The sequence below is a fragment of the Heterodontus francisci genome, chromosome 11 (assembly GCF_036365525.1).
Source record: "Heterodontus francisci isolate sHetFra1 chromosome 11, sHetFra1.hap1, whole genome shotgun sequence".
NCBI lineage: Eukaryota > Metazoa > Chordata > Chondrichthyes > Heterodontiformes > Heterodontidae > Heterodontus > Heterodontus francisci.
This window is the reverse complement of record NC_090381.1, coordinates 58,599,491-58,671,579: the sequence shown is the minus strand read 5'-3', so window position 1 is coordinate 58,671,579 and position 72,089 is coordinate 58,599,491. Positions and strand designations below refer to the sequence as shown.

General features: G+C 43.5%; 1 protein-coding gene across 1 annotated transcript; it reads left to right on the top strand.

The window, feature by feature from the left end:
- The first annotated feature begins 33,228 nt into the window (after positions 1–33,228).
- Positions 33,229–38,384, top strand: slitrk3a (SLIT and NTRK-like family, member 3a). Its single transcript, XM_068041452.1, has 2 exons — positions 33,229–33,654; positions 35,170–38,384. Exon 2 carries the CDS (start codon positions 35,243–35,245, stop codon positions 37,850–37,852), a length of 2,610 nt encoding a protein of 869 aa, XP_067897553.1. The 5' UTR covers positions 33,229–33,654; positions 35,170–35,242; the 3' UTR covers positions 37,853–38,384.
- The last annotated feature ends 33,705 nt before the right edge of the window (positions 38,385–72,089 follow it).

Here is a 72,089-nt window from a genome sequence, read left to right as displayed (position 1 = left end):
CCCGGCAAGTTGTTGCAGTACATCTTGTAGATGGTACACACGACAGCCAAGGTGCATCGGTGGTGGAGGGATGAATGTTTTAGTTGGTGGATGGGCTGTCAATCAGTGGACTGATTTGTCTGGATACTGCTGAACTTCTTGAGTGTTGTTGGAGCTGCACTCAGCCGGGCAAGTGGAGAGTATTGCATTACACTCCTGGCTTGTACTTTGCAGATGGTGGACAGGCTTTGAGGAGTCAGGAGGTGAGTTACTTGCTGCAGAATACCCAGCCTCTGACCTGTTCTTGTAGCCAGAGTATTTAGTGGCTGGTCCAGTTAAGTTTCTGGCCAGTGATGACCCCAAAATATTGATGATGGGGGATTCGACAATGGAAGCCTGAAATATAAATGAAGCTCATTGGCCATGCTAAAGAAACATGCGTTCATCACTAATACAAAAGCAAAATACTTTGGATGCTGGAAATACTCAGAAGTCTGGCAGTATCTATGGAGAGAGAAACAGAATTAACGTTTCAGGTCTGTGACCTTTCTGATGAACCTGACTGCAGGGCACTTGTGCCCAGTGACTCATCACATGTAAATTCTGCCTCTATACTACCCTCTAAAGTATGCACAGTGCCAGGATCTGCGCTGGTGGCTGCAAGTGTGAGATTGAGTGATGGTTTTTCATCATCAGTCTCTTCTTTCTGTGCCACTTAATGCTTCTTCACCGCTTCCTGGTCGGGTGGTAGTTCTTCAGTATCTGAAAGGAGAAATGTGCACTGGTAGGTTTGTGGTGGGGGAAGTGAGGGAAAGCAAGAGGTGCATCCTTACACCATCTGGCAAACGGTAGAGATTGTGTGATGAGGAGGAAGTGGGATGTGATAAGGAGGATTAGGTAGGAAAATACTGTAATCTTCAATCCTTTCAGCCCCACCACTGGCCATTGCCTCAGCCATGACTACTTCAACGATGGAAACCACTGTTTCCTCCATCAAGGTGTGGACATGCAACTGTGCCTGTCACCAGCCAGTTAACTGCTACTGCCTTTGGTTATGCACCACATGTCCTGCAAGAGAGAAGGAAGTGTGACAGTGGATGTAGTGCAATGTGTTTGGGATGTCATGGTTGAATAGCTGACAGTATGGGCAAGGTGTGAGCTGTGGGTGTGAGGCTTGTAGCAGTGCTAAGTGTGTAAGGATGAAATGAAGCTATAAATGTAAGGTATGAGTCCTGATTGATGGAGATTATAGTTAAGTGTGAGATGGGGGTGTGGTGCATTGAGGCAATGTGGCGGCATAGTGGCGCAGTGGTTAGCACTGCAGCCTCACAGCTCCAGCGACCCGGGTTCAATTCTGGGTACTGCCTGTGTGGAGTTTGCAAGTTCTCCGTGTCTGCGTGGGTTTCCTCCGGGTGCTCCGGTTTCCTCCCACATGCCAAAGACTTGCTGGTTGATAGGTTAATTGGCCATTATAAATTGCCCCTTGTATAGGTAGGTGGTAGGGAAGTGTAGGGACAAGTGGGGATGTGGTAGGAATATGGAATTAGTGTAGGATTAGTATAAATGGGTGGTTGATGGTCGGCACAGACTCGGTGGGCCGAGGGGCCTGTTTCAGTGCTGTATCTCTAAACTAAACTAAACTAAACTAAGACAGTGGTGCAGTTGGTGAAATGTGGCTTTTGAATACCCTCACTGACCTTGCCCACTTGTGTGATGTCATTGAACTTCTTTTGGCAATGCATCCAAGTCCTTAGGGTTGCACTGCTGGTATTGACCTGTATGACTATCTGCTCCCATTGCCTTCTCAGAATTTGTCTGGAGGGCCTCCTGGCCCAGTGTGGATAAAGGAGCACTCTCCTCCTGACCACCTCCTGTGCTAAGATCTCTAATCCTGCGGTGGAGAAATTTGGAGCCCACACTCCGCCACACTGTGCCATTCCCGTTCCTTTCCCAGGTGCAAGTCACTTCTGCAATGAATTCTAGCTTTAGCCAAAATGCACCTCCAATTTAGGTGGTGCAAGCTTGCTTTAAAAAGTGCACGCTAGCTTCAAGTTGTACTAGCCTCTCAACATTTTGTGCTCCTTACTCAAGCATACAACCACTCAACAATGTGCTTAGTGATGGCTGGAAGTTTCAATCATGTAAATGAGCGGGCAGTAGGAAGTTTGCATGCTGCCTGCATCAGAATGAATGGGTGCTGTTAATTATGATCCCCGCACACGTTTACGGACCTCATCCAATTTTTTCCCCCTCTATATGTAAATGGCATCATAAACCGCAAACACCTGGGAGATAGAAGATATTTCACTGATCCTGTTTAAATAAGTGCTAGGATCAGGTTTTACATAGCATTGAATACCATGGCATTCTGAATCTGGAATTACTACATAAAACAAGTAAGATAAATCAATGCCTGTTGACTGGTTGATTACAGTTAAACGACAGTACATATGCATGTCAAAATGAAGAAAATTGAACAAGGACAAAATACAATTGAATGCTGCCAAATGAATAAGTAATTGCAGGAGTTGTTCTATATGATAACAGTGAATGGAAATAAAATTAATTATATGTTTACAATTGCTCCAGTGCAATTGGCACATCTTTGAGTCTCCACTTATACTCAGTTTCTTATGTATTAGTTATTCCCAAGATATTAGAATTCATACTGTAACATGAAGCCTTTAACTGGAATTCCATGGTTAAAAAACACAGTAGATTTAACAGACTATTTCCCCTCATGTTAAAATTAAATAGAATTCCTTGTGTATGAGTATCACCATCACCTAGTATCAATAGCATTTCTTGTGTTTTCAGCTATTAACAAGTTATATTCACAAATGTCTTTCCTGCTTAAGTGCATTTTGACATGTCCACAACCTATCAAGTTATCTGTAAGTGATAATGTGTGTGAACAGTTGCTATTCGAGGAAGCAATTTAATCCAACAGCTTTTAGCTACTTGCTATGGTGTGACTGAGTGAGTAACAACCTATAGAGTGAGATTTTGAGTGCTACCAGAGGTATAAACCTAAAAATGATGTCAAGTCAAATCAGGAGGGTAACAGTATATTAAAGAACACATTTTATGTGGCCGGCATTTAGATGTACTTACTTGATTGTAAAGTAATAGTGTAAAGCAAAACAATGAATGCTGATCTGATTTACTTTTTCCATAAATTCATATGGGTACCAACAACATAGGTAGAAAGAGGGATGTGATCCTGCAGGCAGATTTTAGGGAGTTAGGAAAAAAACTAGCAAGCAGGACCTCAAAGGTAGCAATCTCCAGATTACATCCTGTGCTACAAGTATAGAAATAGGAGGACACGGCAGATGAATGTGTGGCTGGTGCAGGAAGGAGGGCTTTAGATTCCTGGGACATTGGGACTAGTTCTGGGGGAGATAGGACCTGTACAGGCCAGATGGGTTGCACCTGTACAGAGCTGGGACCAATGTCCTTGCAGGTCAGTTTGCTAGTGTTATTGAATAGGGTTTAAAGTAGCTTGGCAGAGGGATAGGAACCAGTAATATTAGACAGGAGAAAAAGAAGGGCAGGATTTTTGGGCTCCAACGAGGTCGCGAACAGAGGCGGACAGGGTCTGAAAATACCAGCGCTAACTGGAATGCCAGTTTCGCAACACTGTTCCCAGCACCGACTATTTTGAGGGAGATGTGTTTGGGGCCTGACAAGGCTACCCACCCCCATTAAGTGGGCAGCCAATTAGGTTTACAATCAGCCTAGTTAACAATAGTCAAAGGAAGCTGACTGGGATTTTCCAGTCAGCTCTGGTTTCCCAATGCAATTTTGCGGTTGGTGGGGGGAGCAATTAAACCACCTGGAGACAGGAGCCCAGTGGCAGGCCAGGGTGCCAGTGTCCCAGGCAGGCCTACAGGCCCTGTCTGCCCGCCTGGGTGTGGGTGCAGCCACGAGCCGCCTGGAGTAGGATAACCCCTCACCCCACACAGCGGTGGCTTGGCTGCTTTTTCTATTTTTTAATCATTTTTTTTTAAGTTTCTGAGAGAGAACCTTCATGTTGAAGCGCCCTCTCAGTTACTTACCCTTTACTGCAGCCAGCAGCTCCTCTCAAGATGGAAGGCCTCTAATTGGGGCAACGGGGAATGGGACTAGCTGAGTTGGCACGGACATGACGTGCTGAATGGCCTCCTTCTGAGCTGTAACAATACCATGATTCTTCCATGATTCAGTCCCACGGCACCCATTTGTTGTGTGCAAATTGGCCTATTAAGCCTCAATATGGATGGTACACAGCATGTGCACATTTCCAGCCAGAAATGTGCTGCCCACCATTTTAGGACAGAGAAAAAAATAGGCATGCTTTGCTTGTGCCTGAAACAGGAGTTAGCCCTCTTCTTTGTACAAATAATAGGCCCACTGCCTGCTTCAGGCCCGTCAGCAAGATCAGTTTGCCTTGAGGCAGCACACGCTATTGCCGACTACACACAGTGAAACCAGCCCTAGGAATCACCTGCCAACCAAGAAGATATGTAACTTACGTGAATATGGTGCTGGGTGTAACACTCCTTCTCTACCCAACCCTACACTGAAGTAACTCATCACCACCCAAAGCTCGATCCTTGACTTCCTCCTCTTCCGATCCACGATTGCCTTCTCCACAACCTTCGGCCTCCTCAACCCTGATCCAACCCTCCGATCAGCCCTGTGAATCTCAGGCCACTGACCCCAGCCCTGGCCCCCAGTCTGACCCGATCCCAGTCCCTTCCCTGACCCCTTCCCCAGGCTGACCTGATTCCAGATCCAGCCTCCAGACTCACTTACTTGAGCACCACTATGATCCTTGCAGTGGTTCAGTATTGCCAACACTTCACCAGCAGGCTGGAATGTCATATTGGTGCCATTAGAATAAGATTTGAGGCCCAAAATCTTATAGTAACAATGTAGTAAAAAACTTAAATAGCACCATTTTGACTTCAGATGATCATGTATTTGATGCAGTCACACAATTCCAATCTACCATAGGAACATAAGAGCATGAGTAGGCCATTCAGCCCATCAAGCCTGCTCCGCCATTCAGTACGATCATGACTGATCATCCACTTCAATGCCTTTTTCCCACACTATCCTCATATCCCCTTATGTCATTGGTATTTAGAAATCTGTCAATCTCTGCTTTAAACGTATTCAATGACTGAGCTTCCATAGCCCTCTGGGGTAGAGAATTCCAAAGATTTACAACCCTCTGGGTAAAAAAATTTCTTCTCATCTCTGTCTTAAGTGGCCTGCCCCTTATTTTGAAATTGTGTCCTCTGGTTCCAGATTCCCCAACCAGGGGAAATATCTTACCTGCATCTACCCTGTCTATCCCTTTAAGTATTTTGTAGGTTTCAATGAGATCACCTCTCATTCTTCGAAACTTGAGAATACAGGCTCAGTTTCCCCAATCTCTCTTCATAGGACAGTCCTGCCATCCCGGGAACAAGTCTAGTGAACCTTCGTCGCACTCCCTCTATGGCAATAATATCCTGCTTCTTATTCTCTTTTGTTGTACAGTATTTAATCACTAGACAAATGACAAATTGTGCAGCACCATATCCTGCAACAAATCCCATAATTTACACGTGCAACACAATTTACTACTTAACACATGTAACACAATTTACTGCCTGAGTACTGTGAATTTGTATTATAAGTCCCAGAGCAGAGGCTGTGCAAATGCTCATCTCGGTGCAGAACGGACTACAACAAATAATTTGGTCTACTAATGAAATACAATAATTATATATAAAATCCTGATTCTAGCATAAAATGCAACGCAATTATCCAGTTTTATTGCACAGCATGCTAATTATAAGTAATACACTATCAACTTTGATGAGACGATGAGGCTATGAATATGGAACTAATCACGTGTATAAGATATCTCTTTTGTAAATGTTTTCTACCTTTTTTTAAAAACTGAACTGCGGAATGAAGATTGTGGTCCATAGATTTGCAAATTATCTACTTTTAGCTGGAGTTTAAGGAATCCTGATCTCATCCAAATCTTTATCCAAATATGGTGTTTCTTGCAAAGAAATCAGTATTCAATTTTATGCATGGATAATCAGAAAAAAATATCAGCACGTTTCATTTTTTAATTTGCGACCTCCCATCAAAGCAGGCAATGTTCATACTATGGAGGTGATTTTTAACGGGCACTTAAAAATAAAAGCAAACAAACCATTCGACTTTGGCATAGGATTTGGACATGATAAAGGCATACCCAGTCTCATCAACCCTGCAATGTCCACTTCAATAACATCTAGGGACTTGTGGCAAAATTGGGAGAGCCATCCCACAGTAGCCTTACATAGTTATACCCATAGAATCATACCTATTAGCCAACATCCCAGACTCCTCCATCACCATCCCTGGATATGTCCTGCCCTACTAGCAGGACTACCCAGCAGAAGTGATGAGAGGGAGTGGTCCTAGAAGTCCTCAACATTGACTCCAGACCCCATGAAGTCTCATGGCACAAGGCCAAACATGGACAAGGAAATCTCCTGCTGATTACCACCTACTGCCCTCCCTCAGCTGATGAATCAGTGCTTCTCCATGTTAAACATCACTTTGAAGAAGCATTGAGGGTAGCAAGGGCACAGAATGAACTCTCGGGGCTGGATTTTGTGTCCACGGCAAGGCTCCAGGCGCCAGGCTGAAATGGCAGGGGGATTCCCACGTCAGCCAGCTGGAGCCCCCGCCCCCCGAGCGATTCTATGGTGCCAGGCCAATTAATAGCCTGGCACCGGGATCTTTAAAGACAGGGGTCCCACCACCAAGAGCTGCCAACCAATCACAGCTCAGTAATATCAGCAGTACCACTGAGAGCAGTGGCCACTGCTGGTACTGCAGAGGTCTTGGACCCAGGCCCAGCTCTGGAGCCCGGACCTCAGCTAAGTGAAGCAGGGTGGCGGGTCCACTCCAGGAGGCCTCAACAATTGGGTGTGGGAAGGTGGGCGTAAGGTCCAGGTGAGAGGTAGTCCATGGAGGTGGAGGTTTTGCTGACAGGGGTCCTCTGTAGGTCACAGATTGCCCATGGAGGAGGGACACACCCCTGCCCCCCCAAGCCCAAGTACAAGGTGCCCTCCCTGTGTGGCAAAGGCACACCTGCTGCTGGTTAAATCCCAGTAGCGGGAGGAAGAGGCCTTAAAAGGCCATTAGTAGACCGCTTAAGGGCCTCAATTGGCCACTGGGCAGAAGACTGTCATCGGCCTATCCCACCCCAGTAAAATTGCTTGGTGACAGACCCTCTGCGCCCCACCTCCCATTGCGATTCTTTGGGACCCCTGCCTCTAATCCTGCCTTGAGGGCCCATAAAATCCAGCCCTCGGTGGGGGACTTCAATGTCCATCACCAAGAGTGGCTCAGTAGCACCACTCTTGACTGAGCTGGCTGAGTCCTGAGGGACATAGGGGCCAAGTGTGAGGAGAACCAACAAAAGAGAAAAATCGACTTGGTCGCGTCCTCACCAATCTACCTGTCGTAGATGCATCTGCCCATGACATTATTGGTAGTAGTAATCATGGCAGTCTTTGTGGAGACAAAATTCCATCTTCACACTGAAGACACTGTTACGGCCAGGTGAGGAGTGGGTGCCAGGCCCCCTCTTGTCCTTCCTCTTATTTGAGAATAACAGGAGTTATTCCTTTTTTAAACAGTGGTTGTGCTTACCACCTCAGTGAGTGTTTTACCTTTTACCTTTAATGTGAATGTGAAAGAACCAATTGGACATGTTTTCTTAAGTTTAAACAAGAAAGAGGTGAGTTTATTATACTTAACAATTTAAAACCGATCTAGAAAAATAAATTTATGCTACACATTCACACGAGACTCATACACACACACAAATAGGTTTTGTGGTTGGATTAGAGTCCAGAATAAATGAAAATTAAATACACAGTCTGTGAAGTTGGATGATTCGGTGGTCTTCTGGCTGAAGTTGTATTCTTGAAGTCCTTGACTGGTCAAAGTGCACTTTGTGGCTGGCCCACTTGGCTCAAGGCTTTTTTGGAGGCAGACTTGCAGGTGGCTCTTTTCCTCTGGTCTCTGTCTGTAGCAGTCTGTAGGTTTGGAGTGTCCACAGTTGCAGAAAGGATTCAAACATGTGTTATCGAGAGAGAGGGAGAGGGAGGGAGGTGCACTGACTTCTCCTACTGCACAGTCTGAGTTACTGCCCATCTTTGTTCAAGGAAACTTTTAGCTTTCACAGAGATAGATAGACGGTCAAATGACAGCCTCAGTGTATTCACTGGAACTGTCTAATGATATTCAAGGTTCGGAATTGGCTCCCCATCCCCAGATGCCAGTATTTACAATTGGAGTGGGTTTCCTCTTTCGAAGTCAAGGTGTTAGGATTGCCTTGACTGTCATGCTGATGAAGTAATCTTAGATAATTCAATCACTTAGAGTAAACCATTGTTCTGGGTCCATGCTGCTCAGACTTCTGTCTTTGGATTGTGAAAAGATGTTTCAGATGCAACTTGCAGTGGCCATCTTGACTGCCAGTTTTTTCTTTTTAAAGTTAACTGCAGGATTTTTCCCATTAAAAGTTTAATGTAAGTTTCCAACCAATGAATTAAAAATCTCTCATTTGGCATATCATGTTTTCTTGACAACACCCTCCATTATGGTGTGTGGTACTACCACCATGCTAAATGGGATAGATTCAGATCAGATTTAGCAGCTCAAAACCCCCTGGGCATTCTTGAGGCACTGTGGGCTATAATCCACAGCAGAATTGTACTCTAACACTAATTGTAACCTCATGGCCCGGCATATTCCTCGCACTAATATTGCCATCAAGCCATGCTCCATTCCATTTTCAATGAGGAGTGTAGAAAAACATACCAGGAACAGCATCGGGTAGGCCTAAAAATGGGGTACCAACCTGGGGAAACGACAACACAAGACTACATGCATGTTAAAGAGCTGCTGCAGAATGCTATAGCCAAAGCTAAGAGATCTTACAATCAATAGATCAGATCAAAGCTCTGCAAATGTACCACATCCAGTCGTGATTAGTGGTGGGCAATTAAACAACTGAAAGTAGGAAGAGGCTTCAAATCCTCATCCTAGGACACTACCATAAGAAACTTCTGCAGTGATGTCCTGGGTCTGAGATGTTTGGCCTCCACCAACCACAACCATCTTCATTGTGCGTGATATGACTCCAAACAGTGGAGAGTTTTCCCCCGATGCAGAAGTCCCTCAGGGTAGTGTCCTAAGCACAATCTTGCTCAGTTGCTTCATCAATGACCTTCCCTCCATCATAAGGTTAGAGGTTGGAATGTTTGCTGATGATTGCACAGTTTTCAGCCGATTCATAACTCCTCAAATGTAGAAGCAGTCCATAGCTGCATGCAGCAAGACCCGGAAAACATTCAGGCTTGGGCTGATTAGTGGCAAGTAACATTTGCGCCACACAAGTGCCAGGAAATGATCATCTCCAACAAGACAGAGAATCTAACCATTGCCCTTTGACATTCAATGGCATTACCTTTGCTGAATCCCCCACCACAAACATCCTGGAGGTTATCATTGACCAGAAACTTAACTTGACCAGCCATATAAATGCTATGGCTACAAGAGTAACCTCCTGACTCCCTGTCCACCATCTATAAGGCACAAATCAGGAGTGTGATAGAATACTCTCAACTTGCCTGTATGACTCATGATGCAATATGGATTGAGCTAAGGAACAAAAACACTGCTGAGAGTGTACTATAGACCCCCAAACAGTCAGAGGAAGATAGAAGAGCAAATATGTAGGCAAATCTCGGAGAAGTGCAAAAACAATAGGGCAGTAATAGTAGGGGATTTGAACTACCCCAATATTAGCTGGGATAGTTTTAGTGTAAAAGGAATTAAGGGAGCAGAATTCTTGAGGTGCATTCAGGAGAACTTTTTTGCCCAGTATGTAGCAAGTACAACAAGAGAGGAAGCAGTTTTGGACTTAGTTTTTAAGGTGGGAGGCGGTGGCGTAGTGCTATTGTCACTGGACCAGTAACCAAGAGACCCAAGATATTGCTCTGGGGACATGGGTTCAAATCCCACCTCAGCAGAAGATAGAATTTGAATTCAATTAATAAATCTGGAATTAAAAAGCTAGTCTAATGATGGCCATGAAACCATTGTCGATTGTTGTAAAAACCCATCTGATTCACTAATGTCCTTTAGGGAAGGAAATCGTCTGGCCTACATGTGACTCCAGATCCACAGCAATGTGGTTGACACTTACATGCCCTCTGAAATGGCCTAGCAAGCCACTCAGTTATATCTAACTGCTATGAAGTAAATAAAAAGGAATGAAACCGGACGGACCACCCGGCAGCAACCTAGGCACTGGAAACGACAACAGCAAACCCAGCACTGTCGACCCTGCAAAGTCCCCCTTACTAACATCTGGAGGCATGTGCCAAAGTTGGGAGAGCTGTCCCAAAGACTAGTCAAGCAACAGCCTGACAGAGTCATACTCACGGAATCATACTTGACAGACAATGTCCCAGACACTGCCATCACCATCTCTGGGTATGTCCTGGGTGGCACAGGTGGTGGCACAGCGGTATACAGTAGGAAGGGAGCTGCTCTGGGAGTCCTCAACATCCAATCTGGACCCCATGAAGCCTCATGGCATCAGGTCAAACATGGGCAAGGAAACATCCTGCCGCTTACCACCTAACACCCTCCCTCAGCTGATGAGTCAGCACTCCTCCATGTTGAACACCACTTGGAGGAAGCACTGAGGGTGGCAAGGGCACAGAAGGTACTCTGGGTGGGGGACTTCAATGTCCATCACCAAGAGTGGCTCAGTAGCACCACAGCTGGCTGAGCTGGCCGAATCCTAAAGGACATAGCTGCTAGACTGGGTACGCGGCAGGTGGTGAGGGAACCAATAAGAGAGGAAAACATACTTGGTCTCGTCCTTACCAATTTGCTTGCTGCAGATGCATCTGTCCATGACAGTATTGGTAGGAGAGACCACTGCACAGTCATTGTGGAGACGAAATCCCGCCTTCACATTGAGGATACCCTCCTTCGTGTTGTGTGGTACTACCACCGTGCTAAATGGGATAGATTTCAAACAGATCTAGTAATGCAAAACTGGGCATCCATGAGGCACTGTGGGCCATCAGCAGCAGCAGAATTGTATTCAACCACAATCTGTAACCTCATGGCCCAGCATATCCCCCACTCTACCATTACCATCAAGTCAGGAGACCAGCCCTGGTTCAGTGAAGTGTGGAGGAGGGCATTCCAGGAGCAGCACCAGGCATACCTCAAAATGGGGTGTCAACCTGGTGAAGCTACAACACAGGACTATCTGCGTGCCAAACTGCATAAGCAGCATGCGATAGACAGAGCTAAGCGATCCCATAACCAACGGATCAGATCTCTGCAGTCCTGCCACATCCAGCTGTGAATGGTGTTGGACAATTAAACAACTAACTGGATGAGGTGGCTCCACAAATATCCCCGTCCTCAATGATGGTGGAGCCCAGCATATCAGTGCGAAAGATAAGGCAGAAGCATTTGCACCAATCTTCAGCCAGATGTGCCGAATTGATGATCCATCTCAGCATCCTCCTGAATTCCTCAGCATCAGAGATGCCAGACTTCAGCCAATTCAATTCACTCCGCGTGATCTCAAGAAACGACTGAAGGCATTGGATACTACAAAGGCTATGGGCTCTGACAATATTCTAGCAATAGGACTGAAGACCTGTGCTCCAGAACTTGCAGCGCCCCTAGCCAAGCTGTTCCAGTATAGCTGCAACACTGGCATCTACCCTGCAATGTGGAAAATTGCCCAGCTATGTCCTGTACACAAAAAGCAGGACAAGTCCAATCCGGCCAAGTACCGCCCCATCAGCCTACTCTCAATCATCAGTAAAGTGATGGAAGGCGTCATCAACAGTGCCATCAAGCAGCACTTGCTTAGCAATAACCTGCTCCGAGATGCTCAGTTTGGGTTCCGCCAGGGCCACTCAGCTCCTGACCTCATTACAGCCTTGGTTCAAACATGGACAAAAGAGCTGAACTCAAGGGGTGAGGTGACAGTGACTGCCCTTGACATCAAGACAGCATTTGACCAAGTATGGCATCAAGGAGCCCCAGTAAAACTGAGATCAATGGGAATTAGGGGGACAGCCCTCCACTGGTTGGAGTCATACCTAGTGCAAAGGAAGATGGTTGTGGTTGTTGGAGGTCAGTCATCTGAGCTCCAGGACATCACTGCAGGAGTTCCTCAGGGTAATGTCGTAGGCCCAACCATCTTCAGCTGCTTCATCAATGACCTTCCTTCAATCATAAGGTCAGAAGTAGGGATGTTCGCTGATGATTGCACAATGTTCAGCACCATTCGTGACTCCTCAGATACTGAAGCAGTCCATGTAGAAATGCAGCAAGACTTGGACAATATCCAGGCTTGGGCTGATAAGTGGCAAGTAACATTTGCGCCACACAAGTGCCAGGCAATGACCATCTCCAACAAGAGAAAATCTAACCATCTCCCCTTGACATTCAATGGCATTACCATCACTAAATCCCCCACTGTCAACATCCTAGGGGCTACCATTGACCAGAAACTGAACTGGAGTAGCCATATAAATACCGTGGCTACAAGAGCAGGTCAGAGGCTAGGAATCCTTGGGCGAGTAACTCACCTCCTGACTCCCAAATGCCTGTCCACCATCTACAAGGCACAAGTCAGGAGTGTGATGGAATATTCTCCACTTGCCTGAATGGGTGCAGCTCCAACAACACTCAAGAAGCTCGACACCATCCAGGACAAAGCAGCCCGCTTGATTGACACCCCATCTAATTACATTCACTCCCTCCACCAGCGACGCACAGTGGCAGCACTGTGTGCCATCGCCAAGATGCACTGCAGCAATGCACCAAGGCTCCTTAGACAGCATCTTCCAAACCCGCGACCTCTACCAACTAGAAGGACAAGGGCAGCAGATGCATGGGAACACCACCATTTGCAAGTTCCCCTCCAAGTCACACACCATCCTGTTTTGGAACTATATCGGCGTTCCTTCACTGTCGCTGGGTCAAAATCCTGGAACTCCCTTCCTAACAGCACTGTGGGTGTACCTACCCCACATGGACTGCAGCGGTTCAAGAAGGCAGCTCACCACCAGCTTCTCAAGGGCAATTAGGGATGGGCAATAAATGCTGGTCTGACCAGCGATGCCCACATCCCATGAATGAAAAAAAACATTTTTAAATGAAGCTGGGCAGGTGGAAGGAGTGGCAGTGGGAGAGCATTTTGGTGGTAGTGATGATAATTCAGTCAGTTTGAACGTAATTATGGAAAAGGACAAAGACAGAACAGGAGTTAGTGTTCTCAATTGGGGCAAGGCCAATTTTACCAAGCTGAGGAGTGATTTAGCGAAAGTGGACTGGAGGCAGCTACTTGAAGGTAAATCAGTGTCAGAGCAGTGGGATGCATTCAAAGGAAAGATTCAACAGCTTCAGGGTAAACATGTTCCCTCCAAGAAAAAGGATGGGACAGCCAAATCTGCAGCTCCTGGATGTCAAGCACCTTACAGGGTAAGATAAGGCAGAAGAGAAAAGCTTATGTCCGAAACCGAGAACTCAATACTACAAAAAGCTGAGAGGAGTATAGAAAGTGGAGGGGTGAAATCGAAAAGGAAATTAGGAAAGCAAAGAGAGGGCATGAAAGAATATTGGCAAGCAAAATCAAGATGAGCCCAAGATGCGTTATCAATACATTAAGAGTAAGAGGATAACTAAGGAAAGTGTAGGGCCCATAAAAGACCACAAAGGTAGGAACAGAAGATGCTGGCATGTTTCTTAATGAATACTTCGCGTTTATTTTCACAAAAGAGGGGTCAATGCAGATATTGTAGTTAAGGAGGAGTGTGAAGTATTGGATGTGATATAACATGGGGAGAAAGGAAGTATTAATGGGATTAGTTTCCTTGAAAGTGGATAAATCACCAGGGATGGATGAAATGTACCCTCGGCTGTTAAAAGAAGCCAGGGAGGAAATAGCGGCGAGTCTGTCCATAATTTTCCAGTCCTCACTGGATACAGGCATGGTACCGGAGCATTGGAGGACTGCCAACATTGTACCCTTGTTTAAAAAGGGAGCGAGGGATAAAACAAACAATTACAGGCCAGTCAGTCTAACCTCAGTAGTGGGCATATCACTGGAATCTATTCTGAGAGACAGGATGAACTATCACTTGGAAGGGCACGGATAATCACGGATAGTCAGCATGGATTTGTTAAGGGAAGATCTTGTCTGACCAACTTGATTGAATTTTTGAAGAAGTAACAAAGAGGATTGATGAAGGTTGTGCAGTTGATGTGATCTACATGGATTGTAACAAGGCATTTTGCTAGGGCCCAAATGGCAGATTGGATTAAAAAAATAGAAGCCCATGGGATCCAGGGAAATGTAGAAAGCTGAATACAAAATTGGCTCAGTGGCAGGAAACAAAGGGTAATTGTTGACAAGTGTTTTTGCAGCTGGAAGGTTCTTTTCATTGGTTTTCTGCAGGGCTCAGTACCAGGTCCCCTGCTTTTTGTGCTATATATTAACGATTTGAATGCAAATGTAGGGGGTACGATCAAGAAGTTTGCAGACGACATAAAAATTGGCCATGTGGTTGATAGCAAGGAAGATAGCTGTAGGCTGCAGGAAGATATCGATGGACTGGTCAGGTTGGCAGAAAAGTGGCAAATGGAGTTCAACCCGGCGAAGTGTGAGGTGATGCATTTGGGGAGGCCAAACAAGGCAAAGGAATGCACGATTAATGAGAGAATACTGAGAGGTGTAGAGGAAGTGAGGGACCTTGGAGTGAATGTCCACAGATCCATGAAGGTAGCAGGACAGGTCGATAAGTTGGTTAGCAAGGCATATGGAATCCTTTCCTTTACTAGCCGAAGTATAGACTATAAGAGCAGGGAGGTTATGCCAGAACTGTATAAATCATTAGTTAAGCCACAACTTGAGTACTGTGTGCGGTTCTTGTCACCTCATTACAGAAAGGATGGAATTAGACTCGAGAAAGTATAGAGGAGGACGATGCAGATATCGTAGCTAAGGAGGTGGTGAGGGAACCAACAAGAGGGAAAAACCTACTTGACCTTGTCCTCACCAATCTACCTGTCACAGATGCATCTGTCCATGACAGCATTGATAGGAATGTCACTGCACAGTCCTTGTGGAGACAAAGTCCCGCCTTCACATTGAGGATATCCACCATTGTGTTGTGTGGCACGACCACCATGCTAAATGGGATCGATTTCGAACAGATATAGCAACTCAATACTAGGTCTCCATAAGGAGATGTGGGCCATCAGCAGCAGCAGAATTGTATTCAACCACAATCTGTAACCTCATGGCCCGGCATATCCCCCACCCGACCATTACCATCAAGCCGAGGGACCAACCCAAGTTCAATGAAGAGTGCAGGAGGGCATGCCAGGAGCAGCAACAGGCATACCTAAAGCTACAACACAGGACCATTTGCATGCCAAATAGTGGAAGCAACATGCAATAGACATGGCTAAGCGATCCCACAACCAATGGATCAGATCTAAGCTCTGGAGTCCTGCCACATTGAGTCGTAAATGGTGGTGGACAATTAAACAACAAACAAGAGAAGGGGGCTCCACAAACATCCCCATCCTCAATGATGGGGGAGCTCAGCACATCAGTGCAAAAGACAAGGCTGAAGCATATGCATCCACCTTCAGCCAGAAGTGCCAAGTGGATGATCCGTCTCGTCCACCTCCTGAGGTCCCCAGCATCACAGATGCCAGCCTTCAGCCAATCCGATTCACTTCACATGAGATCAAGAAATGGCTGAAGGCTCTAGGGACTGCAGAAGCTATGGGCCTTGACAACATTCCGGTAACAGTACTGAAAACTTGTGCTCCAGCACTAGCCATGCCCCTAGCCAAGGTGTTCCAGTACAGCTACAACACTGGCATCTATCAGGCAATGTGGAAAATTGCCCAAGTATGACCTGTACGCAAATGGCAGGACAAATCCAACCTGGCCAATTATTGCCCTATCAGTCTACTCTCAATCATCAGCAAAATGATGGAAAGGGTCGTCGACAGTGCTATCAAACGGCACTTGCTCAGCAATAACCTGCTCACTGATACTCAGCTTGGGTTCCGCCAGGGCCACTCAGATCCTGACCTCATTACAGCCTTGGTCCAAACATGGGCAAACATAGAAACATAGAAAATAGGAGCAGGAGTCGGCCATTCGGCCCTTCGAACCTGCTCCGCTATTCATTATGATCATGGCTGATCATCCAACTCAGTAACCTGTTCCCGCTTTCTCCCCATATCCTTTGATCCCAAGAGCTATATATAACTCCTTGAAAATATACAATGTTTTGGCCTCAACTGTTTTGTCTGGTAGCGAATTCCATAGGCTCGCCACTCTCTGGGTGAAGTAATTTCTCCTCATTTCAGTCCTGAAAGGTTTACCCCCTATCCTTAGACTATGACCTCTGGTTCTGGACTCCCCCACCATTGGGAACATCCTTCCTGCATCTACCCTGTCAAGTCCTGTTAGAATTTTATAGGTTTCTATGAGCTCCCCCCTCACTCTTCTGAACTCCAGCGAATATAATCCTAACCGACTCAATCTCTCCTCATACGTCAGTCCCCCCATCCCAGGAATCAGTCTGGTAAACCTTCGCTGCACTCCCTCGATAGCAAGAACATCCTTCCTTAGATAAGGAGACCAAAACTGCACACAATATTCCAGGTGTGGCCCTGTAAAATTGCAGCAAGACATCTCTGCTCTTGTACTCGAATCCTTTCGCTATGAAGGCCAACATACCATTTGCCTTTTTTACTGCCTGTTGCACCTGCATGCTTACCTTCAGCGACTGGTGTATGAGAACACCCAGGTCTCATTGCATATTCTCCTCTCTCAGTTTATAGCCATTCAGATAATAATCTGCCTTCCTGTTTTTGCGACCAAAGTGGAAAACCTCACATTTATCCACATTATACTGCATCTTCCATGCATTTGCCCATTCACTTAACTTGTCCAAATCACCCTAAATCCTCTCTGCATCCTCCTCACAACTCACCCTCCCACCCAGGTTTGTGTCATCTGCAAACTTGGAGATATTACATTTAGTTCCCTCATCTAAATCATTAATATATATTGTGAATAGCTGGGGTCCTAGCACCGATCCCTGCGGTACCCCACTATTCACTGCCTGCCATTCGGAAAAAGACCCGTTTATTCCTAAAAGACAAAAGAGCTGAACTCCAGAGGTGAGGTGAGATTTACCGCCCTTTTGACATCAAGGCAGCGTTTGACCCAGTATGACATCAAGAAGTCCTAGCAAAACTGAAGTCAATGGGTATCAGGAGGAAAACTCTCCGCTGGTTGGAATCATACCTAGCACAAAGGAAGATGGTTGTGGTTGTTGGAAATCAATCAACTCAGTCCTAGGACATCACTGCAGGAGTTCCTCGGGTAGTGTCCGAGGCCCGTTCAACACCATTCACAACTCCTCAGACAATAACCAGGCTTGGGCTGCAGCAGTTCAGAAAGGTAGCTCACCACCACCTTCTCAAGGGCAATTAGGGATGGGCTATAAATGGCAAGTAACATTCGCACCTCACCAGAAAGTGAACTGTACCAGCCACATAAATAACAACATAAATACTCTGGCTCCAAGAGCAGGTCAGATGCTGGGAATTCTGTGGTGAGTAACTCACCTCCTCACTCCCCAATGCCTGTCCACCATCGACAAGGCACAGGTCAGGAGTGTGATGGAATACTCTCCATTTGCCTGGATGGGTGCAGCTCCAACAACACTGAAGAAACTTGACACCATCCGGGACAAAGCAGCCTGCTTGTTTGGCACCCCATCCACAAACATTCACTCCCTCCACCACCGATGCACAGTGGCAGCACTGTGTACCATTTACAAGATGCACTGCAGCAACTCACCAAAGCTCCTTCAACAGCACTTTTCAAACCTGCGACCTCTACCACCTAGAAGGACAAGGGCAGCAGATGCATGGGAACACCATTACCTGCAAGTACCTCCAAGCCACACTCCATCCTGACTTGGATCTATATCACCGTTCCTTCACTGGTCAAAATCCTGGAACTCCCTTCCTAACAGCACTGTGGGTGTACCTACACCCCAAGGACTGCAGCAGTTCAGAAAGGTAGCTCACCACCACCTTCTCAAGGGCAATTAGGGATGGGCTATAAATGCTGTCCTAGCCAGCAATGTCCATATCCCATGAACGAATTTTAAATAATGATTTACAAGGATGTTGCCAGGACTGGAAAATGCAGCTAAGAGGAAAGAATGGATATACTGGGGTTGTTGTCCTTGGAACAGAGAAGGCTGAGGGGAGATTTGATTGAAATGTACAAAATTGTGAGGGGCCTGGATAGTGGATGTGAAGGGCCTATTTACCTTCGCAGAGAGGTAAGTAACAGGGGACCTAGATTTAAAGTGATTGGTAGAAAGATTAGAGGGGAGATGAGGAATTTTTTTTTCACTCAGAGGGTGGTAGGGGTCTGGAACTCACTGCCTGATAGGGTATTAGAGACAGAAACTCTCAACTCATTTAAAAGGTATCTGGATATGCACCTCAAGAGCTGTAACCAGCAGGGCTATGGACCAAATGCTGGAAAGTGGGATTTGGCTGGCTGGCTCATTTTTCAGCTGGCGCAGACACGATGGGCCAAGTAGCCACTTTCTATGCCATAAACTTTCGATGATTCAATTCTATGAGTGCAACTCCAACAACACTCAAGAAGATTGACACCATCCAGGACAAAGCAGCCTGCTTGATCGTCACCCCATCCACCACCTTAAACATTCGCTCCCTCCATCACCAGCGACAGAAGTGTGTGCCATCTACAAGATGCACTGCAGCAATTCATCAATGTTTCTTCAACTGCATGTTCCAAACCCGTGACCTCTACCACTTAGAACAAAGGCAGCAGGTGCATTAGAACACCACCACCTGCAAGTTCCCCTCCAAGTCACACACCATCCTGACTTGGAGCTATATCACTATTCCTGGGTCAAAATCCTGGAACTCCCTCCCAAACAGTATTGTCATAGAGTCATACAGCACTGAAACAGGCCCTTTGGCCCACTGAGTCTGTGCTGACCAACAGCCACCCATTTATACTAATCGCATATTAATCCCATATTCCCTACCATATTCCTGCCATTCTCCTACCACCTACCTACACTAAGGGCAATTTACAATGGCCAATTTACCTATCAACCTGCAAGTCTTTGGCTGTGGGAGGAAACCAGAGCACCCAGCGGAATCCCACGCAGTCACATGGAGAACTTGCAAACTCCGCACAGGCAGTATGCAGAATTGAACCTGGGTTGCTGGAACTGTGAGGCTGCAGTGCTAACCACTGCACCACTGTGCCACCCTATGTGTGTGCACCTATGCCACAAGGACTGCAGGGGTTCAAGAATGTGGCTCACCACTACCAGGGCAGTTAGGGTTGGGCAACAAATCCTGGCCATGCCAGATACTCCCACATTCCTGGCATGATTTTTTAAAAACATCTAAAAAAAAAAGGTGTAGCCCTGCAGCAGGTCACATTTGTCCTTGCCTGTTGCTCTAAAATTGTGCCCTGAATGTTTGTGCCTCAAGGTATTCCAGGTGACATTAGTGACATCCGGCATGCAGCTGTGCCTGCATGCATCAAACTGATGCTGAATGTGCTCATAACCAGAGTCAAAGGTTTCTTGTCCTTCCCAATGAAGGCTATGCAGCAGGAAGACAGGGATTGGCCAGTATTGCAGGGTTCCACAGATGCACACAGGTAGTATTTCATGCTCCAACACCAGCCCTTGAATATAGGTCAGCAGGAAGGGCTTTCTCTCACTGAAAGCTCACCTGCTATACAGCAACTTGCAACACATCATGCACATCTCTCCCAAGTATCCTGACAACTGACATGATGCCCTAATCCTACCCAGAGCCTGAAGAGTAGTAGTCTAAGCTTCCATTGAAACTCTCATCTGGCTCCATAACAGAGGGCTCCATTGCAGTGTTCATAGAGCTGACAGCATGCTGTATGGTTGTCTGCATTGCCTTGATGCCACATGCTTATGGCTGCACGCAAATTTGAGATGGACCCCTTCACAATGTCTAACATGCAGAGACTCCTTGGGAGGCCATCTAATGCATTGAATAATTGCTTGTTTTGTGGACATTGAAGTTCTTCATCTGGAATTCATTCTGGGTCGTGCTTCCTTCAAAGCTTCCTAAAAATGATGTTCAGCATTGAGGAGTACTGATTTGGTAGATGAGAGAAGCTCTAAGTCATGATCAACAAGAGACTTCCTTGACCTTTTCTGATCTGCGACCCAAGACTTCATGGGACCCAGGGTCATTGTTGAAGGCTCCCAGGGTGACTCTCACCCAGTTGTATCTGATTCCTATTCAAATGTAGCCAGAGCATCTCTGACAATGGCTTCTCTTCCCATCTCCGCAATGTCACCTCAGGTGGCTCCAAGGCTCCATCCTTGGTCCATCCTCTTCTTCATCTGCATGGTGTCCCTGGGTGGCATCATCCCTATACATATGGTCAGCTTCTATATGTACACCAACTCTACCTCTCCACTACTTCTCTTGACCCCTCCATGTGTCCAACATCCGAAAGAGTGATGAATGCTCACCCACCTCCAATATCAAGCTTTCTTCCCTCTCCAGCTCCAGGAATATTGGAGCTTAGTTGCATTAAAAATAGATTTTGCAGCACAAATGCTGTAAGGGAGCAATTTTCCATTATTCCTAAATTCATTACCATTGGTTAATGATTGCAAGCTGCTACAGATGAAGCCTCTCTGTTAGACAGTGAACTTTGCTAATGAAGCTGCATAATCTGTTTCAGTGTGAACTCTTACCAGCCAGAATGCATATTTTAATGTTGTGAAAGACAGCTTTGGATCAGCTGCTTCAACCTTTGTTCACAATTATTTAAACTTAATTTCCAAATATTTGAATTGGCATTACAGGGATCAAGAATTCTATTCACTCAGAGTCAAAGCTTTGCTGTTTTGTGGTACATGACTTTAACTGAGACATTAACCCACTTAAAAGAAATATGTTAGTGCCTCCATTAGATAAGTGAACAAATGAATTTGATATGAATACATTAATTTGGTAATATTGCACAGAGTCATTTTTAATCCATAGTTTATAAGTTCCTTACAAGTCAGTAGGAGCAATATTGCCTAGATCTTAACTTGGGGCAGGATTCAGATGTGAGGGCATAAGCACATGATGAAGCACCCGCGCTTCACCCCCCTCTCCCCCACTTCAACAATGCATGAGGCCCAGGCATCATTTGTAGGGTCTGATTCTGACTCCCACTCCAAGTCATTGGGAAATACAACACCACCAACAACAGGAGTCAAAGTTGGTAGGGGGGGTGGGGGGGGGGGGGGGGGGTGGTGGTGGAATTAGATTACTGGTGGGTAACCCATCAAAAAGGTTCCCAGCAAGATCATTAAGGAATTGGAGGAATACCAGAAAGTCTGTAATCGGGGAGGGGGAAGCACAACATAAGGACAAGAGTAAGCCATTCAGCCCCACAAATCTGTTCTCCCATTAAATATTGATCTGTACCTTGATTCGATTTATTTGCCATTTTTCCTTATCCCATGATACCCATACCTAGCAAAAATTAATTGATCTCAGTATTGAAAATTTCAATTGACCCAGTATCCTTCACCTTTTGGGAGAGCAAGTTCCAAATTTCCCCTACCTTTTGTGTGAAAAAATGTTTTTTTCATTTCAGTCCTAAATAACCAAGCTCTAAATTTAAGATTGTGTCCCCTTGTTCTAGATTCTACCCACCTCCACCCTCCCCCAACCCACGAGAAGAAATAGTTTCTGCGTATCTACACTATTAAATCCAAAAAACTTGCAGGTTGATAGGTAAATTGGCCATTATAAATTGTCACTAGTATAGGTAGGTGGTAGGGAAATATAGGGACAGGTGGGGATGTTTGGTAGGAATATGGGATTAGTGTAGGATTAGTATAAATGGGTGGTTGATGTTCGGCACAGACTCGGTGGGCCGAAGGGCCTGTTTCAGTGCTGTATCTCTAATCTAATTTAATCTAAATCTTTTCACCATTTTCAATACCTTGATTAGATCACCCCTCAATTTTCTGAACTCAAGATAATACAAGCTAGATTTATGCAACGTGTCCTCATAATTTAACCCTTTAATTCTGGTAAATATGTGCTGTACCTATTTTTAGGCCAATATATCTTTCCCAGGTTCAGTGCCCAAAACTGAATGTGGTTGCCCAGATGCGGTCTGACCAAGGCTCTATACAAGTGAAGCATCACTTCTTCATCATTGAATTTCAATCCCCTTGAGATAAATGGCAACATCTTTTGAGACTTTTGATTACATTTTGTACTTGTGCACTAACCTTTGGTGATTTGTGTACATGGGCATCTAAATCTCCTCGATCCTCCACATCTTCTAATCTCTCACAATTAAGAAAACATTTAGTTTTGACTTTCAGAACAGATGAACTTTGATAGGCTGAATTGCCTTCCTCAGCTGTTATTATCTTGTAGTCTTTTGTGTTTTGTGGTTTTTTTTGCTGTGCCATACATCGGGACAATGCTTATCAAATATTACCAGTGTATTCCTCCAAAAATACAAATTAAACAATAAAACAAAATGCAAAATGCTGCAGATGCTGGAAAGCTGTAATAAAAACAGAAAATTAAAGCACTAGGTGGGTCAGACAACATCTGTGAAGAGAGTAAGGTAGGGTTAAAAATTGGTTGGAAAATAACCAATATGGTGGCCAGGCTGTTCAGACAGATAAGAAATTAGATGCACAGAACTCCCACCTGGTGCCCAGATTCTGCAATTGCAGTTTATAATTTCAGTTGTGGCAGCTGACATGCAGTTTTACAAATTAAATTTGTACATAGGAATTTATATTGTGGAACTTTTTTATTGGGGAAAATTAACATAAAAATGTGCCAGAAGACTTGATGACATGACATAAGGTTTGTGGACATTCAGTGCATACCCTATGCAAAAAATTTTAAATATGGATAGAAGTACAAGTTTATATTATTACTATGACATTATATAGAAACTACATGGCTTGAATTTTCTTATTGTAATGCTAGCATAATTTCTCTACATCTTTCTGTACTTTTTATAAATATGCAATTAAATTCATGAGATATATGCCCTCATTACAGTTTGGCCTGCTGTTATGCTGTATAATAAAAAATGTGAACATTTAGGAGCATGTTCCAAAGTAATGACATACCTTTTTTCAAATGATGGTCATTAAACTACTCAGTTTTAGCTCTTGCTGTTTATAATACATCCATGTATTAACTGTTTTATAATGCTGGTAATCTATCACCTCATCAATACCATTGAAAATTTTAGCTAACAGACTGCCCCAATGATGTAATGCATAAATGCACTTCATGGTAGGATGAAGTCACACAAACAAGAAGGCTTCAAGTTTGATCTCTTGTCTGTGCTGAGTTAGTTCATTTCAAGTGTACTGGTGGTGGGCAGTTAAATATAATGTTCATGTACCAGGGAAGGGAAAATCAGATAAGTTTTCCACGGGGCTGGCTTTTACCAAGCCCTTAACGTTGGGCTGTGTGGTGGTGGTGGTGGTGGTGGTGGCGGGGGAGGCCTGAAGATGGATCTGGAAGAGGACTGCAACGATGGGGAGGGCCCAGCCCGATCCTTCCGGCGATGGCGAGGTTCCGTGGCGGCCCACCCCCCACCGCTGGGTAACGGGAGCTCAATTTAAATATTTAAATTAATAAATTGATTACATTTAAATTCACTTACCTTGGATCTTACAGGCCTGCTGCGACCTTCAGAGTGGCGGCCGCCACTCCCATGCCTTCAATTCCCCATTTGGGAAAAGCCGGCATGACACTGGGGAGGAGGAGGAGGTAGGATTTTCAGTGTGGGAGGAGGGGACAGGGTCAAATAAACGGAATGGGTCTCAGGGGATGATGGGAAGGGTTGAACTTCAAACTTTGTGCAGTCTGGGGGTGATGGGGGAAGGTCAAATGTAAATGTTTTGTGGGGGGTAGGCCAAATAGTTAATGTAATTGTTATTGGGGGGGTGGGAAAGGAACGTAGAAATGTTTTTAATATATTTTGGTGCGGTGTATCTTTAAAAATTTAAATTAGCTGCAGGACTAGCTGCTCTTTAAAAATGGCAACAGAGCGCCTGCGCACAGACAGCTGACGCCATTCCCGGGGACAGACAGCCCACCGCTCCACGAGATTGTGGGGGCGGACTGTCCTGTCTATTTCGAGATCACAGTGGCTCTTTGGCGTGTGGCCCGCATGTGAGATCGGTGGCAGGCTCCTAAAATCCAGCCTGTAAAGTTTTTTGTACAGTTTGCTTTGGACTAAGGCCACTTTGGCCACTTAGGGTTGTGATCTTGGACATATTCCTGGAAATTACATTTTATGACCTCTTATCTCCAACTGCCCCATCCAGTCAAACAGCCCTCCCCCTTCCAATGTTTGTATAACTAATAAATAAAAGTGGACAAATAAAATGGGGGGAAAACACCATTTTTAATGCCTCTATGTTTTTTTCCTCCCAGGTGGCTCCCAGCAGTATCCAAGAGATTAATTCTTGGAGGCGCTAAAACAATCTTGGAGAGTTGGCAACACGAGTGCCACTCTATTAGCATATCGAAACCAGTCCACTTACTCCCGCTGACAGAAGGCAGGGGATGTCAAAGGAGGAATACGATCAAGCTCTGCAGCGTTCTCCTTTCCCCATTGGGGGCTCGCAGTCTAGACTCATGAGAAATACCCACTTGGACTGGAGGTCGGTTGACGTCAGTAGAACCATAATCCCAGTAGGAGTGATGGCCTTCTGAAGGAGGTGGGAGAAACTAGGAGGAAAACAAACTTGACCAATCATCTCAGAATTTAATGCATGAAGAAGTGCGAATGAGTCTGAGGTGAGGCAAAGGTATAGCTAATGTTATGTCCGTCCTAATAACATCACTCTAAACATAACGTATGATCAATTTTGCAATTATTATTAACAACACATTTGCAATTGCCATTTTTGCCATTTTTAAAGGACAGCCAGTCCTGCAGTTATCAACTTTTCTATTTAATTGGTGTACAACACACATGAATATGACAGGATACCCGTGTGCCATCGTCATTGATAGCTCTGAGCGCCAGTGAGTGCGCAGAGCTAAAGTGACACACATACAAAAAAAAAGTATGCCAGCGTTTAGTTTGATATCTAATTCAAAAAAAAGTTTTACAGACTTTTACGAAGTCGGTGTTCCGTGGACATTCCATGATGTGTGCTAATGCTGATATTTCCCTTTAAAACGCATCACAGGTATTGTACAAAGCTGAACACAAAATCTGGGTGTGATTTGTTGAATCTGAAGTGAATGTATGATGAGATCAGCTGCCGAGGGCTTTAGCACTTTTTGGAACAGCAGGCAGCGTCTTAATTAAACCCAATGTGAATAAACTTTCACCTCGTGATGTAAATCGGGGGTTCCTGAGAATGCTGGATTTCTTCATCAATCTCCTTTGAGTCACATGAGTTTCTACTTCCCTTTCACTGGAAAATCCTTTAGATTTATTTGTAAAACATCTGTATATAAACAGTTAAATTACCTGTCATTTAATTGTGCTTCTGTACCTGTCCGTAACAAAATGTCGGTTTAGCAGAAATGGTTTACTGGAGCCGTCAACCGTGCACTCTTTCTCGAGGTTACTAAGTACTACCAATATGTAACCACTCTGAAATGGACTGAGTTTAATTCCGAGACAGATTTTTTAAATTAAAAATAATAAGGTCGAATAGACCTTGTTCGCCGAAAGGTCAAATAATATGGAGATCTTGACCATGTTTAGAAAGGTCTACGCAAAGACATAAAGCCAACGCTTTAAAATGTGATGTAGTCTGTTTCCGGATTACAAATGGGTGGATGCTGAGTCGTGCTTTCTATAGCATTATTCACTACTCGCATTCTCTGTCGCTTAGTCGCCATATAGTGAATGTGAAATCAATAAGGGTCATTCTGGGAAAATGAATGTTCCACTTTAGGTCTTCTCGGTTTCGCGTATAATTTACCTCGTGGCAGAATTAAGAGATCTAGGTTTTGTCTTGGACTTGTCTGACATTCAACAGACCCACGTATACTATCAATTCAGAGTGAAGTCCGAAATATGACGCCGGCCTACCGAGACATCTCTTATTCAGATCACAAGCAAGTCATCCTTGCAAAGCGTCGTATACACTCCTGAATTCCCCAAAAGCAAACCAAGCCTTGTCAAAGATTTGAACTATTTTATCATGTGTACATGTTTTAGTGTTGAAAACTTAAGTGGCTTTTAAACCCTAAATTAAGGTGAACTATTTTCTGAAACGTCGGCAACTGGTAAACATTAAAATAAAAGCAAAATACTGCGGATGCTGGAAATCTGAAATAAAAACAAGAAATGCTGGAAATACTCAGCAGGTCTGGCAGCATATGTGGAGAGAGAAGCAGAGTTAACGTTTCAGGTCAGTGACCCTTCTTCAGAACTTTTTTTTTTGACGCCTAGTGTAGTGGTGTGTGAGGTGAGCTTTAACAAGTCCCCATTAATTTGTTAATTACCACTGACCGTCAACATTCCAACCGGAGTCTGCCGGTTTGTGAAGGTGTTTCTCTGATTGACTGTAACACTGCAGAAACCAACACTTCCGGAAATGAGGAAGATGCCCTGGGTGACTATATGATCAAGTGGAGTTGCTGCTGACTTCGTTACTCAAGTCGAACGTGGAAAGAGAGATTTCTGCAAAGATGATCCACTCCCATCCACCAAGCGGAGTGCTCAGCTTCTGCAACTTTTCCTTAATCAGAGTCTCCCACCTCAAACTACGAACTCAAAATGCCAATACTTCATACCTAAAATGGAAAGCGCCGTTTAACCTATCATGCAAAAATTGCATTGTCTACATCAAGTTGAGAAGGTTCTGTTCATATTGGAAAGAGAAATAGATTATGACGTTTTTACAACTCTTTAAAACAATCTTCTTAAGTGTATCGATAGTGAGGACACAGATGCTGACAGACTTTGACTCTATTGCCGGAAACTATCCGTGACGAGTGGGTATTGGGGAAACATTGCTGTTTCCTGGATCCAAATTACAAAATTATTATTAAAGATAATTACTGCCGGGGATTTTAATTTTTTATTAATGGACACTTTTACGGGAGGGACAGGGGGGAGCTTAAAGTTGTCCTTCACTTAATGCAGCCATATGGCCTGAACAATGGGAGATAGATACTGTGACAGAAAACGAGTTTTCACTTATGGATTTGCTGGTCTTAACATGGTAGAATGTTGCTATCCTATGCTGCTAGCGTTAAATTCCAACGTTAGGTACAACAGAAAAGAAAGGTAATGATCACTCGATATGTGTCCAGTTTTTGCCAGGTTGTTGACAGCACTAACACACCACGTGCAAATTATGTAAGTGTTAGGGTGATATATTTTTATCACGGTATAGAGCTGGAAATGCCTTTGTCTTGTCATTTGGTGTTTTTCTTTTACAAGAAAATTAATTCTGTGAGTATGATAATACAGAAAGGCGGTTTTTGGTAAAAGTTCTTGTTTTACGAAATAATCTTTCCAAAATGCGCCATTATTATTTTTAGCAACAGCTGCTACTTTACCTATACAGGTAGAGAATACATTAAAATGGCGCTTAAGATTAGTTTTTTTTTAAGGAATTACCAGCAGTTTCACCGGTTAACTGAGGAGACTGAAATAAAAATGGAAGATGCTGGAAATACACAGCAGGCCAGTTAGCATCTGTGAAGAGAAACCACGGATGTAGCCATTCGTTGGAACCCGGTTGATTCTAATGAAAGGTTACATCCCAAACTGATTCGATTGTCTCCGGTAAATTTGATTTCCCTCCTGAAAGTCAGAAGCTACCAGGCAGATCGTATTCTTATTCCAGTTTCAGCACTGTTGGCAGAATTTGTTCAATGAGTCTACAAAGATGTAGTATTGTGTTTTTCCTTGTATTTGGCAAACAAAATTAATCTTGCTGACGTGCCAAAATTTACGAAACAGATCACACTGTTAATATGTCGCATTAAAAAATAGGTTCGGAGGTGTAGAGTCTGTGTTCTATGCGGTTGATCGGAAACACAGAGCACAGCGGAACCGTATGTGCTGCGGCTCCCTCAGGCAGTTCCATGAAAATAGACCCTGCTAAATACGCCTCCTTTCGACTTTCAGAATCTGCTGTTATTCATATAAACTGATAAAGTCAAAATGACAGAAGAGAATGTGATTGAAATAAAAAAAGAAAAATGCTGGTAACACAGCGGGTCAGGCAGCATCTGTGCAGAGAGAAACAGTGTTAACGTTCAGGTCGATGACTTTACATCATGTGATTGAAGATCACTACCAGTAAGGATAAGTGTAATCTGGCTGATGACTATTAGCCTCGCGAATTTAAAAGTCATAAGAGTCAATACCTCGAAGAATTAAATCTGTCGACCCATACAGAAAAGAATTAGACTGTGTTGGAAGGTGGAAAGTAAACGCATGTTCATGTGTTTCCTAATGAAGTGCTGGATTTTTTTTTCGCGCGTTTGGTTTATTTGCAAACCTCCAGGGGATCAGCATTCTAATAAAGCGCACATCTGTTGTTTACGAAATTACTGTCTACTCTACTCATTTCCCTATTCTTGTGCTGGGCTTCCACAAAGATGTAAATCTCCATGTCCTGCATCAGTACATTCTTTCATCTGCCATTTGTTAATTTCTTAAAGTCTTGGATAGCTTCTCGTCGGAAGGCTGATAACTATCCCCGTAGTTTTGTAGTGATAGTTACGGGTGTGTGGACTAGCGGAGAGTTATTAGATTACATGATTTGGTGAAGTCTTTGAGAAACAACGGTCTCGACAAACCCATTGGGACTTGTACAGTTTTACAAGTATCTCAAGGCGTCCATTGATTAAGGTTTGTGCCAGGCAACCCAGGAAGCACGTACAATGAGGCGTTAAGGACTTAAAGGAAAGGGAAAATCATGTTGATAAGGACAAATTCGGAACTGTTATTTACAACTGTGAACTTTTGCTGCTTTCCACACTCAGTACTTTCTGCTTCGGATGCTACAAGCTTAACACTGTATATTTAATTATTGTTTCTATGAAATAAAAAAAAATCTGTTATCAGACGGATGAGGAACAGATATATCTCACGTTTAACGTAGTGTTCTGTTGGGCTGAGAATGCAGCCAAAATGATCGATCCGAGTGGTGGGCAGACTGTATTCAGGCACTCTGTGTTCGTACCGGCTGGCTGGCAAATCTGACCTTTCCGTTTCTGTTATAGTCAGCATTTATTCAACACCATCTGAAAGTTACAACGTTACAATTGAGGGCATCCTGCCCCAAAGGATACCATTGAAAAGCACTTCATATGTATAAAACACCATTTTATAAACAGGTGCCTGCACTCTGTGCCTCGAGTTGTCAACCCTGCTTGGACGTATTCCTAGATGTTTCAAAACGTGATCTCATGCATACAACTGCCCCCCTCAACGCCCACCGATTGCATAAAATGTCGCCCTCCATGCCTTTCCCCACCAATTGGAAGGCAGACTCTTCATTACCCGATTGGAGGATTCTTGAAAGTGCCAACCTGTCTTTTTTCCAATTCCCAATATTTTTAATAAATGAAAGGTAATAAATGAAAGTCTGTAAAGAAAATGGAAAAGTACGTTGTTTAATGCCTCAATGCTTTTTTCTCCTGGGTTGCTCGTTGCAATGCCCTAGAGATTAATCTTTAATTTCTGGAGACTCCCAGACATTCCTGGAGGCTTGGCAGCACTACCAGTGCCACTTTTAGAACCCAACAAGCACAGCACAGAATCTGACCATTGTAACCGTTAAAGACTTTAAGGTTTTATTAATTTGTAACGTGCAGATAGTATTTGTGCCCTGTCACTATTATTTAAAACAGAATGTGAATATTGTAGCAGGAAGCTAATTTATTGTTTTGTGTGCTTTTTTTGGGGGGGGGGGGGGGAGACACAGGAGCCAGCGCACATTAATTTTGTCTTTATGTTTGGCATGATGCCCATTTCAGACACATGGATGGCGGTTGAGTTCATTATTTATCATCCGATGACTGTTAAATCTGGTCAGCACAATTATTTAAATCTATGCGGCTTGCTGGTGAGGATTATAGTTGAGGAGATAAAACCAGAATGACCAGAGGATCTTCCACATAACATGACCCCATTACAAATTCATTATTTACCGACGACTTTATCCACCTCTGTCTGCGGTTTTATTTGTCAAACTGGCAGGAAACTGTTTGAGAAAAGGGCGGCAAGGCGTCACATAAGGATCAACACAATGTCGCAGCTAAAACTTTGCATTATATGGTGTTTATATCTGCAAAGGTAAACATTGCCCCTGTCACTGAAGCTTGGCACTGCTGTTGAAGGTGGAAGATGAGGCCAGTGAGATTTGCTTCAGATGGTTAGTGTATTTAACATCTGGAAGTCTGACGGCCCTCCAACCCAATGTAGAGCGACACAGCGCCATCTGTCCGCATTGGCAAACTCGGCGCACTGTCCAGTGTGTGTTCAGTGATCCAACTGTCCCTGCTCAGCTTTCACATCGATAATAAAAAAGAAAATGAAGTGACGCACTTGCTATACATTTCCTTAGTAAAATGTAAAAAGCCGCTTCACTCAAAACTGTACATCGGAGTTATCAAATGTAAATAGGATTTTCTTGCATTAACTTTTTAAATATTTGTATAACACACTTCACGAACAAAACGCACTTGTCGCCTAATGAAGAACGGCATAATTCAAGATTTGCTTTCTGAGTAAGCAATTAATCGGGACAAATTTAGATAAACTGTGTCTGCCTGTTCCCTCTTCTTCTCGAGCTGTGCGTGAAAACTCAATAGGAAGTTCTAGTCTGTTGAAATAAAAGTATGTTTTATACGGTAAGATTTAACGAGTGAGCCCCGCCGCTACAGTAATTCAAGCACTCTTTTGTAGAAATAGATTTCTTCATTTCGTAACTGCAGAGCCACCTCACCGCGGACAGCGTGGGAGGAGGAGAAGGAGGAGGTTTAAAACTAAAATAGCCGCATATCCCCAGCACTCTGAAATCATCGATCCCCCACTGATAGCTTGTTCGCTTTTATTTCCTTTTCACTCCACAAAATGCCTTTTGTAGCACAGCGGAATATCCGCGCAGACTCTGAGACGCTGCCGATCCGAAGTAGCTCGTCAAACTGGGAAATCACCGATATTGTGAGTGAGACTTGCTGCGTCTTTGTGATAAATATGTTTTCCAGACTGTGGCAGGGTGTCGGTGGCTCAGTGAGTCCCCAAAGGGGCGTATTACATCTATTTTTGCTTAATTGTTTCACTAATGGACACATTTAGCCTTTGAACCGAGCACATTAACCCAGCCTGGCCATTGCTGTTCATCTGAGTTTGCGATTAACACACAATGTTTACAAATTGAGGCTACGGATTTGTGGTTGTTAATTAAACAAAATGTTCCACACGAAAAGGTCTGAAATGGCAGTCGCCGTTCGGTGAGCCCCAGTTCACTATTGTCCAGCGCAATCACACATTTCTTGCCCAACGTGCAATAAATATTTGGAAAGCGTGATGGAGGAATAATATTATGCAGATACCCGGGGTGAGCTTTTCTTATTGTAGGCAGTATGACTAAAATCACGATTTCATGCGATCATTAAAAACAGGCTTTCCATCGCCCGCTGATCATCGCATTCAATTGCTTTCTCTCCCCCTTTTCAAACTGGGGGAGGGGGCGATCGAGATTATTATTTGCCCGAAAAGCTGCATACTAATCGGCTTGATCAAGGCATCAGCAAGTTAGAAATGGTTCTTTGCCAGTACTGTACTGGAATGGGTCCATTCTACCAGTGAATGAGCTCGTTTCAGAGGCGCTGATGCGTACTGAATGGTGCAACACATTCAGAGCTATGGCACCGACTCAGACTAACTGCAGTCGGGCCACTCACCGCCATTCTTCGGCATATTAGCTTCGGAGCAAAAAACAGTGCGATTTAAGAAACCTAGCGGGCGGGTTTGCGCCAGAATGCGATTATTTCGGGGCAGTTTTCTGCCTCAGTGTATCCCTTTAAGGAGTAGTGTGTCCCAGGGAATGCTTATTTACGATTAACCAATCAGGGATGGAGCATTCAGAAAGTCTTTCAGTCCTTTCATACAATTCGATGTATGTTAAATAAACAAAATCTTAAACGACGACAGTAGCGTTGCAGAAAGTGCCCACCATTTTGATTTACAATCTCGTTATCATACTTCCTAACCTCCAGAGTCGCTTTCTCTGGTACCAAACTGCACCTTTACATAGAGGCGGGGAGGCGTCCCGCTTTACTCTGCCCTGTTTGAATTCATGGTCACCGGTGAGGCCACGGCGCGGCCTCTTTAAGCCTCTCCGACTGTTACCCTGTATTTAAACAGAGAAGATCGAGGGTTGTGGGTGGGGGAGCTTACAAACTGCTGCTGGAACCACAATCAGCCCCAATCCTTGAACACATTTGCCTCTGAACGGCCGGGATAACAGGGTTTTATTATTTTTTTTAGCGAAGACAACGTTGAACTGTCATCATTTTTACTGGTGAGCGTTTGGTGCAGGGGAAACCAAGCAACGCGCCAGTGAGAACTAAATAAATCAGATTAAACCCGGAATAGTGCGGTGCTGTCGGCTGGCTTCTTCCGTCACTTTACTGTTGAAAGGGGGAAAATGCTGGAGACACTTTGGCCGGAGGGCGGGGGAGTGAATTCGCTGGGAATGATTGTAAAGCAGTGAGTGGCGATACCAGCAGAACAGCAGCTCGACGCCGGGCTATTGGACAATGAATCTAATCTCCAGTCAAGTGTCTTGGTGGAAGCGCAGCATCTGTGCCTGACTGTATGTGACAGCTCCAATCGAACAGAAACCGTTCGTGACCCATTAAACAGGATGCTATTATAGGCGCTGCTGACTTCTTGTGATCGGCTCAGTCCGGCCCTTTGCTGTGAATTCTTCTTCGGGAAGGAAAAGAAAGGAGCCGAGCCGATGAAATCCGATCCCCCCTGAGAGAAGGCAAGAGAAGTGAAAGCGCGACCCCGGTTTGTACCAGGCGCATTCCCCACACACTCCTCCAGGCTCGCTCCAGTCACCCGTGAGTCCTCAACGCTCATCCCATGACGTAAAAAGAAAATAAAGTGTCTGATCGGGGGGCAAGTGATTTTCCGATGCAATCGAGCATCCCAAATGTGTTGGTGCACTGGCTGAAAGCAGCAGCCTCGAACAGTCCTTCCAGCTTGGGGTGAGCTGGAGGCGGACTTTTCATAGGCATCACAGAGGAGGCAGAGAGACGGGGGGGAGAGAGAGAGAGAGCGGGAGAGACAGCGAGCTGCATTCTAAAGATTCACTTACATTCCTATCACGTCGGCATTTTCCTCAGACTCTTCAACAGCGGGAGTGGAGGCAGTTCGAGCAAATCTTCAACTCTTTTCACTTCTTGCACTAAAATCAACTACGGAGGGTGAGTAGACTGCTGTATTACAGACTTCATACACGGTTTCATTGTGTTAAAAGATTGCCTTGATTCGGTGGTAAACTGGTATTTAGGGATGTTTCTTGAAGGCGTTGCTGTAATAGAATAATGTTATGATTGTATCTGGCTGTTAAGACAGTAACAGATTGTTATACCTTTATTTAAATTGCGTCTTTCCCGGTTTTCGTTTTTCCCTTCACCACTGTTTCTGTACCACACTTGCTCAGTTATCTCCTCATCTAAATATCACCGGAGGAATTTCTATTTTTGAACTTCCCTTTCTATTGTCCTGATTTTCCGGTACTTGTAATTAACCTTTTGAGTTTATTTATTGAGCTGTCATTGCTCTCGAGCGGAGGTCAAGGGATTTTTTTTTTTCTGTTTCTCTTTTTTAACCGAGAACTTGTTCAACTGTATGTCATCCAAGACAGGCAAAGAGGATGAAAGACGTCTATTATCTTTACCTCGAGTATCTGCGAGTGTTTCACCTTAATCTTGGGAGATCATAATTAGGGAATTCATGATTAAATTAGAGACAATGCAATGTAATCTTTATGCGCAAAGTCGTCTTTTTTCTAATTATATCCAATAAAATTGGCCGACAGTCCCGACCACTACAGCACCTATATATGCAAATACATTTGGACCCTTCCTTTCGCAGCTGCATTCATTCCCGTTGACGGTCCTTGTCAATGTGTCTGCAAATTTCAGTACCAGGATAATCCGTCAGATTATGATAATTTTTCATTCGATGATAGTCGGTTTTTTTCTTTCAATCTTTCCACTCTTAGTATGGCTATGTGGAAATGTTTATATAATGTAATTTATAAGCCTCTAAATTGATAGACCACCGCCCCGCCCCAAAGAAAATGAGTTTTCACATAAGCAACCTCACGGTTGTGTCTCCCACTCCGGTTTGGAGAGTGCAAATGATTGGTTTAGATTCTGAAATATCAGAGTACTATTTATACAAGGGAAAAATGAGGGCAACAAGCAGACTTGTGTTTCCGCAAAACACGATGTAGCCCAATTCTTCGTAAGCTCTCTTACCTGAAGATATCTTTAAACACTGAGATATATTTTTCTATCAATGGGAACAGTAATTCGCCACTTTCGTCTTTGCCTCTTTGAAAAGGAAATGTAAAAAAACATTCAGTTAACAATGAGAGAGAAACACTAATCAATCCTCAGTCACTGGTACTGCAGAAATGTCATTATCATCAGATGCGCCTCGAATGCTCTCAAATGCCTTTCATGTTCCCAGGAAATTGCTGTAATATATCCATGTGTTCTTTGTTTTATTGATAATGGTATAAGTGTATAACATTCTTACATGGGTAGAATATGTGCTCTCAGTTAATGGGGAAATACAGGGGATGTATGTATGTTTGGGGCATCTATATATATTGACAGGGATGAATCCAATTTGTTAGGAGGACACACTCGTTTTCTCACGGGAATTCTAAAGTCTAATACCATTTTCTACGTGTCTTCTATGTACAGTCATTGCATCTCGAGGAGGTCCCGCACGGCAACGCTAAGGGCTGCTGTACCTCCAGCTGAACAGAAAAAAAGGATGTTCTGGATAACCCTTGTAAGCACAATAGCTCTAGGATGGAGTACATCGATTCCACTGATGGAGGACTCGAAAGAGTTAGACGAATCTTGCATGGAGCCATGTTACTGTGAGGAAAAGGAGAGTTTTTTGCATATACATTGTGAAAGTAAAGGTTTCACAAACATTAGTCAGATTACCGAGTCATGGAGAAGACCATTTAAACTTTACCTACAAAGAAACTCCATGAGAAAACTCTATACTAACGGTTTTCTTTTTTTAACCAACGCAGTATCCATTAACCTTGGAAACAACGCATTGCAGGACATTCAGGCAGGTGCCTTTAATGGCATGAAACTTCTGAAACGTTTATATTTACACGAAAACAAGCTAGAGGTTTTTCGAAATGATACATTCTTGGGTTTGGAGAGTTTGGAGTACCTACAAACCGACTACAACGTGCTGAAGAGGATTGATGGCGGTGCATTTAGGAACCTCAATAAACTGAAAGTGTTGATTATCAATGACAATCTGATACCCCTGCTTCCTCTCAATCTCTTCAGGGCGGTTTCCCTAACCCACATCGATCTGCGTGGTAACAGGTTAAAGACACTGCCTTACGCCGGGACGCTAGAATATATGGGCAAGAGCCTCATGGAGATTCAACTGGACGAGAACCCATGGAACTGTACCTGTGACGTTATGCCATTAAAGACTTGGCTAGAAAGCGTACCGTACACGGTTCTTGTAGGGGAAATTACTTGTGAGACTCCATTCCATCTTCATGGCAAGGACTTGAGGGAGATCAGAAGAAGTGAATTGTGCCCAATTAATTCTAGCGTGGAGGTGGAAGTCAGCTTGGAGATTCCACAGCTTGCTTCCAGTAACGACAATGCGTGGCCTACTAAACCTTCCTCTATGTCTTTATCTGTGACTTACACTGCTTCTTCTGTTGAATATAAGATATCAGGCAAATTTCCAAAAGCAACCAAGACTCCGAAAACTTTAAAAGCACAGCTTTATTCGGTACAAAATCAGCCCATAGTTGCAGGCTACCAGACCAGGCCGCCCATCCCTATCATTTGCCCCACTGAATGCTCGTGTAGCCTACATATAAATGACCTGGGTTTGACAGTACAGTGCAAAACTAAAGGGATTCACAATATGTCTGAACTAATACCAAGGCCGTTGAACGCTAAGAAGTTGTATTTAACTGGGAATCTAATTCAGAAAATCTGTAGGTCAGATTTCTGGAATTTCTCCAGTTTGGATCTATTACATTTGGGGAACAACCGTGTATCATATATTCAAGATGGTGCTTTTATGAACCTTCCAAATTTAAAAACCCTATATCTGAACAACAACAGCATCGAACGTCTCACCCCTGGCATGTTCAGAGGGCTACAAAGTTTGGAATATCTATATTTTGAATTTAACTTCATAAGAGAAATCGAACCAGCGTCTTTCAGCCTGATGCCCAATCTTCAGCTATTGTTTCTTAACAATAATCTTCTCCAAACTCTACCAACCGATGCTTTCACGGGCACTTCTCTGGGTCGCCTGAGCCTAAGGAACAACTACATCCTGTATCTGCCGGTGAGTGGAGTGCTCGAGCACTTGGACTCCATTGTGCAGATTGACCTGAACCAGAATCCCTGGGATTGTTCCTGCGATTTGATTGCTCTGAAACAGTGGGTGGAAAAGATCAGCACTGTTAAACTGATTGGCAACGTGTTGTGCAAGACGCCGGAATTCCTGAGCGGGATGGATCTAAAGATGGTAGACTATGAGGTGTTATGCCCCGAACTGAAGCATGCCGCTGCCTCTCCGGCTCTCCCTGGCTCCGGAGGGAATGGTAATATGATACCCACAACCAGGGGTTTTGGTTTCTCTTCGCAAGGTGGCGCCATTCCCCTTTCAGTTCTTATTCTGAGCCTTCTGATCATTTTCATTTCCGCTGTATTTATTGCAGCTGGTCTCTTCGCTTTCGTGCTCAGAAGGCGGAAGAAATCGCCCTTCAGGAGAAGGCAGGACGTAGACTTGACTGGTATGCAAATGCAGTGCAGGATCTTCGAGGACAGAAGTGCTAATTCACCCGAGAAAGCAGCCAGCCACGTCTACGACTACATCCCCCATCCCGTCACACAAATGTGCAACAATCCTATATATAAACCACGTGAGGGAGAGATGGAGGAGGAATTCTCAGAGACTCAGGAAAATAATACTAATTATAAAACTCTGGAGAAAGATAAGGACTGGAAAATGTCACTGTCCAATAGCAACCTTAACACCATAGTTACGATCAATCAGACTAACGATTTTGCTAATTTTCCAGAAAATGGGGTGATTTACCCTAGTGTGTTGGACAGAGAAAGACCAGCTCACACTGTTGGCTTTGTGGACTGCCTCTATGGCACTGTACCCAAGTTAAAAGAGCTGCATGTCCACCCTCCTGGCATGCAATATCCTGACTTACAGCAAGATGCCAGGTTTAAAGAAACGATTCTGTTTGGCTCCTCTGGACGGGGATATCCTGATCAAACCCAAAGCGAATACCTCGAGTTAAGGGCCAAACTTCAAACTAAGCCAGACTACCTCGAAGTACTAGAGAAGACGTCATACCGATTTTAGATACCACATTAACAGGGAAAAACCCCCAAACACAGCATGTTTAGAAGGTAAAAGGAAGTTATTCGCCGTCCCCTCATTAGATTGCTTTGGACGAAAGGCCATATTCAAATCATACTCAATGAAGTGCCTTTGCAGACTTTAGCCAGCAATGATATCAATCATATTTTTTTATGGAAATGAGAACTGACTGCGCCGTCTATAATCATATAGAGGCCTGGTTATCGATCGTCATATAAATAACCCTATTCATTACTGGCAGCGACTTTGTTAACTTTATTTGGCAGGAAATGATGGCTCTCTCTTGCTCTCTCTCACCTAAACGAACGCCGAGGGCCTATTCTGTGAAACATTGACTGCAGTCTTGCTGCATGTGTAAAACTGCCGGGGTGTAAGTCGCTCAAATGACAAGAAGTAAACTTGGTAATTAAAGTGACTGCAACGCTTTATCGTTCAGTGTTATTTAATTTTTTATATATATTATATATAAATATATATTATATTCAAGAGGGGAGTATAAAGGCTCTACGACGCATCTAAGGATTTCAATTTGTGAATATGACGCCAAGATTTTATTATAAACAATGCACTTTCTTAAAAAAAGCTCGTCAATGTTGATGCTTACACCACTAACAGCTTTGTAAGAAGCACTTTTAATGTTTTCTCTCTCTCAAAAACACACACAAAGATTTCAAAGTGTGCATATTTATTCTGTAATTTCTGTGAACAATCATTGTAAAGGTAATAATGTTAACTCAATGTAGTGACTGCGTCTGGTAAAGCTTTCATAATAAAAGGTGTTAAAACTATGCAGTGACATGTAGAGATTGTATGTTAGTAGAATGTCAGGAGGTGAAGGAAACCAAGAAAGCTTCGGAAGCAGTTACATGTTAATTTACAAAACGCCCCGATACCAGAATAAAATCCAATTTTACATGTTGTCTTACAATGGGTCACTCCCCTCCACCCCCATTATTTATATGTAGAATTTTTGCCTGAATACAATCTGCATAAGCAGTTTCTGAGATTTCAAGCACAGCAGACAAAGTATTGCAAAGTCGGTAGGAGATAAACACGATGGTACTTTTACCCAGTTATCTTTTGGAGAATTTCGTGAAAACGTTTTTGTTTTTGTTTTTTAAAAATGCATCCAGCTTTGCAGCAAGCACAGCCTATGGGATCGGGTATACTGTGTCATCGTTAGATTTTGGATACAGTGCAGGGAAGCCAAACACTAAAAAGGAAGCTGGATCTTAATGTAAATAAAGTTGTCCTTGATAAATTGTAAGTAATGCTTCTTTCAATAAATAATTCCATTGAGCAAACTGATTACATCTCCAAATTTAAGGTGGTCTAATGTTATTGTGTCGAAACAGTTCGCTTCATAAAAATAAGCTACATAAACTTGTAAATCTTGGCAGATTTTAAGTCAAACAGAGTTTGTGAGCTCTTAAAGTCTTCAGTTATGGAAAATGCGTTCCAACATCGCAGAGAAAACAATTAAACGAGCACCCTTGGTAGTTAGCCGGTTGTAATCTGTTGGAAAAGGTACTTGCAAAGGGAACCACATTGCCAAATCCAAGTGTTGCAGGAACTGGCATGAGAAGGAGATGCTAGTTCCAGCAGAGGGCATCGTATTCTAGTCAAAATGATTTGACGCAACAACTGCAAGTATTAACGCAAAGTGCAATCCGTTTAATACACCCATGAGGCTGACTCTAATTCGTTGTGAATTTCTGACGCATTTCTATTCTATCCCAACTGAGTTATGATAGAAAAATGAAATTATTTTCGAGTGCCGTTCGAACTTGAAAATCTGTTGCTTTCTAATGATAGGTTCCGAATGTTAATCGGCAGTTCTGTTTTATTAATAAACCTACCGGCCGCATTTCAGCTTTAAATATTCCACGGCAACTGTCGGTAATATATTTTTGACAGCTTATTACTGCATTGCTGACGGCAAGTGTCACAGCCGTGATGAAATGACCCTGTGGGTGTAATGTTTCGGATCTTCATATTGTCCTACCTCTGCTGCGGGCATCTTGTAAACTGGTGAACATAAATCACTTTCCAAGGACAAAGACCAATACACTTTAGATTAATTATATTATTCTCAGGGCTTTAATTGCTAAACATATGCGCGTCCCTGTGATGCAGCTGTGTACTGATATGTCCAGCATTTAGAATACTTTCTACTTTCCTTCTTTCTAAATTACAAGTGAGGTTGCAACTGCACTTATATTTTCCTGTACTGGAGTCCGAACCACATATTTGACGATATTAAGGCGGTGTGAATTGCGTTCTAATTTGTGTACTTGTCCCTGATATAATAAGACAGTTTTAAAAGGGGTGACTTATTACAGTCTCTGATCGATGTGTTATTGGTTTGAAATGTACCTATTTGATAAGGTTATTGGTGAGTGAGCCAACTGTGCAACAGCCCCAACAAACAAATTTCTCTGCAGCACCTGTGGAAGAGCCTGTCACTCCAGAATTGGCCTTTATAGCCACTCCAGGCGCTGCTTCACAAACCACTGACCACCTCCAGGCGCGTATCCATTGTCTCTCGAGATAAGGAGGCCCAAAAGAAAGAATTGGTGAGTGTACTGATTGAGGTTCTGTTGGATAGCCGTTTCCATTGTATCTGAAGGCCTTGCACTAATTGTGGAGAATGGCACGATTCCGTCATAGGTTAACTAATCTACAATAGTGTGAGTGAGCTCATCAACAGTGCCATAACTTCGTCTCCTCAAATTTTTAGAATTGTGGAGCCGGTTGTTTGTTGATCTGGTTGCGTTTCCAACGTTGTATGGTCGACGGGATAGAGATGAGCGTTTAATTTATCCACTTGTTTCTCTTCCATGGAGGGATCTTGCTTGCTCTTTTTTGAAGCAGTGTCACGGGATCTTTTACGCCCAACTGGAAGAGCAAATAGGGCCTCAGTACTGCACTGTACCACTGTACTGCACTCGAGTTTCAGCCTAAATTTCACTGCAATGGGACTTGAATCCACAATCCTCCAAGTCAGATGCAAATGTGCTACCCACTGAGCTACAGTTTATACTTTCCATCCAGTGAAGTTGCTGTCAGAGGAAGGATTGTTAATCTGCCATTTAAACAGATTATTCTTTCAATCTTACCAGACCAAGAAAATGTAATGCATAAAAAAGCATTTAAAATAACGTGCCCTTTTCGTGACTTAATTGCTTACCTTTAAGCATTTTACTCCCTTCTTTTGCTTTGCACCATTATCCCTTTTGTCATTTAATCTCTCCTGCCGTCCACTCTATCACAGACCTTCCCCTTTGTTCTTTCCTCCTCCTACTTTTCCCTGCCATTACTTGCTTAAAACCCGTCACATCTCTAAATTTCTCCAGCGCTGATGCAAGGTCATGACCTGAAACGCTAACTCTTTTTTTCTCACTACACAGATACTGAGTATTGCCAGCATCTTTTTTTAATTTCAGATTTCCACCATTCATAGTACTTTGATTTCTATTGCTACTCCCAACAAAAAGTACATCGATGCTGGTGGGGGACGGTGGGGATGAGGAATAGAAATATTCCACCCCTTCATCACCAGAAAGAGCGTAAAATTGTTGCTAAGATATCTGCCAAGTTCAGTCACTAGCTGTCTTTGAATTGATTGGGAATTAGTTAGCACCCTTAGATGCCTATCCGGGCACTACATGCAGCTGGTTAGATCAGAACTTTTCAGGAATTGAATCCGATTTCCACTGAGAACTTTCAGGTGTATTCCAATGGTGAGATACTTTTCCATGTCTTCTTATAACAATACTAATCAAGTTTACATTTAAGGAAGCAATGGCCAGGATTTTATCTTGGCGTCATGGCCTCTGCTACCGACTGAAGCGCAGGTGAGAGCCCTGCATCGTTTCCTCTGGGGAAGGCTCGCTGGATTACGTGCCAATTAGGCACTTAAGTGGACAGCAGCGGGTCTTCCCCGCTAATGGAAGCCTGTCGGCCAATCAGAGGCCGGCAGCTCTTTAACTGTGCAGCGTCACTGCAGAAGTGGTGGCTGTTTCAGGTACTGGACTCACCGGAGGTGCTACACCCAAGCCACAGGTAAGTTAGTGCAGGAGGGGTTTCACGGGGTGGGGGTCATGGGGGGAGGGTGGTGTGGGGGAGTTGGTAACAAGGGCAGGTGGGTGGCTTTCAATGAGCACCTCCCCTTCTCGATGCCAGGTCCCTTGATCAGGCACTTAGTGCCTTTTAATGAGAGAACTGCCCTCGTCCCCCGGAACTGGCAAGCAACCTGCACAGATTTGCTTGGCATCCTCCCTGTGCGGCGACAGCCCGCCCACTGCTGGGCTAATACTGGCAGCGGCAGGATGAGGCTCTTAATTGGGATTTAGTTGCCACTTAAGGGCCTCAATTGGTGGTGGGGCAGGAAGGCCGTTCGCAGGCCTTTCCACCCCAGACCTAATTTGGGTAGAGGCGGGAAGGTGGCAGGGTCCGCCCCTGTCCCTCCCTCTCCCCACCTCCACCATCCCACCTGATTACATGCTCTCCCCGCCTCCAAAACCGATGTGGGGAAGAACTTAAAATTCCTCTCAATGTTACTATGTTTTAGAGGGGTTTCAGCCAGGATTAGCCCTGCAGCCACTATTTACAGCTCATTATGAAAAATTCTCTTAGAATAGTGGCCATGAAGGCAGGTTTTGCTGTATCAGTTGCAATATCTGCAAACTTTTAGACACAAATTTTTGTAAATCAAACCTTTAGTGTTTATCTTTGTTTTTATGGTTATGTAATAAATTAGTCTAATTTGCTCTGCAAAACAAAGGAATGGTGATTTGACAGTCATATTGTTGGCACTTGTGTAAATACATGCCTTCAAGTGCACTTTACTATACAACAATATCCTTTTTAAGCACAAAAGCAAAATACTGCGTATACTGGAAACTGAAATAAAAACAGAAAATGCTGGAATTATTCAGCACATATGGCAGCATCTATGTAGAGAGAAACAGAGTCAATGTTTCAAGCCAGTGACGTTTAATTATTTGGATTTTTATTAGCTATCGCCCCTAAATCTGATGTTCTGTATGGTTATGGGTGATGACTGACACAATGTTACATTTTTTTTGTTCTTGGTGGGGTTGATTTACCTGGTAAGGTTTTGATTTAATTGTCAAAATTTTACATCGATTCTCATCTCCTACCATGCATGCTTTACAAAAAGTATTGAAAATAGATGAGTATACATTGTTCTTGGACTCTATTAAAATAATTAGTTATTTTTCAAAGAACTTAACATAGCTAATATTTGTGGAAGGATTTGGGAGGGAGGGACTGATTAATTAAAACTAAGGTTTTTGGTTAAAATTTCTTATCTGAAAATATATTCACCAGGATATACATTTCCAATGAATTGTTTCTCTATTATGATTCCTCATTAATGTTCTTTGTGCATAATATCTGTACTGGTATAGTCATATCAGAACGTTGAATTTGCTTTGTTGCAACTTACTAGATCAACTATGCACAAAACCATAAATTACAGGCTTTTTGTATCATGGATAATTAGATTGTTATTCGATTTAAATATCTAGGTGTAAATTATGCTCTAGCCATACAACAGTATTCAACAAAACATTCAATGATTTAAGATTAATAATGAACAATTGAAAAGATTAATTAATTTCACTTTGGTCACAAGAATAATATGTTTGGGTAAAGAATCATCAGCACACAAGCACATAGTTCCAACACATTTCGCTAATTGATGCTAATGGACAGAATTCTTTAGTGAATGATATTCACAGACTAAAAGATCTTGCTCAGTGACATTAGAAGTTACAGATTTGCAAAATACAATATGTATGCAAAAGGTTCCTGCGATATTTTAACTTGTACTTGGCCATTCACTAAATTGAGCCACCATACTGTGAAAATTACTGCACCGTAGGTCTAGACTGCTGATTACAGTTGAAAGATCAGAATGTGAAAAATTTGGATTTGCTTCTGTTTCCATGCCTGCCGATTCTTATTCTATGTTGCATTTTGAAATAAATTTAAGCACAAAGGCACAATACAACAAGTCTTGATTGCAGTTTTCAGCCTATAAGGCATACTGTATAGATGTGATTTTGAGTGTGCAATAATGTTTCTTATTTCAGCTTCACCCATAATGTGGCACAATAATAAACACATAAAACTTCTGTTGCTTGTGGCTTTTGGTGACTTCTGAAATGCTTAGATCAAAAGTCGACTTATATTGTGTTTGAACTGAGAGATGCTGAGTCTGATAAGTCTGGTGAGAAGGAGCTTTAAGGTTTAATTTCTATCTAAAGTCTAGTCTGTCCTTCCATTTAACAGGTTACAAAAAATTACTCCTTGAGTTAAGAGAAGTTAAGATTTATTCCAGCATTAAAACAGGGCTATACAAGCTCTCTGGGAGCAGCTGCAGCCAGTTACTTCAAAGCTGGCTTATACTGGTTTTCAGAAGCTTGAATCAGTTGTTTTTCAGAAAGTATAAAAGCAGGGCTTTCCCAGTTCTGCTTTGAGTGCACAGAGTGTAAAGTGGGAGTTTGGTGAGTGAGGGAGTAAAGTGAGGGTGGTGCTCCTTTCTTCTACCTTTTTCAGCCTCTAGTAGCAGGCTCTTACTTTGGTACAGGGGAAGAAGCTGATTGGTGTAATTAATTCTACTTATTCTGATTGTAATAAATAGTTTTTAAAGTTACGGTATGGCAGGTCAGCCTGGCCAATTGCAACATACATCCTCTGGTGTGTAGGAAGTCATGGATGTACCATGTGTCCTAGATGAAGAAATCTGCAAGAAGTGTCACTGGCTGCAGAAGCTTGAGCTTCGGGTTTTGGAACTTGAGAAGTGACTGGATTCACTGTTGTGCATCTACAAGGCGGATGACTATGTGGATAGCACATTTAGGGAGGTGGTCACACCGCAGGTTAGGAGCATGCAGGCAGAGAGGGAATGGGTGATTGCCAGGCAGTCTAAGAGAACCAGGCAGGCAGTGCAGGAATCCCCTGAGCCTATCTTGCTTGCTAATTGGTTTTCCATTGTGGATACTGGTGAGGGGGAAGGTTCCTCAGGGGATTGCAGCCAGAGCAAGGTCCATGGCAGCATGGATGGCTTAGCTGCACAGGAGGGTCGGAAGAAGAGTGGAAGAGCAATTGTGATAGTGTTTTCGATAGTCAGGGATTCAGACAGGCGCTTCTGTGGTAGTAAATGTGATTCCAGGATGGTGTGTTGTCTCCCTGGTGTCAGGGTCAAAGATGTCATGGAGTGGTTGCAGGACATCCTCCAGGGGGAGGGTGAACAGGCAGACGTCGTGGCCCACATTGGTACCAATGACATAGTAGGATGAGGGATGAGGTCCGAAAAGCAGATTTTAGGGAGTGAGGAAAGAAATTAAAAAGCAGGACCTCAAGAGCAGTAATCTCAGGATTACTCCCAGTGCCATGTGCTAGTGAGCATAGGAATAGGAGGATTGATCAATTGAATACGGGCTGGAGAATTGGTGAAGGAGGGAGGGCATTAGATTTCTGAGGCATTGGGACCGGTTCTGGGGCAGGTGGGAGCTGTGCAAGATGGATGGACTACACTTCAACAGGACCAGAACTAATATCCTCTCAGGGAGACCTGCTGGTGCCATTCAGGAGGGTCTAAACTAGCTTGTCAGGGGGATGGGAACCTGAGGGGTAGCACAAATTTGAAGGAAGTAAAGCTGGTAACAGGAGGTAGAAAAGTAGCAAGCGACATTAGAAGGCAGGCGATACAAAGGCGAGCATCAACTAGGCTTAGAATGCAGAATAATGTCTAGAAGATAAGGTTAAGGGCACTCTACCTGAATGCATGCAGCATTCGCAATAAGGTAGATGATTTTGTAGTCAACCATCATCCAACCATGTAACCTGGTAGGTGGGGAAAGTAATGTGTGCGGCTAAAAGTATAAACAAGTCCACAGCAGGGAAGTAGGGATGTGTTGAGACAGCAATGTGGTATAACTAAACTGTTAAAGTGGTTAATGTAGCGTACCCGCGGCATTCGCAACAACTGACCAACTAATCACTGTACTTCGGGTAGTCAGGTCTGGCCCATCCTGAGCTGATCACGCAGGTAGCATTCACGAAACAGGGTACAAGAAAGCGTGCTCCGAAGTGCTGGCCAGCTAGCTCAGGACTAAGTAGTCTGATCAACTACTTGGAGAATTGGAAGGGGAGGACTGATTATCTGCTCTGTTCCAACTCTTGGATGAACCTTAGTAACCTAGTTTACGTGGATGCATGAGTATAATCTCTGTTGAGGATAAGATTTTGAAACTTTGAATAAATGTGCTATGTGTGAGCATTAATATGGTAGTCTTGAGTCATTGATACCCAGAGTAAACCTCCAGACCAGGATCAGTAGTAGGGATAAGCTACAATTTAAAGACACAGATAGAGGTAAATGGGTATGATCTAATTGCTATTGCAGAAATGTGGCTACAGGGAACTGAATATTCAAGAATATTTAACATTTAGGAAGGACAGGCAAAAAGAAAAGGGCGGTGGTGTTGCACTGATAATAAGGGATGGAATCAGTACATTCGTAAGGGAGGATATCGGATCAGAAGATCAAAATGTGGAATCTGTTTGAGTGGAGCTAAGAAACAGGAAGGGGCAGCAAACATTGGTAGGAGTTGTTTATAGGCCACCAAACAGTAGTGGTAGTGTGGGGCATGGTATTCATCAGGAGATTAGAGAAGCATGTAGCATGGGTAATCATGGGTGACTTCAATCTGCATATTAACTGGGTAAATGTAATGGGCACTAATGCTGTGGCGGGCGAGTTTCTGGAGTGTATTCGGGATGGTTTTCTAGAGCAGTATGTTGAGGAACCAACTCGAGAACAGGCTATTTTAGAGTATTGTGTAATGAGAAAGGGTTAATTAATAATCTTATTATAAAAGGACCTTTAGGGATGAGTGACCATTATATGATAGAATTTAACATTATGTTTGAAAGTGAGGTAGTTCAATCTGAAGCCAGTGTGTTAAATTTGAACAAAGGAAATTATGATGGTGGAGGTGGGAAAATACATTAAAAGGTATGACAGTACATAGGCAATGGATAGACTTTAAAGAAATATTACATTGTTTACAGCAACTATACATTCCTTCAAGGCACAAAAACCCCAAAAGTAAAGGCAGTCAACCGTGGCTAACAAAGGAAGTTAAAGATTGTATAAGATTAAAATAAAAGGCCTGTAAAGTTGCCAGAAATAGTAGTAAACCTGAGGATTGGGAGGATTTTAGAATACAACAAAGTAGGGCAAAGAAATTGATAAAGAAAGCAAGAATAGAATGTGAATATAAGCTAGCAAAAAGCATCAAAATGGACTTTAAAAGCTTCTATGGATACATTAAAAGGAAACATTGCGCTGAGATGTGTGTCCATTACAGGCAGAGTCAGGAGAATTTATAATGGGGAATAGAGAAATGGCAGAAAAACTAAATAATTACTTTGTGTCTGTCTTCACTGAGGAGGATACAAGAAATCTTCCAGAATTGGAGATCCAAGGGACTAGGGAGAATGAGGAATTGATGGAAATTAGTATTAGTAAGAAGGTTATATTGGAGAAATTAATGGGGCTGAAGGTTGATAAGTCCTCTGGATCCTACATCCAAGAGTATTGAAAGAGGTAGCTATGAAGATAGTGGATGCATTGGTGGCCATCTTTCAAAATTCTATAGATTCTGGAATGGTTCCGGCAGATTGGAAGTTAGCAAATGTAACCACACTATTTAAGAAGGGAGAGAGAGAACACAGGGAGCTACAGACCTGTTAGCCTTACATCAGGAGTGGGGAAAATGCTAGAATCTATTCTAAAGGATGTGATAAATGAACACTTGGATAATAATAATTGAATCATAGAAGGTGCAAGGCACAGAAAGAGGTCAGTGGCCCATCATGTCTGTGCTGACCAAAAAACGATCCTCCCATTCTAATCCCACTATGCAGTATTTGGTCTGTAGCCCTGCAGATTATGGCACTTGAGGTGCATATCCAGACTCCTTTTGAATGAGTTGAGGGTTTCTGCCTCAACTGCCCTTCCAGGCAATGAGTTCCAGGCCCCCACCACCCTCTGGGTGAAAACGTTTTTCCTCATCTCCCCTCTAATTTCTCTACCAATCACTTTAAATCTATGTTCCCTAGTTACTGACCTCTCTGCTAAGGTGAATAGGCTTATGATATGTTGGAAGGAACAAAAAAGAGGCCATCACACTTCTGGGAGTGTACTACAGACCCCCCTCCACTCTATCCAGGCCCCTCAAAATTTTGCACATTTCAATCAGATCTCCCCTCAGCCTTCTCTGTTCCAAGGAGAACAACCCCAACCTATCCAATCTTTCCTCATAGCTACATTTTTCCAGTCCTGGCAACATCCTCATAAATCTCCTCTGTACGGTCTCTAGTGTAAGAACATCCTTTCTGTAATGAGTTGACAAGAACTGCGCACAGTACTCAAGCTGTGGCCTAACCGATGAGTTATACAGTTCCAGTATAACCTCCTTGCTCTTATAGTCTATACCTCAGCTAATAAAGGAAAGGATCCCATATGCCTTCTTACCCACCTTATCGACCTGTCCTGCTACCTTCAGGGATGTGTGGATATTCACTCCAAGGTCCCTCACTTCCTCAACACTTCTTAGTGCTTTCCCATTAATTGTGTATTCCTTTGCCTTGTTTGACCTTCCCAAATGCATCATCTCACACTTCTCTGGGTTAAATTCCATCTGTCCTTTATCTGCCCATCTAACCAGACCATCAATATCTTCCTGCAGCCGACAGCTTTCCTCCTTGCTATCTACCACACGGAAAATCTTTATGACATCTGCAAACTTCTTGATCGTGCCCCCTACATTTATGTCCAAATCATTAATATATACCACAAAAAGCAGGGGACCCAGTACTGAGCCCTACGGAATGCCACTGGAAACAGCCCTCCAGTCGCAAAAACACCTGTCATCAATTACCCTTTGTTTCCTGCCACTGAGCCAATTTTGCATCCACCTTGCTGCATTTCCCTGGATCCCATGGAATTTATATTTAATTAGTCTGCCATTTGGGACCTTGTCAAAAACCTTGCTAAAATCCATGTAGACCATATCAATTGCACTACCCTCATATATCTTCCTTGTTACTTCTTCAAAAAATTTGATCAAATTGGTCAAACAAGATCTTCCCTTAACAAATCCATGCTGACTATCTTGATTAACCTGTGCCTTTCTAAGTGACAGTTTATCCTGTCTCTCAGAACTGATTCCAATAATTTGCCCACTACTGAGGTTAGACTAATGGCCTGTAAATATTCGGTCTATCCCTCGCTCCCTTTTAAAACAGAGGTACAACATTAACCGTTCTCCAATCTTCCGACACCACACCTGTATCCAGTGAGGACTGAAAAATTATGGTGAGTCCTTCCGCTATTTCCTTTCTTGCTTCTTTTAACAGCCTGGAGTACATTTCACCCGGCCTGGTGATTTATCAAATTTCAAGGATGCTAATCCCATTAATACTTCCTCTCTCCCTACGTTTATCATATCCAATACTTCACACTCCTCCTCCTTAACTACAATATCTGTGTCGTCCCCCTCTTTTGTGAAGACAGACGCAAAGTATTCATTAAGAACAATATCAACAACTTCCACCCCTACACATAGGTTACCTTTGTGGTCTTTTATGGGCCCTACTCTCCCCTTAGTTATCCTCTTACTCTTAATGTATTGATAAAACATCTTTGGGTTCACCTTGATTTTGCTTGCCAATATTCTTTCATGCCCTCTCTTTGCTTTCCTAATTTCCTTTTTGATTTCACCCCTCCACTTTCTTTACTACTCTCGGCTTTCTGTAGTATTGAGTTCTCGCTGTCGAACACAAGCTTTCCTTTTCTGCCTTATCTTACCCTGTAGGCTCCTTGACATCCATGGGGCTCTAGATTTGGCCGTCCCACCCTTTTCCTTTGTAGGAACATGTTTTCTCTGAACCCCTTGAATCTCCCCTTTGAATGCCTCCCACGGCTCGACACTGATTTACCTTCAAGTAGCTGTTTCCAGTCCACTTTCGCTAAATCACTCCTCAGTTTAGTAAAATTGGCCTTGCCCCAATTGAGAACTCTAACTCTTGTTCTATCTCTGTCCTTTTCCATAATTATGTTAAAACTGACTGAATTATGATCACTACCACCAAAATGCTCTCCCACTGCCACTCCTTTCACCTGCCCATCTTCATTTCCTAAAATTAAGTCTAAAACTGTGCACTCTCTTGTTGGACTTGTTACATGCTGGGCAAAAAGGTTCTCCTGAATGCACCTCAAGAATTCTGCTCCCTTAATTCCTTTCACACTAAAACTATCCCAGTTAATATTGGGATAGTTAACATTCCCGACTATTACTGCCCTATTCTTCTTGCGCTTCTCAGAGATTTGCCTATATATCTGCTCTTCTATCTCCCACTGACTGTTTGGGGGTCTATAGTACACTCCCAGAAGTGTGATGGCCTCTTTTTTGTTCCTTCCAACATATCATTGCTCCTCACAACTGTAATAGTTTCCTTGAACAAAATTGCCACTCCCCCTCCTTTCTTATCCCTACCGTGTCTGAAAAGCCTGCAACCAGGAACATTGAGCTGCCATTCCTGTCCCTCCTTAAGCCATGTTTCTGTAATAGCTATGATATCATACTGCCTTGCGTGTATCTGTGCCCTCAGCTCATCTGCTTTAGTTTGCTATGCTCCTTGCATTGAAATAGATACCCTTGAGTACAGTCAAACTCTTTTTTTTATTTTCTAACCTTTGTTTCCTCTGTCTCCCAGACTCATCCATTAATTTTCTGCCTGCCATAGTAATAGGTGATTCAGTAGTCAGGGGAACAAACAGGTGTTTCTGTGGCTGCAGACATAAATCCAGGATGGTATATTGCCTCCCTGGTGCCAGGGTCAAGGATGTCACTGAACGGCTGCAGAGCATCCTGAAGGGGGAGGGTGAACAGACAGCAGTCATGGTCCACATCGGAATCAGTGACATAAGTAGAAAGAGGGAAGTGGTCCTGCAGTCAGAATTTAGGGAGCTAGGTAAGAAATTAGCAAGCAGGACCTCAAAAGTAGTCATCTCCGGATTACTCCCAGTGCCACGTGCAAGTGAGTATAGAAATAGAAGGATAAGACAGATGAATGAGTGGCTGGATAGATGGTGCAGGAGGGTGGGCTTTAGATTCCTGGGACATTGGATTGGCACTGGGGGTGATGGGACCTATACAAGCCGGATGGGTTGCACCTGAACAGTGCCGGGACTGAGTTCCTTGCGGGATGTTTAAACTAGTTTGGCATGGCGTGTAGTATCCATAGGCGTTAACTGAATTAGTGTTTGAGTATAATGTCTGATAAATTTCATTTTTCTTCTTTAAGCCTAAGAAAGCCTGTTTATGCTCATTTCTTTGCCTTATAATTGGAAAGTGGTGAACCAGGATTCACCAAGGGGGAGCTCAAAACACAGTGTGTTTAAAATTAAACCCTGTTACAATAAGACCAGTTGAAGACTAAAATGGACCCCTAGACACCTTTCTCACCTGGTTGTAACAACAGACTTAGTGAGTGGGTAAGAACATGGCAGATGGAATGTAATGTGGAAAAATGTGAGGTTATCCACTTTGGTAGGAGGAATAGATATGCAGAGTATTTCTGAAATGGTAAGAAATTAGAAAGTGTAGATGTACAAAGGGAGCTGGATGTCCTCGTCAATAAGTCACTGAAAGCTGACATGCAGGTGCAGCAAGCAATTGGAAAGGCTAATGGTATGTTAGCCTTTATCGCAAGAGGATTTGAGTACAGGAGTAGTGAAGTCTTGCTTCAGTTGTATAGAACCTTAGACCACACATGGAGTACTGTGTGCAGTTTTGGTCCCCTTACCTTAGGAAGGATATTATTGCCAAAGAGGGTGTGCAATTAAGGTTCACCAGACTTGTTCCCAGGATGGCGGGAATGTCCTATGAAGAGAGTTTGGGGAAACTGGGCCTGAATTCTCAAGAGTTTTGAAGAATGAGACATGATCTCATTGAAACCTACAAAATACTTAAAGGGATAGACAAGGTAGATGCAAGTAAGATGTTTCCCCTGGTTGGGGAGTCTAGAACCAGGGGACACAATTCCAAAATAAAGGGGAAGCCACTCAGGACCGAGATGAGGAGAAATTTCTTTATTCAGAGTGTTGTGAATCTTTGGAATTCACTTCCCCAGAGGACTGTGGAAGCTCAGTCATTGAATATGTTTAAAGCAGAGATTGACAGATTTCCAAATACCAACGACATAACGCAATATGAGGATAGTTTGGGAAAAAGGTATTGAAGTGGATGATCAGCCATGATTGTGTTGAATGGCGGAGCAGTCTCGATGGGCTGAATGGCCTGTTCCTATGTTCCTATAGCTTCCACATGTAGGCTATTTTTGTGTAGTAGGTCACTTTAGTGACAATATACAATCACTTTTGTCCATGTAACTCATAGCACTGAATTGAATTTGCAGTAGTAAAGTATCACTATCTATTTATTTTATAGTTTGCCTAGGATGTTGAGTCCAGATTGTGGTTAATTCATAAATATAGTTTTGTGTTAATAGTAACTTTCAAAAGGAAATTGGATATACTTGAAAGGAAAAAAAATGCAATGCGATGGGAAATGAATGGGGAATGGCATGAATTGGATAGCTTTCAAATTGCTGGCACAATACGATTCTATGTAGAAATCTGTGTCTGAGATTTTGCATGTAAATACTCTCACAGTACATGATTACTGTAGATCCTGGAAATCTGAAATAATCTGAAATAATGTCGGACCATGATGCAAACCCCTACCTAGCATTATTTGGGTATATTACTGAGATATGCGGCTGGATTTTGTGGCAACGGCGGGGCTCCCGGTGCTGGGCTGAAAAGGCGGGGGTAACTCTGCCTCAGCCTTTTCGAGTCCCCCGGCACTATCTTCCATTGTTCAGGCACTTGTGCCCATCGCCTGGATCTCCGTCCCTTTAAAAATGGGGATCCTGCCTCCAAGAGCAGTAGGCATATCGGCAGTATCAACAGTGCCACTGGGTGCGGAAGCCACTGCTGGTATTGCAGAGGCCTTGGACCCAGGCCCAGCACTGGTAACCTGGACCTCAGGTAAGTGAGGTGGGGCTGCCGGGGACAGTCTGGGAGACCCTAGTGAGGGGAGGTGGGAGGGTGGGCGTGAAGTCCAGGGGAAGGGGAGGTCCACGGAGGTGGAGGTTTTGCTTGCGGGTGTCCTCCGTGGGCCACAGATTTCCCATGGAGGAGGGATGCCCTCAAGCCCGCAGGGAGAGCACCTCATATTACTGGGCGTCCCCCTCCCCATGTGGTGGAGACACACCTCACCGCTGGTATTTAACGAGCGTTGGGGGGAGGAGACCCTTAATTGGCCATTAATAGGCTACTTAAGGGCCCCAATTGGCCTCTGGGCAGGAAGCCCGTCATCGACATATCCCACCCCCCGGCAAAATCGCTTGCCAACGGTTCCTCCGCCCCCTATCTCCCAGTGCAATTCTATGAATCCCCCCCACCTCTGACCTCGTCTCAGGGGGACCCATAAAATCCAGTGCATTTGGTCAAAATTCTAGAAATGCCTCCCTAACAGCACTGTGGGAATACCTTCACCATACAGACTGCAGCAGTTCAAGAAAGCAGCTCCCCACCACCTTCTCAAGGGCAATTAAGTGATGGGCATTAAATTCTGGCCATGCCAGCTATGCCCACATCCTATAAATGCCTAAAAAATGTAAGCATTCAGGAAATGTTAGGGATAGGATCTCTATGATCGAAAAGACCAATGGAATTGTAAACCTGTTTAATACACGATGCTGTATTTATTTTTATTATTGGGATACAACAAATAGGCCACATTTTTAAACCAAAATGAACCAATCCCACTTCTGATAAGAGGGTCTTTATATTGTCAGGGCCCATAATGCTGCACAGGAATGGAAATCACCATGGAAATTAATGCCTGCTGTGTGATTTCTGCCTTGCCAGTTTATTTTCCCCCCTTAAGCATCACTAATATTTGGTGTTTCTGATTCCATAGCAATCATCGATTTGCAGCTTTGTAATCCCCATGCATTTCACACTTTGAAGTGTGCAAAGTGTGAAATGCATGAATATTATTTAATTCTATTGATCGGAGCTCCTTAAACCAGCTGGTTATGGAGAGGCACTAATTGTTCAGAGTGTGGAATGCAAGCATAATAACGTACTGCAAATTAACAGAGATTAGAAGATTGGTCTAAATTGATACCGTTCCAATTCAGAGTACCAACTATTCATATACCAGATATTTATAATTTATAATCTATAATTTAACACGTGACTGCCTCATCTTGCTGGGTTAACAGTTATGTGAAAATCATAGTAAACGGCTTTAAAATAATTAAAAATGAGCAATTTTCTGAACAAAAAAGTATATTCACATTTTTATCCATATATATATATATATCATGGTGATATCTGCAAAATTTGACCAGACTTCTTGCTGAATCTATATTCTCAGATTACAGAATTTGATTGCACTTTCTGCAATTTGTCGCATTAATGTGGCAGGAAAACTGGCCTTTACGGGTACCCATTTTAATTAGAGACAATAAATCACCCAAAACTTATTAGACTGGATATAATCCGGCCCATGGAGACAGGCTGGGAGGTGGGGGGTGGGTGGGGGGCAGACAAAATGGCAAGGGCTGGCGTCAGGTGGCATGTCTGATGTTGTCCTGGCCCCCCATGCCATTTTGTCTGTGGCAGGCACCATGATGGATGGGAAATCTGCTGGAAGGCCTCTTAAGGGCCACCTCCCACCTCCACTGGCGTTTAGCCAATGTCAGAGGGGCCCGCCACCATGTGGAGACACCACCAGGTGAGACCTGGTGGCTTATTAGCGAGCTCGGCTGTTGTTCCTCCTCTGTGGGCAATCCACAGCCCACAGAGGGCGCCCCCGGCAGCGATGGCCACTGCAGCACATGACCCCCCCCCCCCCCCCCCCCCCGACCCCTACCCTTACCAATACCTCCCCACCACTTCTCACTGGGGCCTGCCTGACTGGCCTCAGCAACACAGTGGGGTGGCACAGTGGCGCAGCGGTTAGCACCGCAGCCTCACAGCTCCAGGGACCCGGGTTCAATTCTGGGTACTGTCTGTGTGGAGTTTGCAAGTTCTCCCTGTGTCTCTGTGGGTTTCCTCCGGGTGCTCCGGTTTCCTCCCACCGCCAAAGACTTGCAGGTGATAGGTAAATTGGCTGTTATAAATTGCCCCCAGTGTAGGTAGGTGGTAGGGCATATGGGATTACTGTGGGGTTAGTATTGATGGGTGGTTGTTGGTCGGCACAGACTCGGTGGGCCGAAGGGCCTGTTTCAGTGCTATATCTCTGGTCCTGGGGTCTCCTCCATCTTCGCTGCTTTGGGCCTCCTGCAAAACCAGCAGTGGCCACTGTTCCTGTAGGTGCTGCTGGTACTGCAGAGCTGCTGGCCCTCTGATTAGCTGGCAGCTCTTGGGGTAGGATCCTGTCCCTTAAAGAGGAGAGCATCCCCGACGGAGAGCTGTTAATTACCTGCCCACAATTGAATTCGACCAGGGGTCCAATAGAGGGCCGAGACAGGGTTGCCTGCCCCCCTGCCCCCCACACCCAAAACCTTCCAGCCTGTCGTGGGGACCCCCGTCACCAAAATAAAATTCAGCTAATTGTGTCTGCAAAATATTTCTTAAGTGCCAGAAAAAAGGGTATAAAGGGCGGCACAGTGGCGCAGTGGTTAGCACCGCAGCTTCACAGCTCCAGCGACCCGGGTTTGGTTCTGGGTACTGCCTGTGTGGAGTTTGCAAGTTCTCCCTGTGACCGCGTGGGTTTCCGCCAGGTGTTCCAGTTTCCTCCCACACCCAAAGACTTGCAGGTTGATAGGTAAATTGGCCATTGTAAATTGCCCCTAGTGTAGGTAGGTGGTAGGAGAACTGTAGGGATGTGGTAGGGAATATGAGATTAATGTAGGATTAGTATAAATGGGTGGTTGATGGTCGGCACAGACTCGTTGGGCCAAAGGCCTGCTTCAGTGCTGTATCTCTAAATCAATAAATAAATGTACAATATATACTATTACTATATATTTACAATCACTATCCTATTTGCTCAAATTAAAATCATAGTGCTAATAAAAACCTGATATTCAGGTCAAACATAAACTACTTTCCATTTGAGGAGTCTCCAGTATTCATAAGCATTTGACTGACACATTCTAAAACTAATTATCTTATATCTTGAGGCCCGCACAGGTGGGGGTTCGATCACACATGACATATGCCACCACTTGAGGGAGACACAAATGTATTGTTATTAATGATTGTCATTTTCTGTTGTAAATAATTAAGGAAAAATTTGGATCACAATTGTTTAGCCACTGCAATGCAATCTATTAGATATAAATACTAGCTACTTTCCCTGTTCTAAAGGATAATTAATACTGTAACATGCCACACAAAGCTAGACTGCAATAAGAATTTGTAATTGGTTTATCATTTGTACTACATATTCATTTTATAGGAGATGATGAATGCATATAAATTACAACTTGTATGTGTTGGTATAAAGAAATGGTTAGTTACTGGAAAAGATATTGATGCGGAGCTTGAGATATGTTAGTTATAACATACCAGTTTATTTATTTGGTATAAACAAAGACACGTGCCCAGTTTCATTATAGTATTTTATACTCTAGTTCTGAATCAATGTCATGTGAGTTTTTTAATGTGAGCTCTTGTTAGGTTCATTTCAAAGCTATTGCAGTTTCTGCTCCAAAATCTACCAACTTGGACATAACGATGGATTTTAAATGCATCCCCTTATATCCAGGCTTTCTTATTTGCGTAACCTTTCATTTAACAGTAAGAATTTGATAATATTCTTTGTATGAAGTGATACATATTTCACAAAATATTTTACCAATTCAGTTTTTCTGCAAATTAGTACATGAGAACGAGGTGGCATAGTTGGTTAGTTGACTATCCTTTTATTTTTGGACCTGTATTTGAATCTGGCCCAATCAATCGGATAAAAAAATCCTATCATTGATGGAAGTAAAAATGCAAAGTACAAGGGGTTGTGTTATCCATACTCTGAAAGCAATGAGTTCACAGCATAACCACCCCCATCATATGAAAGTGATTGGCACTAAATCTGCAGTCTAATCCGGAGAGACATCAAGCAAGCTTGGTATGCAACGGTCATACTGTCATATTGATATCTATGATATCAAAGTGTCTCATCATTTTGAAAACATTGATCAGGTCACCTCTGACCCTTCTCTATTCCAAGAAGAACAGTCCTAACTTTTCCAACTTCTGCTTATAACTGAAGTCCCTTATCCCTGGTACCATCCTGAAGTATGATGCCCAGAATTGTCTACAATACTCCAGCTGAGGTCTACGCAGAGATTTATAAAGTTCCAGCATGACCTCTTTGCTTTTATATTCTATTACTCTATTGATAACCCATATGCTTTATTTTTAACCATTTTATCAACTTGCCATGTCGCCTTTAAGGATTTGTGTATATGGACATCGAAGTCTTTCTGCTCATTTAGAATAATCAAAATTATTTAATTTCTAGTATCTTTCCATATTAGTCCTCCCAAAGTGTATGATTCCATACTTTACTGCATTGAACTCCATCTGCAATGCTTCTGCCCATTTTGCCAGCCTGTCTTTGTCATATATTTTTTAACTTGGCTGAATCTACTTCGGTTAAGTGTATATCTATTTGGTATGCATTTTCATTTCAATGTATCTTCCCATTCATTTCTATGGAAATGTATTCTGTCAAGTGGAAAGTAAAGATAATTATCATTTGTAAGGTATAATTTTACGGTCCATACACTTGCGTGCTTGATATATATACATTATTGACCCAAAGTCACCTTTACAAATGGTAATCAAATTCAAGTATATGGATCAGTCTAACACGTCATATCTTAACTTATTACAGTGGAGTGACTGAAAAACACAAGATAAATATATAATTTTATATTAAAGTAAATAATTGCAATGTGATCAATATGTTCTCTTGTTATGTATAGTTGTTAGGGTACCATTTTATTTTGGCAAGTCAGGTATTGATAGGTTAAGTGAGTGGGCAAAGATCTGGCAAATGGACTATAATGTGGGAAAATGTGAAATTGTCCATTTTGGCAGGAAGAATAAAAAAGAAGCATATTATCTATATGGTGAGAGTTTACAGAGCTCCGAGATGCAGAGGGATCTGGGTGTCCTAATGCATGAATTGCAAAAGGTTAGTATGCAGGTACAGCAAGTAATTAGGAAAGCTAATAGACTGTTATTGTTTATTGTGAAGGGAATTGAATACAAAAGTAGGGAGCTTATGCTTCAGTTAAATAGGGCATTGGTGAGACCACATCTAGAGTACTGTGTACAGTATTGGTCTCCTTATTTAAAGAAGGATGTAAATGCATTGGAAGCAGTTTAGAGAAGGTTTACTGGACTAATACCTGGAATGGGCATGTTGTCTTACAAGGAAAGGATGAAAAGGCTAGGCTTGTATCCGCTGGAATTTAGAAGAGTACGAGGCGACTTGATTGAGGGGTCTTGACAGGGTGGATATGGAAAGGATGTTTCCCTTGTGGGAGAATCTAGACCGAGGAGGTCACTATTTAAAAATAAGGAGTCGCCCATTTAAGACAGAGATGAGGAGAATTTTTTTCTCTCAGAGGGTCGTGAGTCTTTGGAATTGTCTTCCTCAAAAGGGAGTGAAAGCAGAGTCTTTGAATATTTTTAAGGCAGAGGTAGATAGATTCATGATAAGCAAGGGGGTGAAAGATTATCGGGGATAGGCAGGAATGTGGAGTTGAGGTTACAGTCAGATCAGCCCCATGATCTTGTTAAATGGCGGAGCAGGCTTGAGGTGCCGAGTGGCCTACTCCTGCTGCTAACTCGTATGTTCGTATTCACTCAATATTGATTGTAGAACTAATTAGCACATTCCTCCAAAGAAATGTTCACAGAGATTTTCCTAACCTTAAAGAAAGATCTTGCATTTATATGGCACCTTTCCTGATGTCAGGACGGTAGAAAAGTGAACTGATAATCCAGAGGCCTGGATGAATGCTTTGGAGTCATGACCACCACTGCAGCTGGGGAAATTTAAATTCAATTAATTAACAAATCGGGAATAATATTCTAGTCTCAATAACAATCATGAAACTACTGGATTGTCATAAAAACCCATCTGGTTCACTAATGCCCTTCTGGGGAGGAAGTCTGCTGTCTTTACCCAGTCTGGCCGACACGTGGCTCCAGACCCACAGTTAAGGGAATTAACTTTTAACTCTTCTCTGAAATGGCTTAGCAAGCCACTCAGTTGTATCAAACCGCAACAGAAAATTTGAATGATAATGAAACCGGAAGGAACACCATGCAGCGACAAAGGCAGACCCTGCTCAGTTGACCATGTAAAGTCCTCCTCACAAGCATCTGGGGATTTGTGCCAAAATTGGGAGAGCTGTCCCATAGACGAGTAAAGCACCACCTGACATTGTCATACTCACCAAATCATACCTTACAGCCAATATCCTAGACTTATCCATCACCATCCCTGGGTATGTCCTGTCCCACCAACAGGATAGACACAAGAGAGGTGGTGGCACAGTGTTATACAGTAAGGAGAGTTTTTTTAAATTAATTCATGGGATGTGGGCGTCACTGGCTATGCCAGCATTTATTGCCCATCCCTAATTGCCCTTGAGAAGGTGGTGATGAGCTGCCTTCTTGAACCGCTGCAGTCCATGTGAGGTAGGTACACCCACAGTGCTGTTAGGAAGGGAGTTCCTGGATTTTGACCCAGCGACAGTGAAGGAATGGCGATATCGTTCCAAGTCAGGATGGTGTGTGACTTGGACGGGAACTTTCAGGTGGTGATGTTCCCATGCATCTGCTGCTCTTGTACTTTTGAGGAGGTAGAGGTTGCGGGTTTGGAAGGTGCTGTTTAAGGAGCCTTGGTGCGTTGCTGCAGTGCATCTTGTAGATGGTACACACTGTTGCCACTGTGCGTCGGTGGTGGAGGGAGGGAATGGTTGTGCATGGTGTGCCAATCAAGTGGGCTCCTTTGTTCTGGATGGTGTCGAGCTTCTTGAGTGTTGTTGGAGCTGCACCCATCCAGGCAAGTGGAGAGTATTCCATCACACTCCTGACTTGTGCCTTGTAGATGGTGGACAGGCTTTGGGGAGTCAGGAGGTGAGTTACTCGCTGCAGGCCTCTGACCTGCTCTTGTAGCCATGGTATTTATATGGCTAATCCAGTTCAGTTTCTGGTCAATGGTAACCCCTAGGATGTTGATAGTGGGGGATTCAGCGATGGTAATGCCATTGAATGTCAAGGGGAGATGGTTAGATTCTCTCTTGTTGGAGATGGTCATTGCCTGGCACGTGTATGGCGCAAATGTTACTTGCCACTTATCACCCCAAGCCTGGATATTGTCCAGGTCTTGCTGCATTTCTACACGGACTGCTTCAGTATTTGAGGAGTCGCGGATGGTGCTGAACATTGTGAAATCATCAGCGAACATCCCCACTTCTGACCTTATGATAGAAGGAAGGTCATTGATGAAGCAGCTGAAGATGGTTGGGCCTAGGACACTACCCTGAGAAACTTCTGCAGTGATGTCCTGGAGCTCTGATGTTTGACCTCCAACAACCACAGCCATCTTCCTTTGCGCTAGGTATGACTCCAACCAGTGGAGAGTTTTCCCCCTGATTCCCATTGACTCCAGTTTTGCTAGAGCTCCTTGATGCCATACTCGGTCAAATGCTGCCTTGGTGTCAAGGGTAGTCACTCTCACCTCACCTCTTGAGTTCAGCTCTTTTGTCCATGTTTGAACCAAGGCTGTAATGAGGTCAGGAGCTGAGTGGCCCTGGCGGAACCCAAACTGAACTTCACTCAGCAGGTTATTGCTAAGCAAGTGCTGCTTGATGACACTGTTGATGACATCTTCCATCACTTTACTGATGATTGAGAGTAGACTGATGGGGCGGTAATGGGCCGGGTTGGACTTGTCCTGCTTTTTGTGTACAGGACATACCTGGGCAAGTTTCCACATTGCCGGGTAGATGCCAGTGTTGTAGCTATACTGGAACAGCTTGGCTAGGGGTGCGGCAAGTTCTGGAGCACAGGTCTTCAGTACTATTGCCGGAATATTGTCAGCCTTTGCAGTATCCAGTTTCTTGATATCACGCAGAGTGAATCGATTTGGCTGAGGTCTGGCATCTGTAATGCTGGGGACTTCAGGAGGGGGCCGAGATGGATCATCAACTCGGCACTTCTGGCTGGAGATTGTTGCAAATGCGATTGCCTTATCTTTCGCACTGATGTGCTGGGCTCCCCTATCATTGAGGATGGTGATATTTGTGGAGCCACCTCCTCCAGTTAGTTGTTTAATTGTCCACCACTATTCATGACTGGATGTGGCAGGACTGCAGAGCTTAGATCTGATCCGTTGGTTATGGGATCGCTTAGCTCTGTCTATTGCATGCTACTTATGCAGTTTGGCATGCAAGTAGTCCTGGGTAGTAGCTTCACCAGGTTGACACCTCATTTTGAGGTATGCCTGGTGCTGCTCCTGGCATGCTCTCCTGCACTCTTCATCGAACCAGGGTTGGTCTCCTGGCTTGATGGTAATGGTAGAGTGGGGGATATGCCGGGCCATGAGGTTACAGATTGTGGATGAGTACAATTCTGCTGCTGCTGATGGCCCACAGCGCCTCATGGATGCCCAGTTTTGCATTACTAGATCTGTTCAAAATCTATCCCATTTAGCCCAGTGATAGTGCCACACAACACGATGGACGGTATCCTCAGTGTGAAGGTGGGACTTTGTCTCCACAAGGACTGTGCGGTGGTCACTCCTACCAATACTGTCATGGACAGAAGCATCTGCGGCAGGCAGATTGGTGAGGACAAGGGCAAGTGTGTTTTTCCCTCGTGTTGGTTCCCCCACCACCTGCCACAGACCCAGTCTAGCAGCTATGTCCTTTAGGACTCGGCCAGCTCGGTCAGTAGTGGTGCTGCAGAGCCACTCTTGGTGATAGACATTGAAGTCCCCCACCCAGAGTACATTTTGTGCCCTTGCCACCCTCAGTGCTTCCTCCAAGTGGTGTTCAACATGGAGGAGTACTGATTCATCAGCTGAGGGAGGGTGGTACGTGGTTTCACCAGGAGGTTACCTTGTCCATGTTTGACCTGATGCCATGAGACTTCATGGGGTCCGGAGTCGATGTTGAGGACTCCCAGGGCAACTCCCTCCCTACTCTAGACCACTGTCCCTCCACCTCTGGTGGGTCTGTCCTGCCGGTGGGACAGGACATACCCAGGGATAGTGATTGCAGTGTTTGGGACATTGTCTGTCAGATTTCGTGAGTATGACTATGTCAGGCTGTTGCTTGACTAGTCCGTGGGACAGCTCTCCCAACTTTGGCACAAGCCCCCAGATGTTAGTAAGGAGGACTTTACAGGGTCGACAGGGCTGGGTTTGCCGTTGTCATTTCCGGTGCCTAGGTCGATGCCGGGTGGTCTGTCCAGTTTCATTCCTTGGCCCTTGGAGTCCTCAACTTTGACTCTGGACCCCATGAAGTCTCATAGCATCAAGTCGTACATGGGCAAGGAAACCTCCACCTCCCACCCTCCCTCAGCTGATGAATTAGTAGTCCTCCACATTGAACATCACTTGGAAGATGTACTGAGGGTAAAAGGGCATAGAATGTATTCTAGGTGGGGGGCTTCAGTGTCCATCACCAAGAGTGGCTCGGTAGCAACACTGCTGGCCAAGTCCTGAAGGACATAGCTGCCAGACTGGGCCTACAGCAGGTAGTGAGTGAACCAACATGAGGCGGCAACCCACTTGTCCTCAACCCACTTGTCCTCAATTTATCCATCACAGTTGCATGGCAGTATTGGCAGGAGTGACCACTGCACACTTCTTGCAGAGACTACGTCCTGTCTGTTACATTGAGGACATCCTCCATCGTGTTGTGTGGCATGAGCACCGTACAAAATGGGATGGATTCAGAATAGATTTAGCAGCTCAAAACTAGATATCCATGAAGCGCTGTGGGCCATCAGCAGATGCAGCAGACTTGTATTCCACCACGTTCTGTAACCTTGTGGCCTGGCATAACCATTACCATCAAGCCAAGGAACTAACCCTGGTTCAATGAGGAGTGTAGGAGGGCATGCCAGGATTAGCATCAGGCATACCTAAAAATGAGGTGCCAACCTGATGGAGCTACAGCAGAGGACTACATGCATGCTAAACAGTAGAAGCAGCATGCAATAGACAGAGCTAAGCGATCCTACAACAAATGGATCAGATCAAAGATCTGCAGTCCTGCACATCTAGTCATGAATGATTGTGGACAATTAAATAACTAACTGGAGAAGGTGGCTTCAAATACATCCCCATCCTCAATGATAGGGAAGCCCAGCATGTCAGTGCAAAAGACAAGGCTGAAACATTTGCAACCACCTTCAGTGAGAAGTGCCAAGTGGATGTTCCATCTCGGCCTCCTGCTGAGGTCCCCACCATCATAGATGCCAGTCTTCAGATAATTCGATTCACTCCACATGATATCAAGAAATGGTTGAAAGCATTGGGTCCAGCAAAGACTATGGGCCTGACAATATCCTGGCTTGTGCTCCAGAACTAGCCGCACCCTTAGCCAAGCTGTGGCAGAACACTGGAATCTCTCTACCCAACAATGTTGAAAATTTCCCAGGTATGTCCAGTCCAAAAAAATCCAATCTGGCCAATTAACACCCATTAGTCTACTTTCGATCATCAGCAAAATGATGGAAAGTGTCATTGACAATGCAATCAAGCAGCACTTCCTCAGCAACAACCTGTTCACCGATGTTCAGTTTGGGTTCCACCAGGGCCATTCAGCTTCAGCCATTATTATAGCCTTGGTCCAAACATGGACAAAAGAGCTGAATTCCAGTGGTGAGGCGTAAGTGACTGCCCTTGACATCAAGGCAGCATTTGACCGAAAGTTGCATGAAGGATCCCTAGCCAAATTGATGTCAATGAGAATCAGGGGGAAAACTCCCCACTGGAGTCATACCCCACACAACGAAACATGGTTGTGGATGTTGGAGGTCAATCATCTCAGCCCCAGGACATTGCTGCAGGTGTTACTTAGGGTAATGTTCTAGGCCAAACCATCTTCAGCTGCTTCATCAATGACCTGGATGAATGCAGCTTCAGCAACACTCAAGAAGCTTGACACCATCCAAGACAAAACAGCCTACATGATTGGCACCCCAATTACTACCTTAAACATTCATTCCCTTCACCACTGGTGCACAGTGGCTGCAGTGTGTACCATCTACAAGATACATAGCAACAACTCACCATGGCTCCTTTGATAGCACCTTTCAAACCTGTGACCTCTATCACCTAGAAAAACAAGGGCGGCAGATGCATGGGAACACCACGACCTGCAAGGTCCTCTCCAAGCCACACACCATCCTGACTTGGAACTATACCATTGTTGCTTCACTGTTGCTGGGTCAAAATCCTGGAACTCCCTCCTTAAAAGCACTGTGGGTACACCTATGCCAAATGGACTGCAGAGGTTCAAGATGGCTGCTCACCATCACCTTCTGAAGGACAAATTAGGATGGTCATTAAATGCTGGCCTTGACAGCAATGCTCACATCCCAAGAATGAATTTTAAAAAGTACCTTACAACAAGTGGAGCACTTTTTTGAAATGTAGTCATTGTTGTAATGAAGGAAGCTTGGCAGTGAATTTGCACAGAGCTAGGTTTCACAAACAGCAATGTGAGTATGATCTGAGAGATATTCTTTTATTTTATTTGTTGGTTGAGGGATAAATATCTGTCAGGACACTGAGGAGAACTCTTCTTCAAAATGCCATGGGATTTTTTAGCTCCAACTGAGGGCAGACAGTGCCTCAGTTGCAAAATGCATCTGAAAGACAACACGTCAAACAGCACAGCACCCCCTCAGTGCTACAATGAAGTGTCAACTGACATTTTGTGCTAAAGCTTCCAGAGTAGGAATGCCCACAAACTTTTGACTCAAAAGTGCAAGTGCTACCACTTTGCCACTGCTGACAACATTTTATCTGTTTGATCATAAATTTTTTGTAACAAAACATAAAGGGCTGAATTTTACACTACCCCAGCTGGTCGGATGGTGGTGTGGGGGCGGTTTAAAATTGAGCAGGAGGCCTACCCCTGCCGCTTCCGCCTCCGGCCATGTTTATGGCGTGGGTAGAGGTTGGGAAAGGGCCTGCCCGCCCGAGGCCAATCAAGGCCCTTAAGTGGCCACTTAACGGCCACTTAAGGGCCCTCGCCCGCCTCCACGGGTATTTTACCCGTGGCAAGCGGGTGTGCTGGGGACATGAAAGGCCGCCTAGCGATAACTGCCGGCCTTTCCGCGCCCCAGGTGGGAGTCATGGCAATCAGGCACAGGGTGCCCAATTGAGGGCCGCCCCTGCCTCCCACCCCATCCCCGGGACCCAAGACGCCTCTTCCCCCAAACAACCACTCCAGCCTCACCAAGAAAGGACCGATCCCCCTGGTGACGCGTGCCCTTGCTTACCTTCCATCCTGGATCCATGGCTTCGGCTGGGCTGCAGTCCCAGCAGTGGCCACCGCTCCCAGTGGCACTGCTGGGACTAAGAGCTGCCGGCCCGCTGATTGGCTGACAGCTGACTGAGGCGGGACCTCCTCTCTCAAGTGGGTGGAAGTCCCACCTCGGGACAATTAAAGCCCGGGGACCCGTAAAGTGTGGGATGGATCCCAGGGCTAGGCGGAAGCGGTTTCGCCACCAACTTTCATGTCCGTCCGCCTAAGGTAAATTCCAGCCCAAAAAGCCTACAGGCTGACCATTTTTGTTATATTATAGTTTATTGCTGACTTTGACAACAAACAAAAGATTTTCCTTGGGGTATTGTAGTCATGTTTGCAAAATATACCCAGTGACAATCCTTAAATATCTGTATGGAAGCATCGAATGTTTGTGTAGTGTATACAGCATTATTTTTACAATATTTATCATTGTGCTATAAGCTCTATACATATGTGTTTGTATGTTGAGGAAGAATTCTGTAGAAGATACAATTCTAACTGTAAAACAAAAGCCCCTTGTTTCTAATATGACCAGAACCAGTTTTGATTTCCTACTGAAAATATGACATATTTCAGAAAATTGCAAGTAGGGAAGAGATAATCATGAATGATAAATAGTTTTTAGTTACAGTTCAAAAGCAAACAGGTTAAAATAAAGCTACTTTATGATATGTCCAGTTTTGCTCAACAAGACTTAAGGAAACATTCAAGTCCTGGAGCAAGTTCAAAGAAGAACCAAGAGGCAGATGCCCAGTGTCAGAAGACTAAGCTATACAAGAAAGCTAGAGAAAGTGGGGCTTGGCTTCATGATCACATTTTTCCACCTTTGAGACAGAAGGTCATGGGTTCAAGTCCCGCTTCAAAGATGTGTGCTCATTTTCAAATAAGACGTTAAAGCCCTGTTTGTCCTCTTAGGTAGATGTGAAAGATTCCATGGCATTGTACAAAAAAGAGATGCTCAGGTGTCCTGCCCAGTATTTATCTTCCAACCAATACCACTGAAACAAATTACCTGGTCATTGTTGCTTGTGAGACCTTACTTTGTGAAAATTGGCTGTTGTGTTTCCCTACATTATAAGTGACTGCACTTCAAAAGTGCTGCATTGCTTGTAAAACACTTTGGGACACCCTGATATCGTGAAGAGTGCTATATAAAAGCACCTTTTTTTATTCTTGAAAGAAGGGAATATTGAGTTGATCTTATGAAAGAATATAAATTATTAAACATTATAGGAATGCACTAGAGGAGTATATCAATACAAGACAAGGCACTCGGACATAGATGCAAACTGACAAAAGGGGAAATTTAGGAATGATGTCAGGAAATATTTCTTCACACAGAGTAAAAGATTTCAAAATAGAATAATGGAGGTGGGAATCTCTGAGTCATTTAAATGTAAATTGGATGCCGTGCTGGGGGCTTTTGCACAGATAAACCTTCCTCATTTGGGTTTATCTTGTAATTTTGATCTTGTGTTGGTATATTTTGGCAACTGTCTACTATAAAGTACTTGAGAAATCTTTTTAACATATCATTATTTTGTGTCACTGCTAAGTATGCCCATTATTTACTGCTGTTAAAATTTTCCTGATAGACTAAAAGATTATGTGTTATTTGCAGGCATGCTGTTGACCTGCTCTTAACCTTTTCATCATAGCAGTAAATTTAATCTTCTATGTCAATATCCTTCCAAATATAAGTTCAGACATGGAGAAAGATTTCTAATAATTGCTATGAGTCAATGAAAAAAAATCTACAATTTTGCTACAAAATACAATGTCCCTAACTCATAGTTAGTGACCAGTGCAATTTTACTCCCTGTTGACTCTGAAATGTTTGGGAAGACCTATAGCAATAATTATTCGATTTACTGGAAATCTTTTTCCTAAATATATATTTTATCCCGAAGTATGCATTCACAACAGACTCACTCTCCTGGTGGCGTATTTTTGAACAAGACACTTTAAAATGCTAAAATGATTGAATTTATTGATTTGTTAATGGACCATTTGTCATTGAAATGCAAGAATTGCTATGGGATATCTGTGCCAATTAGAGATGTACCAGATAAGAACCAAAGCTTTATTTTTAGAGATTTGTGTATTCAAGACCCTGGCCCAAAGTTTGGCTTTACATTTTGGTACGACCAGGTGAGAAAGTGGTCCAGGGTTCCCTTTCAGTCTTCACCTGGTCTTAATGTAAGAGGGTTTAATTTTAAACACACCATGCTTTAGCTCCCCCTTGGTGAATCCTTTTTCACCGCTTTCCAATTACAAGGTAAAGAAACCAGCACAACAGGTTTTCTCAGGTTTAAAGAAGAAACTTAAACTTAAACTCTAATTTGGTTATCGCCTACAGATACGTGACTCACCCACGCTAGCGTTCACATGTGATACACGCATGCAGATAGGGACAGAAAGAGCAGAAGAAAAATAAAGTGGAAAGGTTTGAGGCAATATCTGAAGAGTTTTTGTTACAGGTCTTTGAGCTCACTGTAAAGTCCTTGCTTGTAGATAAATCTTTCTTTTCTTTGGGCCCAGTAATCTTCATAAACCTTGTTCGTTGTAAGAGACTTTTCTCTCTTGGGGTTCATGTGCCTTCAAAGGGTTTTGGAGTTCTGTGAGAAAGAGATGGGAGCAGACAGACAGGAGAGGAGGTCTGCTCCAGTCCAGGAGCATTCTGCTTTCTGCCAGGCTCTCAGTTCAAACTCTGCAACAGCCAGTTAGTCATATGACTAACTGGTCTGACCACGTCTGTTTGTGGATTAAATTGGAGCAGGGAATAGCTGCTCTGTCTACAAGCACTGTCTGTACTATGCAAAAATGTCTTTCCAGCCCAGGGCCCGGCAACCCCTTGTCACAGGCCTTCTTTTCTTCCCAGCAACAATTTGAAATTTAATATCCATGTGGCAAAATTAATAATGTGCCTCATTCTTGGCAGATGGGGGCCTGCATGACAATCTCCTCAGCATCTGTCTGTTATATAGCTTTGAAATTTTTAAAACATTAGCCCAGTGTTCCAACCGACGATGTAAATGTTAATTAGATTTAATGTTGGCTCCCATACTCAGCTCATTACATTTGAACGGTTGTAAATCTTTTTTTTCCCATTTGACTTATTTGATTATGTTGTAGCATTTTTATATTTCCAAGGACATTCCAACATTACACTACTTCTATTTAATCAGAAGAAATATTTCTAAAATATATTTTTCACAGGTATAAACTCCAAAAAATAGAGGATTATTAAAGGAGGAAGCCAATAAAACTTATGAAAAATATTGTATAGATACCAATTATTATCCCAATCAGCAGATCCTTCATTTAATAAGTTAGATGTCACTTACTGCTCCTCTGAATGCTACTCTGTTCACTCTTTGCTATATTTTCACATTGGTGTCTGTTTATATGGTGACAATTATCATGATCACATTGCAACAATATGTGTTTTATTTTATTGATATAATTATATTGGGAATAAATCTAAGTAACTACCAGCAGATTTAACTGGTGAACAGCCCATTAACATTGACAGACTATGGCAGTGACAAATACAAAATCAATTGTTGATCCACAATAAGCTAAAAAAATAAGCAGTAAGACAATGAGATTGACAGCTGTAAGGAAATATGTAGATAACTGCAACCATCAGGCATTGACACATTAAAAAAATCTATTATCTATTAAATGTCTCTGGCCTTTACATTTCTCTTAGCAGTTGGTAATGGGTTACCACTGGCAGTAAATTACCTGCCTAATGCCTGTGTCTAGCTGCCAGGAGCACATTCACCACCCACAGTAAATAGAGTCTGAAATGCTGATAAGTATGGACTGAGTTACAACAAGGAATATTTCATTTTGTGTAAGAGGTGACAGATCATTTATTTAAAACAGAAGGTTGAGGTTGCACAGTTAAGGACAATCTATAGCTGTCACATAAAAAGTCAAATTCGTAAGTGAGTTAGTAATTTCAGTGGATTGTCCAAATCACTCTATGCTACCCTTTGGAAAAAAGAAATACCAGCAAAAAGACTTGTGCCTTTCATGACCACCAGATGTTTCAAGTGCTTTACAGCCAATGAAATACTTTAGAAGTGTAGTCATTGTTGTAATTAATTGCTGTGACATATTTGTTTTACTTGCTGGTTTCCACTGTTTTCTGAGGAGTACATAATAAAACAAAAAATAATACATTTACTAACAAAATGTAGAATCAGTTTGGGTGGAGCTAGGAAACAGCAAGGGGCAGCAAACATTGGTGGGAGTTGTTTAGAGGCCACCAAACTGTAGTGGTAATGTTGGGCTTGGTATAAATCAGGAAATTAGAGCTGCATGTAGCATGGGCAATACAGTAATGATGGGTGACTTCAATCTACATATAGATTTGGGTAAACTTAATTAGCACCAATGCTGTGGAGGATGAATTCCTGGAGTGTGCACGAGGTGGGATGGGTTTCTGGAGCAGTATGTTGAAGAACCAACTAGGGATCAGGCTACTTTAGATTTAGTATTATGCAATGAGAAAGGGCTAATTAATAACCTTGCTGTAAAGGAGTCATTAGGAAATAGTGACCACAATATGATAGAATTCTACATTAAGTTTGAAAGACATATAGTTCATTCTGAAACTAGGGTCTTAAATCTGAACAAAGGAAACAATGAAAGTAGGAAGGGCAAGTTGACCAAGGTGAATTGGGAAAATACATTAAAATATTTAACACCAGACAGGAAATGGCTAGTATTTAAAGAAGTATTACATGGTTCACAACAAATATACTATCCTCTAAGACACGAAAACCTAACAGGAAAGGTGAATCACCCGTGGCTAACAAAAGAAGTTATGGATTACATTAGGTCAAAGGAAGTGGCTTATAAGGTTGCAGAAAAAGTGTAAACCCTAGGATTGGGAGCAATTTAAGAGTTCGACAAAGGATGACTAAGAAACTGATAAAGAAAGGGAAAAGAGATTAAGAATGTTAGCCAGCTAGAAACACAAAGGCAGACTATAAAAGCTTCTTTAGGTATGTGAAAAGGAAACGATTAGCAAGGCCAAATGTGGGTCACATAGAAACATAGAAAATTGGAGCAGGAGTAGGCTATTCGGCCCTTTGGGCCTGCTCCGCCATTCAAAAAAGATCATGACTGATCATCTAATTCAGTACCCTGTTCCCGCTTTTCCCCCATATCCCTTGATCCGTTTGGCGTTAAGAAATATATCTATCTCCTTCTTGAATATATCTAATGGTTTGGCCTCCACTGCCTTCTGCAGTAGAGAATTCCACAGGTCCACCACCTTCTGAGTGAAGAAATTTCTTCTCATCTCGGTTCTAAATGGCATACCCATATCCTGAGACTGTGACCCCTGGTTCTGGACTCCCCAGCCATAGGGAACATCCTCCCTGCATCTAGCCTGTCTAGTCCTGTAGAATTTTATAGGTTTCCATGAGATCCCCTCTCATTCTTCTAAACTCTAGTGAATATAGGCCTAGTCGACCCAATCTCTTCTCATATGTCAATCTTGCCATCCCAGGAATCAGCCTAGTAAATTTTCTTTGCACTCCCTCCATGGAAAGAATATCCTTCCTTAGATATGGAGACCAAAACTGCACACAATACTCCAGATGTGGTCTCACCAAGGCCCTGTATAACTGCAGTAAGACATTCTTGCTTCTGTACTCAAATCCTCTTGCAATGAAGGCCAACATACTATTCGCCTTCCTAATTGCTTGCTGCACCTGAATGTTTGGTTTCAGCGACTGGTGTCCAAGGACACCCAGGTCTTGTTGCACCTCCCCCTTTCCCAATCTATCACCATTCAAATAATAATTTGCCTTTCTGTTTATACAACCAAAGTGGATAACCTCACATTTATCTACGTTATACTGCATCTGCCATGCATTTGTCCACTCACCCAACTTGTCCAAATCACATTGGAGCCTCTTTGTATCCTCCTCACAGCTCACAATCCCCCCAGCTTTTTGTCGTCTGCAAACTTGGAAATGTTACATTTAGTTCCCTCACCCAAGTCATTAATATATATTGTGAATAGCTGGGGCCCAAGCACTGATCCCCGCGGTACCCCACTAGTCACTGCCTGCCACCCGGAAAAAGACCCGTTTATTTCTACTCTCTGTTTCCTGTCTGTCAACTAACTCTCAATCCATGCCAGTATATTACTCCCAATCCCATGTGCTTTAATTTTGCACACTAACCTCTTATGTGGGACCTTATCAAAAGCCTTCTGAAAATCCAAATACACCACATTCACTGGTTCTCCCTTATCTATTCTACTGGTTACATCCTCAAAAAACTCCAGTAGATTTGTTAAGATGATTCCCCTTTTGTAAACCCATGCTGACTTTGTCCAATCCCGTTTATGTTTTCCAGGTGCTCTGCTATCACATCGTTTATAATAGACTTTAGCATTTTCTCCACTACTGATGTAAGGCTCAATGGTCTGTATGTTTCTCTCCCTCCTTTTTTTAAATAGTGCGGTTACATTTGCCACCCTCCAATC

Coding starts and splice junctions, on each gene's coding strand:
- slitrk3a (XM_068041452.1), top strand. CDS start 35,243: ATGTTCTGGATAACCCTTGTAAGCACAATAGCTCTAGGATGGAGTACA.